General features: G+C 33.2%; 4 protein-coding genes and 1 non-coding gene across 5 annotated transcripts; 2 read left to right on the top strand and 3 right to left on the bottom strand.

Moving 5' to 3' along the window:
- Nucleotides 1-561: 561 nt before the first annotated feature.
- LOC105804006 (uncharacterized) lies at nucleotides 562-3,131 on the bottom strand. The gene is made up of 3 exons (XM_012636482.2): nucleotides 2,654-3,131; nucleotides 1,482-1,727; nucleotides 562-1,405 (listed from the first exon to the last, which is right to left on the bottom strand). The coding sequence occupies exons 2-3, from the start codon at nucleotides 1,560-1,562 to the stop codon at nucleotides 854-856; spliced, it is 633 nt and encodes a 210-aa protein (XP_012491936.1). The 5' UTR covers nucleotides 1,563-1,727; nucleotides 2,654-3,131; the 3' UTR covers nucleotides 562-853.
- A 5,490-nt stretch (nucleotides 3,132-8,621) lies between these two features.
- LOC105804007 (uncharacterized) lies at nucleotides 8,622-10,668 on the bottom strand. Its single transcript, XM_012636483.2, has 2 exons — nucleotides 10,408-10,668; nucleotides 8,622-10,059 (listed from the first exon to the last, which is right to left on the bottom strand). The coding sequence occupies exon 2, from the start codon at nucleotides 10,050-10,052 to the stop codon at nucleotides 8,985-8,987; it is 1,068 nt and encodes a 355-aa protein (XP_012491937.1). The 5' UTR covers nucleotides 10,053-10,059; nucleotides 10,408-10,668; the 3' UTR covers nucleotides 8,622-8,984.
- Nucleotides 10,669-41,460: 30,792 nt separating this feature from the next.
- On the top strand, nucleotides 41,461-43,261 carry LOC128034799 (uncharacterized). Its single transcript, XM_052623639.1, has 4 exons — nucleotides 41,461-41,649; nucleotides 41,698-42,113; nucleotides 42,186-42,744; nucleotides 43,139-43,261. The coding sequence occupies exons 1-4, from the start codon at nucleotides 41,461-41,463 to the stop codon at nucleotides 43,259-43,261; spliced, it is 1,287 nt and encodes a 428-aa protein (XP_052479599.1).
- A 3,198-nt stretch (nucleotides 43,262-46,459) lies between these two features.
- LOC105804008 (scarecrow-like protein 32) lies at nucleotides 46,460-48,543 on the bottom strand. Its single transcript, XM_012636485.2, has one exon. It carries the CDS (start codon nucleotides 47,884-47,886, stop codon nucleotides 46,522-46,524), a length of 1,365 nt encoding a protein of 454 aa, XP_012491939.1. The 5' UTR covers nucleotides 47,887-48,543; the 3' UTR covers nucleotides 46,460-46,521.
- Nucleotides 48,544-68,456: 19,913 nt separating this feature from the next.
- On the top strand, nucleotides 68,457-68,563 carry LOC128035122 (small nucleolar RNA R71). The gene has a single exon (XR_008191524.1). It is a non-coding gene; the product is annotated as a small nucleolar RNA R71 (small nucleolar RNA).
- Nucleotides 68,564-72,089: the final 3,526 nt, after the last annotated feature.

Genomic DNA, 72,089 nt, shown 5'->3' with positions numbered 1-72,089 from the left:
TCATAAGGGAACAGCTAAAAGAGAAGACATGGGGAAATGTGAAATTGTAATTGTAAATCTGAGTTTAGGTTTAAAATTAAGAGTACATCGTATCTGACAAGTCTGTTGGATAAAAGATAAGAAAAGAAATACTGAATGCAGGGTGTGGGGTCTTTATTTGAATTATTGACAGCTTTAGGATAAATGAACTTGGGGAAAGAAATTGTATAGCTTATGGGGCAGGCTACCAAGTGGTACCACGTTTTGTCCGAGGCACAACCATCAATGATGTTTAAAAGATGGGCTCCCTAAATATTCAAGTTTCATTGGTCTCAGACTTTTTCAATCAGCATTACACATGCTCTTCAAGGTAACCAAAATGGCTTCATTTGCAGGTTCTTTGTTTGACCCTTGATGGCATGTTGCCACTTGCCAGGGCAAACCATGTACGGAAACTCTGTTTCCAAGCATCATTCAACATATATTCAATTTGAGAAACTTTTGTACATGTGAATATTCCTGTTATAAGCCCTAAAAGGTGCTTTGCAAATACAATAGAGTTGAAACTATAACACCGGCTAATATAGCAAAGGTTGATCAAATTAAAGAGAACTAATAAAAAGGTGTGCTGTGTACTCAAAAGTCTTCCCCAAGTGGGACTCGGAAATGGACTGATTTGAAAGTGGAGCTCAACAAATTAGAGGGTTTTTTTGCAAGTCAAGGAAACAAGTGATCTTTACAAAATGCTCCATTGCTAAAAAAGAAACTAAGAAGAAACTTCCACACAAACATCAATCACAGGAAATTAGTCGATAAGAAACAGTCTAAAATCTAATCATATCGACTTGGATGATAGTTTCTTTTTCTTTTTTGTTTAAGTCATATTCATGCTTAGAACTTGGAAAAGCCAAGGTGGCTGTTTTAATCTCTCCTGTCTCAACTGTTCTTCAAGATCAGTGTTGTTTTTACTCCCATTTGGGTACCCAAATGTCATATCAGTGACCTTGAAAAGTCCCATCTGCTCATTTCCAGTGAAATCTTCCCCTGTTGTGCTTGTCTTCTTCACATGACTGGATTCGGTGGAAGAAGAAGAGAAGCTCGGACCGGAATCCGAAGTTCGAGGAGTCCCATGTTTCTTCCTCGGCACGTACCTTGTGGGGCCTAAAGTAAGCTCAATCTCGCTCTCATCTATGGATTCTAATATTGTGTTACGACCATAGTCTGGTTCTGCAACAACATTGTTTGACCGATGATCACCCTCAGCCGCCGGATGTTCCAAGTCAAGTCTGGTTCTTGTATTTTGATGCATATTGATATTTCCATGGTGATAATTATTCTTCAAGCTAAAGTTTCCTTTAGGCCGGCTGCTTTCCATGCTTTTCATCAATGTCTTCTGGATTCGATATAGACGATGCAGTTCGTACACCTGAAAAACAGAACATTGCTTCAAGCTTAGAACAACAAATACAGTTTTTTTTAAAAAACAAAATATATATATATACCTGTTCTTTGAAAGTTTCTTCATGTTTTAAGATAGCCATCCTCATATACTCCTTATCGTACGGCCTAAGAAGATTCCCCATTGGAGTTTAATGTTGCTTGAAGAATACCCCGAATATGTAGGATGAATAGATTTGGATTTGGATTTGGGAAATGAATAAAATGATCCCTTCTTTCCCAAGAAATTTGATAAGAAAGTAGATCACATAACAATTCTGATAATCAAATCACCTTTTTACTATTCCCACCTGTTAAAGTGAGCCCAAAAAAAAAAAGCTGAGAATAAGGTTGTTGATTGGTAATGGATTGTTTATTATTGAGAGGAGAGAAGGGCGATGGATGGCATGAATTAATGTTTTTCCAGCACTAAAAATGAAAGTATGATAAACATCAACCACTTTTAGTTCTAGTATAATTTGTCTTCTTCTTCACATGTTCTTTGGGCCACCATTGATAAATCTTCCATACAAAATATCTTCCATTATGCAGCCTTGTCTATAGGTACATTATATATCACATGTGGTTTCAATGCCCTTCTTGGTTTCTTCTTATGCCTATTACTTTTTCTTTCACACATATATTAACCTTTATATAACCGCATTTACAAAATAATAATAATCCACTATAAAACAATCCATCTAAATGGATATTCGGTACCTAATTATTATGAGTATACGAAATTAATAGGAGCGCAACACAGTTAGATGAGTATGTATGTATGTTTTAAAATATTCATTTCATAGATTTAGATGTATTAAACTACACTAGCATCCATGAAAGAGTTGATGTTTAAATGAAATTACATACATTTTGTATGTGTGTATATATGAATTTTGTTTAATTAAGAGGAAAAAATCATTACTTTCATGGATCTTCTTAAAGTGATTGTTTAAGAAGGAAAAATATGAAAGCCGGTGATAACAAAGTTTAACAGTAGGATCATCATAATCACCATGTTAAAGAGTAACTCCAAAAAGAAAATAATAAAAACCAAATGGCATATATATCAAACACACAATTGAACATCCAAATTCCTTGCTTCCGAAAGTCAAACTCAACCTAATATTTTATGATTCTTATCTCTTTTATCCTCTTCTTGTTGCAATGAAATCATGCATCAGAAAAGAGAGAAAAAAAGGGGAGGGTTGTAGAGAATTGAAGTGCATATTCTGACCTGATACAAATTCTTGAAGAGGCTACCAAATTATGAAGAATCACAGCAGCTAAACCAGTTGAAGTTGAAGAAGATGAAGTAGAGAGAAATTGAGTTTTGCAAGGAGAAAGAGAAATCTTGAAACCTTAAGTTGAGCCAAATCTAGGTTTTGAGAGAGAAAGAGGATGAGCTTGCTCTCTCACAATATTCCCCATAATATTTTGATATAAAGAGAGAGAGAGAGGAATTTAAGAATCTGGGGTGCATTCTTGGGTTTCAGGCATGCCAAACAAATGAGAGTGTTAATAGCCAATGCAATTCAAGTTTTGTGGAAGATGCCTAAGACAGGTCCAGCAATGCACTTCATTTATAAATTATTTTTATTAACATGTAACAGGATTTGCACATATCTATTATCTATATTTCTATATTAGGGTTTTTGGGGACAATCATCATAAAATAGTTGAGCTGCGTTTGCTATGGTGCGTGATTCACATGCACCCAAGAATTCTATATCCCTTCTAACAGTTGTCTCCTCCATTTTATAATTTTTTAAGAAGAAGAAGAAGAAGAAGAAAAAAAGAAAGAAAAGGTTAGTGGAAACTGATATGATGAGGGAGGTGTTCATGGCCCCTCCAACAATTACATCCCTGCCGTACGATAAGGGTGGTTACCCTTAACAAAACCATCATAAATTATTCATCACACCCATAGCCACAGGATCAAAAAGATCTTGTTTATTTAGTATCAGATACAGATATCACAATTAACAAAAATAACATGCAACCCAGATGATGATGGATCATTTGGATCTGAGTTGTTGGATTCGATTTTCAACCCCACATTCAAACAATGATTATAGCCGTTAATTAGCCATGTGAGGAAGGTTGTTGCCAAAATCAATCAAACATATCCGACGGTCCACATAACTGGATGAAATATGGTACACATTAAATGTACTTATTATTATTATTATTATTATCATTATTGCATATGCAGCAGGTTTCTGGATATATAGAAGTATTTTATAGATCTCTCTCTCTCTCGTCATTCTTTTATTTGGGAAATTGCTTAATAAATAATTTATGTATTTGATTATTTGTCACTGTTGTGCGATAGCTGTACATGGTACAGACTGGAAGATGATCCCTTGAGGGGACCATATAAATGAAAAGATTAAATGGATTTTGTTTTCAGGAATATTTATCAATATAATAAAAATGAAATCTTATCAACAGCAAAGGATTAATGTGTTTATATTAATCATAAATTTAAAAATATTCATTATAATCAACCTGGTTTAATATAAATAATTTGAACAGTCAACTAAATTTGAAATTTGTCAGAATTTAACAAAAGTAAAATCCCATTCTTATCTTGAAAAGGAATCATAATTGGTGAAATTGTGTTTATTTATAGGAAGAAAAAGGGTGAGAATGGGGAAGCACGCGTTGCTGGTAAGGAGAGGTGCAACCGTATGGGGTGGTGGGTCCATTGCTGAAAAGGCTGAAGCAAGGGGCCACCCCAGAGGCTTATGTTCTTCTGTTGTCATTTAGGTCCCACCACCCACCATTTAAATAAACAAATTAATTACTCTTTATGATAGATAACAACAAAAGAATTGTCAAAAATTTCAGGCTTCAACAGGCTTCAGAAGGTGCAGATTTTTTAGTCAGCAAAATAGGGGTACATTTACATTTACAAGATGCTATCTCTCTGTTACCCCACCCATTTGTGTTTCACCTTCTCACAAAGCAATCATCATTGATCCAAAGAACATCAGCATTTTTGCAGAATAACATATTCTTCAACTTAATCTCTGCTTCTGAGGATTATCAAATGATGGAACCTAAATTTAATTAAAGATTTGAAATATAAATAACTTTTCTGCACTTAATTGGGTGGGCTTTGTGGACAAAATCTTGCACCAAAGTTATACCACATGTGTCTGTTTGCTTTGATTCGGACATTCTATTTGATTTGATCTGATGAGTGTGAAACAACATGACTAATCAGTTTCCCCAATCAACCCTATCTTGTCGGATGAATTTTATCTCCATTTAACAACATGTAAAAATAATTTATATTTTTAATGTTTCAATCATCCAACTATTATATTTATGGTCTCAAATTTAATTTAAATTTAAAACTTTTAACCATTTTTTGTGTACAAAAATTAACTGTTGGATATATATATATATATATTAAATATATAGAGTATTTTAATTTGGTATAGTCGGTTTGAAAATTTACATGCATGGCAAGACAATTGGATCATTAAAATATTAATCATTTAAATAATTAAGGAAGTATGTAAAATTACTTTGTATATATATATATATATATTCTAATTAAAACTATATCTATCTTTACAAAATAAAAGATTAAATTACCCTTTTTTAAAATCATTTAAAAGATGGTGACAAATATAGTAAGAACTTTTAAAATGAGAACCATGAGAATCAATTTATTCTTAACCCTTAAATCAAAATAAATTAATCTAAGCCTTAAATTTAATATTTAATCTACATTAAAATAAAGAGCACAACAACCAACCTTTTCCTTTTTTTTCTAAGCAAAAAATCAGAAGTAGCTTTACAATGGGATTGAAAGTAAGAAATTAATGTTATCGAGATTAAGCAATTTGGGTATTCGATATTTATTTTTTCGGTATTTAAGATGTTTTTTCTTGGTTGATGAAAAACACTCAAAGAATTTCATGAAATACAAATGAATACCGAATGCCCAAAATTTTTTAGTGAGATAGATTAAATCTTAAATCTAAGACTTAAATTTATTCATTTTGATCTAAAAATTGAAAACAATTGGATTATCATGATTCTCATTTTAAGAATTCCTACACCTTAAAAGATTTTATTAAATAATTAGTACTAATCTCGAATCTTGAATTCAATCTTTGAATGATTTTTTTCTATTCTTCTTATAAAAATGGTTAAATGATGATCCAAATCTAAAAACTAAGTGTAATACTAAATTAACTTGTATTAAACTTAGCAATATTTTATTTATTAAAAATAAAGAAGATTACATTGGTAATCACTCAACTATAAATAACTTTTTAATTACTCAATTATGAAAAATTATATAATAGTTGCTCAACTATTTAACTTTCTTTTTCCTTTTTGGTTACCAGCAATTATCTTCCGTTAGTAATTTAACTAACTTGGCGGGTTTAAAATTTGACATAGTAGCAATTTTAACTTTCAATATTTACATAATGTGAAATTTGATCTTTTTTATAGTTTTGCATTTCTTTGTGACATTGAGGGTTAATTTTAAAAGAATAAAAAAAATTGTTATGTTGGATTTTAGGTGTTTCTATTTTTATATATATATTTTCAATCAAATTTAGCTCAAAGGTAAGGTCAAAAATTTTCTTTGGACGAGCCGAGATAAAATTATAAAATATTGGAGGAGTCAAGGTTGTGTTAAAATGCTTCCATTACATTATTAAATTTTTGAGAGTGCCAAAAAATGTAAAATTTTCTTTTATTCAAAAACTAAAGGATATAATTTGAACGATTTATATTATGGGATGGGCTAAATGGATATTTTCCCATTTAATCAAGGGGCACTTGCCTACTCCCTTGGCTTTGCCATTGATTTAGTTGATAAATTTATTTAGCTTTTTAAGTGAAAAGGTCATAAAGAAAATTAAAATTCTAAAAAGACCAAATTACACAATATGTAAATGTTGTGTATTAAATTTGTTAGAACTAAATTGACACAATATATAAATGTTAAGGGTTAAAATTGTTATATGCTCGTTTTAAAAGATGTCATGTCATCTTTCCGTTAATGATTTAATAGCTAATGACCAAAAATAAACAAAATCGAATAATTGTGTGACCAAAACAAAAACTTACCAATAATTAAGTGATTGAAAGTGTAATTTAGGTGGGAAGAAAGAGTTAAAAACAAATAAAATATTGGTTTAATGTATAAGAAGACATGGAAACTGCATAAATTGTGATCTATTGGAACATGTTAAACATGAATTATTGGGTAGAAAAGATAAAAACTAAGTATTAATGAATGATTAGGCATTAATTAATATATTAAGATAGATAATGATGAATGATGGTGGAATCTAACCATTATTTTATGGTTGCATATCAGTCGGTGGAACAACACGCCATGTTCCTTTCTTTTCATTAACGCTTAATACTTTACGGATCTACTTCAATTATTGTCTTACACAAACAAATGAAGCACCTATTGTCTTTTGAGACCAACAATTAGGATTAACAACATTTATCATTTTTTTTTATAATTTGTTATTTTCAAAATTTTATGCCATATCATTACATATGTAATATTATATAAACTTTCTATTTTTACGTAATATTAATAAAAAAACTATGTCATTTTAAATAATGCATTTAACGAATATTGTCTAAAATTAAAATTTCAAATTTTGAAAAGGATATGGACTTAAATATAAATTAAATCACAAGTTATACATAGTATGATACTAACAACAAAAATTAACTCAATACATTTAACTGCTATTATTTGGGTCAAGACTTAAATTTCAAATTTTGAAAATTAGAATGATAAACATTGATAAAATTAGAATACAAAGACTAAATCTGACATTTATTTTAAACGTAGAGCATAATAGTATATTATTGAAATAGTGATTTTAAAGAAATCAATGTAAGTAGTAATAATGATGATGAAAAAGAGAAGCTTTTGTTGTTTTCAGCTTCAACAACCAGAAATTTCAAACTAGTCTTAAAAATATTGCTGAATTCAAGAAAAAGAAATAAAACAAAATAAAATTATGTGTGCAAGAAAAATGGGATACTAAAAAGGGGCATGAAACATTGAAGAACCGAACCAATTAGGGAAACAACATGATGTGGATTAGACAACAGCTTAGGGTTAGGAGTCAGATCTCTCTCTTTTTAATTTTTGTATTTAGATAATGGGGGCTGGCTGATGTTATGATTTTGGATACATTGTCCGATCCAGCCACTACTTGCTGTCATGTTGAGCTTAGCCACACAAACTCATCGTGTCTCTTTGTGTCTTTATTTTAACATTTTGCCTTTTCTTCTTTCTCTATTTTTAGATTCGATTGTATGTAGGTCCCCATCCTTTTAAGCCTATGGAAAATTGATTTCTTAATCTTGTAAGTCAAGGAGAGAAAATTACAAGACACCTACAACAAGAAGAGTTCAACTATTCTTTGCTTTTATAAACAGGCATCAATGCTCAGCTCAGCTCATCAAATCAGAATCTGCATAAGTTTCAATCCATAAAATGATCTTCCCACTCACTGCAAGTGTTAGTTAAGTTTAGCGGTTTATTTAGCTCACTTTTAAGCATCGGAACTGTAACATTAATAGGCAAGATTCGGTTTGGTATTTCTCTAGATCCGATCCTGCATACAATGAGGGAAACATAACAAGTGCATGACAGGGGCAAGTACCATTGGACCACCTCGATTGAGATATCAGCCTTGGGGTTGGTCATCAAGACAATGTTCCACCTCCTTAACCGCTTTTTGTTCCTCCTACACGAGCAAATGGCTTCTATAAAACCATCTTCTCTATTATTTGCGCTATATGCCCAAACAATATCCAACTAGAAATGCAGAAAACACGAAAGGTTCGAGTTCTGCACTGGCATGCCATAAAAAGGAGAGCAGACTGATCTCATAAAGGTACGAATGACGACTTTTGCAATGATATGATTCAAAAAGTCCACAGGTAAAGGCGTAATGAGAAATAAACACAAAAAGTGAAAAACATCCATCTCATGTAAGGATATACAAAGCTTCGCACAACGAATGATTTTCAGCATTCAAATGCACTGCTCTCGATATAAGTTCATTTATGCTGGCAGGGGAATTAACTACCGCATAGATGCATTTATCAATGTAAAACAATGACAAACCACATCAGAGGGAAGGAAATAGTAGATAATGGAAGGTCATATGACAAATTCAACAAGATCAAGCTGAAAGCTAAAATATATGCTTTATTATTACGAAAATATGTCTTCACTTAACTACAGCAACTATAGGTAACAGGTGGAGATAATTGCTAACCTATAGATTTCTACAAAGTGTCAATATAATTGGATTTCTCCATGTTAGGCTGTCAAACCTCGAGGATAAATCAGAGCCATGACCTGTATACAACCTAATTGGCTTGATCCAAAACCCCCTTTCGCCTTCTTTATACTTATTTACTTCATCCGTTCTAAAAAATGGAATAATCAAGATCAATGTTAGAGCATACTTCGTAAGTGAAATAACTCAAAAATTGCTCTAGCACCGGAACCTGGTTCAACTCAGAACCAATGGATAGTGAGTTCCGGCTCACTCTTCTGAAGCATGCAGGCACACCTTCTCAAGTTTTGTTGGCCAGTCCACCCCAAGGAGAGGGGAGTTTATTTCCATTGCAACTCGAAAGTCTAACATTGATGCAGAAATGGACCCATTCTGTTTTTGAGCATATCCCAAAGGCCGCATCCCGTTCAAAGAGACTGTGGACCAATTGTGACCTTGGTCAATAAGTTTCTGTCCGGACCTTGAACCAGCCAATTCCAAACAGGGTTTTATCAATCTCTTCATGAAAACATCAAGGCTACTGTTCAACAAATTGGCACAATCTACTGATATGTTTAATCCCTCCATCTCTAACTTCTTTTCCAACCTTTTTCTCAAAGAACCTGTGTCAGGTAGTTCACCTTTGCAATGACATGTCTCAGAAGCGGATGCTAATCTGTTCCATGGCACTTTTCGCATTCTTTTAGCATTCAAAGATATGCCAAGCGGAGCTCTAACAGGACTCCTACTGTGAATGCTTGGGCTTCCTGCAACTTGATCAACTTCCTCTCCTTCTTCGAAGGACATAGGTGGTCTGCTACCCAAAGAAAGCAACTCGGTAGCACTTTGCTGTTCTTGAACTCTCGGAACTGCATCTTCACAAACAGTACCACGGCTCTTCCCATGAGGCCCTAAAGGACTTGGATGGTTCTGATCACGGAGATTTATAGTCCTTCCCTTACGAGGGGATTGAGGAAAGTCTTTGCACATTGACTTAAGATTACTTCTTTGATACCCATTCGCCGCTTTAACACTTAAAGCACCTTCCAATTTGTTCCCTGTTGATGGATGATTCTTCGAAAGAGAAGCATTTCTAATAATCGATCTGAGGAGATGATTATGAAGACGAACATTTTCTCTCCCAATTATACCAATGCAGAGCCTATCAAACTCGGGTTTCCCAATCTTAAGACTCAAAAATCTAGTGAGCAGATTAAAGTACTTCTGAGCTTTTATAGGCCCAATCTTCCTTTCAATCTGAGATTTCAGCTCTAAAGTATCTACTAGAGAAAAATGCCGTCGACCCGGCATTTCAGTTTCCAAGTTCATCACTATCATCCAAAATCTAAAATTTCAGCCAAAAAACAAAAAAAATCAACTTCCAAATAAAAATCCTACTTAATTATCAATCAAAATCACCACCAAAACCCCCATGTCATCCTCTAAGATAGCAAGACGGGACCAAAAAATACTAAAATTCAAACAAAACAAACAAAACCCAGATGAAAAACTGCATTAAGAATAAGTAACTTCATTTAACTAATAAATCATTCAAAAACCACAAATCAAAGAGAAACCCAGAAAGATAAATCTACAAAATTTGAAACTACCAGTCTCAAACAAAGAAACTGTAAAGCAGTAATGGTAAGCAACGGAAAAAGAAAATGTAAAATAGAAACAAAGCAAAACCCACCTGAATTAAGGAACTATATAACTGAATTCAAAGAAGTTGAACTGAATTTGCAGCAAAAAAGAAAAGCATTATTAATCAATCAGAAGCTTGTGAAAGTAGAGAGCAAAGAGATTAGGGCAAGAAGCTTTGAAAGCTTCTATTGGAGTGATCATGGTCAAAGAAACATGCGCGTTTTGAAAACGAGTGTAAACTATGCTAAGTGCTAAGCTGGTTAGCTTTGGGTCGAATGTTGGATTGTCCAATCAGCGTCTCAGTTTTTGAGTAATTTAGAATTAAGCCTTCCGAATTTAATGCAGTTTCCGAGAGGAAAAGTAAAATTATCTATCAACAAAGGTCAAAGCTCCATCTATTTTCAATAAATCCAATTTTGACGAAAAATATTTTAACTAAAAGAAAAAAAAAAAGTGCAGTATCGAAGCAGCATGAACAACTAACTTTTTTTTATTATTTTAAATTATCTATTTATTAATCAATACAATATCTAATAAGAAACAAGTTATTAAATATAAGGAATTTAAGAAAATTTATTTGATGTAATTTTAGACAGTTAAGTCAAAAAAGTGTTATTTTAATATTTTATTAATAATACTTTGACTTAATGGTAAGATTTAGGTTTTGGAAATTTGGAGTTTTATTATGGGTAGATTTTTACTTCAAATTTTATTATGTTTTAAATTTCATCACGTATAAATCATGTTCAAATTTATTCTAATCTCGATCTAGAGGTATTCATAAATTGATTAACCTGTTCGATTTTAATCTTTTAACCTCATGTTAACCCTACCCAACTTAATTCACTCTTCCAACATATCAATAAAGGCTTATAAACATTATTCTCTAAAAGAATGTTCTATCAACATAATAATTTTGTTGTGAAGTATTCGAAACCAAAGAATGTTCTTATATTGCACAATAATATAATAATTAAGATACTCGAAAATATATAAACAATTAATGTGAGTTATTAAACAATTAAAAATATGAAAAAAGACATACAATAGACATTATAAACGATGAAAATAATGTTAAGAACATTTTCAATTATACAATTATACAATTATGAAAATATATAAACAATTAAAAATATGAAAAAATATACAATTATGAAAATATCAAAACATTTTCAATTCATAATCATAATCATGTACAATAGATATTTAAAAGGCCTCAACTACATGTCTTGGGTTTATACAGGTCAAATACAGAGTTAAGATTTGAATCTAATTTTGATGGTTACACGACCTAAGATGATCCACACGGCCTAGCGACACGGCTGTGTCCAAGGCCACGTGAACACTGGAATTAATTTTTCAAATTTAATTGCAAGTCAGAGAGTTACACAGGCCATAAACACAGTCGTGTGCGAGACACAACCTGTCACACGGGCGTGTGTGAGATCGTGTGCCCCGAATGGCCTCACACATGGGTATGAGAGAAGCGAAAGAAAATCACACACGGCTTGGCACACGAGCATGTCCAAGGCCGTGTGACCACTAGGCTTTGAGTTTTAAATCACACACGGCCTGAAGGAGTGGCACACGAGTGTGTGACACGGCTGTGTAGCCCAACACGAGCCTAAACATGATTGTGCCCATTTAAAACCCTAATTTTTCCTTTTCTTTTTGTTTTGTATTCTTCCTCCCTCACTTCTTTCCCCTAGCCACGACTCTGCCTTTACCCACTTCGACCCCCCATTCTGGCCACAATCGTCCTTGCCCCTTTTTTCTCTCACTCCCATCCGCACCTCCCAGCGTCGCCCAAATCCTTCCTTTTCTCATCCTAACCGCTCCTTTCTCCTTCCCTCTCCCTCGCAATTCCCCCTTTCCCCATTTCCCCTAATTTTCTTTTTTCCCTTCCCCAGCCACTCCTAACTGAAACCCCCTCTCCCATCCCTCTCATCGCATCATTCCCTCTCCATTATCCACCACTTGTCTTCCCCCCTTTCCCTTTCTTTCACGCGCGAACTCCCTTTTCCCCTGTCCCTCCCTTATCACCCTACCAACTCAAAACTCTATCGTCGCCGTCCCTAACCACCGCGCAAACACCCCCTCGTTGGCCCACCTTTGACCACAACAACGCACTACCCCGTCGACCACCACCAACGTTTGCCACCATCGCCTATTGGTTCCCCACTATCTATTCTTTTTCCTTTTGTTATTATTATTATTTTATTTTCATTTTTATTTATTGTTATTATATTTATTTGTTTTACTATTCCTACATTTTTAGTGTTATTTTCATTATTATTTTCATTGTTCTTATTTTTAGTTTTAGTTTTAGTAGGATCTGTTTAATCAAATTTTTTTAATTGTCATTTTTATTATTTTTATTCTTGTTTTTTATTATTTATTTTCTTTAGTTTTTCCTGCTATTATGTTTAGTCTTATTTCTTTTATCATTAGTTTTAGCTTTAGTTTCTCCTGATTTATTTTAGTTCCATGCTTGTGTTATTCTTCGTGTGTTGGTATGCCTACTTAGGAAATTTAGTAATTAGTTTTTGCATGGTTAGGTATTAGTACATATTATTTTAAGAGTATATTTTCTATTTAGGTAGCTTCGATTTTGATGTTCGTCATGAGAGGATTGTTAGTAACGTATTTTAATTTGCACGTTGATTCGTCGGCCTCTCTGTTTGTTTAATTGGTGATACTTAATTTATTACTTTTCTGATATTAGACTATTTTATTTTTTTCAGGCACACTATAATAAACACACGCGGCAAATCTAAGGTTGTAATCCCCGCTTCAAAAAAGTGGAAGACTCCAGACCCGACCACGTCTTCGGGGGCTTCCACCAATGCACACCATCCATGTTTACGATTTTCACAAGGTTTTCAAGAGGACCTATATCAACATCTTCGACAGTGGCCACTGGGATTAGGCGGTTGTATTGATTGAACGACTTTGGAGCAGATTCAATTAGCTGATAGAGTCCACGCACTGATAGTTACAGCTCCATGGGACTGATTTTTCTCTATTGTTGAGCCCACCTACTTGGAGCTTATCCTCGAGTTTTGTTTGAAATTCGTCCTTCAGCACGTGATGTCGAGGCACGATGAGCCAGGCACTATTACTTTTAGACTCGACGGTACGACATGTCATTTGAGCGTCTATGACTTCGGCGCTGCTCTAGGACACTATACTGAGGAGTTCATGAGTGCCAAGGGATTTCTTACTTTATACTGACACATCCATTATTCACCGTCTCTATGCTAGACAGAGCTTACAGTGAGTACGACATTGTATGACCTAAATTGGTCAAAGGCGACTTCCTTTCCTCCGGCCTTGCGTTATATCAATGCCATATTGGCCCACACATTGACCGATCAGAGAGAGAACACCAGAGTCATTGGTACATTTGACGCTTATTTTTATAGAGCATGGTCACGGGGTGCACCTTTGATCTTGCCTACTTCATTGTCCTAGCTTGCCACTATCAAACAGAACACAGTAGGAAGGGTCATATTTACTTAGGCCCTTACGTGACTTGCCTCGCACGACACTTCGATATCCTCGACACTCCAGAGTAGTCCTCTTCCTTTACACTAGTTGGACAGATGTCCCGACAGGGGTTATCGAGTATGAGTCACATGAGAATGATTGAGCGACTGCATGGAGTGGATCTTCCTCGATACTGATTATCTCATTTCGACCCTTAAGATAAACATGAGGACTTCACTGATAATGTCCTTTTCTACCACGAGGATCCACCTCATCATCCACCTCCGAGTCACCTTTCTTTTACTTCTGTTGCTACCCTTGTGGACCTCTCCGAGTGGTTCACTCATTTTGAGTGGCACTATTTTGAGCGGTTCGACAGTATTGATGCGACTTTGCAGTAGATCTGTCAGCACCTCCACATATCTTCTTCAGCGCCGATGTCTCATGATCCTGATGCCTCTGATGATGAAGATCATTGATTTTATTTCTCTTTTTTTTTTCAGTTTTATTTTTGTTTTTAGTTGTTTCATTTTTATTTCTTAGACTTCTTTAGTTTATTTTTCTTTCGAACTATGTTTTTATTTTTATGGTTGTTTCTAATTGAGTTTGTAACCTCTTAATCTTCTTCATTTTTTGTGTTTATTTTCTTATTACCATGCACTACATTTAGATTTGCCTACAATTTCAGTTTTCACTATTTTGGCAATTTCATCCATATTTAGGGCAATTTTAGTTTTCTCCTCTCTTGTGATATTATGCTTATTCTGTGTTTATATTTGTTTGTACATTGAGGAAAATGTACATCTTAAGTGTGGGAGGTTATTTATATAATTATTAGAAAATCCCTAAATTATTTCTTATTTCTAAGTAATTTTCTCATACTTCCATTAGAATGAATTTTTGTTGATTGGAGATTTTTATTAATGTTTTTTTAGATTGATTTGTAGATATTTGTGCATTGGTTGAGTTAAACTTTAAGACATGAGAGAGTCAAGTATGATAAGTTGTTTTTCAAAAATAAAAATTTTAGGTTGTTTCCTTAAATTGAGGTATCATCTTGAAGTTCTGGATTTGTAAGTTTGACATCAAAACCAGGATTTTTTTGTGAGCTTTTGAGCTTATAGAGCATATATTTTTCATGCTCATTCTATTATTGGTTATGAGTGTGTCAACTTGATTTGTTATTCTAGAACCTGCTTTGATTATGCATGTCGAGACCACACATTTGATTTGATATACTGAGATGATAAAGGCATTTAGGTTTAACCCACTTATCCTATAAAAAACCTACCTATTAAATTAACCCTTAGTGAACCCTATTGAGCCTAACACACCTTTTCTTGATTAACCCGTGATTGTTAACCCATAACCCATTTTTTTCATTGTGACTCTTTCTTGTTTTATTGACTCCCTTTTTGTCGAGATTTGATTTGGTTAGTTGCCTAACTATGCTCTTTTGTTTGAATTACTAAATTAATTCTTTTTGTTTTGGTAAAAGAAAAAACTCGAAAAAAAATATTGATTAATTTTTTGTTGATTGAGCTTGAACAGTTAATTTCCTATTTTGTCGAGAAGCTTGTTCTTTTTCTTGAATAATTATTGATTGATGTGCTTACTTTCAATTCAGCATTTGTTTTTTTTATAGTTTGGTAATTTATCAACTCGATCTCGATTATAATCAACTTTTCTGGCCTTTTTCCACACCCTTTAACCTAAGCCCCATTACAACCTCTAAAACCTCTTGATTGGTGTGTCATATCATTTTATAGTGGTGGAAATTTGATTTTCAAGCAAGTTTATGGTAATGACATTTCTTGTTAGATTGTTGAGTGCATATTTATTGAACCTTAAACACTTTGAGTGCTTTGAGTGAATCTTTAGTGAAGATGTCAATTCTTATTGATTTTGAATTAAAGGTAATTACTTAAATAAGGGGAGATACCTATGTTTTCGTCCTTAAAAATTTTCGACTTGGATTGTTTAAATCTGTAGTACCCTTTTAGTTGAATTGCCAATGCATGATTGTTTGCGAATTATTTTGAGACATTATTGATGAGAATTACAAATTGAGAAAGATTAACTTTAATATGAGTTGAGGATTTTGCTTGAGGACAAGCAAGCGTTTAAGTGTGGAGATATTTGATGGGTGATAAAAGTAATATATTTTAATTCTATTCTTGATGCATTTTTGGATGATTATTTATGCAAAATGGTGAATTTTATACTCCTAATCCCTTGAATTCATGTTTCTATACTTAGGAGAGTATTTGGGAGTAATAAACAAGCAAAAATTGGACAAAAAGAGCATATTTTAGGAGCTACACATGCTGGGTCATCCCACACGGGCTGAACACATGGCCGTGTGAGCCATACGGGTTAGACACATGACCATGTGCTAGATGTCACGGGGTTAGACCTTTCGTCTCGCAATCCGTGCGGCCTTAGGAGATTCGTTCATCTAAACTCGCCTAAGTCAGCCTTAACTCAAGTGAAGATTCTTTTAGAACTCCTCCAAGGCACCAAATTAAAGAGCAGAAGCGATTTATGCCAAAAAAAGCTAACCAAAGAACAACAGAAAGCCACAGAAAAGAATGCACATAAGGTGTTTGAGTAAATGCTCTCAGAATGCTATTACTCTTAAGAATTCAGAATACAATGGAATGAGTACAATCAGGGGGAGGCTCTTTATTTATAGTTGAGCTCCCCCAAAATCGACGGTTAAGATACATTTACATCGACGAACGAGATTAACCATATCCCTTTATTTTAGGGATTTACAAGATAAAGCCATATCAAATCTAATCTAATCTTTACAAGATATGATTCCCTCTATCTTCTAAGATTAGTTATCATATTAGCCTAAGTTGCCATCTCTTCATTATCGGGCCAACCAGGCTTCAATCTGACAGGCTTGTCCAATAGCTCTTTGAAACGGGCCAGTTCTTGTGGGCCAAATGATCACCATTTGAGCAATAGACCTCCATTGGATGCATTTGGTGCGATGGTCACGGGCTTTGAACTTTGGCCCGTGACATTTTCCCCCACCCATTCTCGCAACGCCCTCGTTGCGACTTCCGAATGGCACTGACATGATTCATCTTTGAACTTTCTCGTTACCTTGGCTTCTCCCTGACTTGCCTTGCGATCAGGTTGTCCCTTCCTTCAGAACCTTTGCCTCGGCTTCTGTCGCGTCTTCCCTTGAATCGTAGCACTCGTTGGTACATCTTGTTGGCAAGAAGTCCCTGCTTTAACTTGCCTCAACTTTGACTTGTTCTCTCTTGAATCATATTGATTCTCACATCTTGGCTTCGTATTGCCCACAGTCCCTTGGCCTCCTTGCTCATGAACTTTGAAAGGGCCCCTACGACCTTGCCAAGCTAACAAGTCAAAATTCAAAACACTATCAAAGTGTTCATAATGTACCTTATTCGCAGTATTTACTCGTCTCGACTGTTTTCGCATCGCTCCCTTTTCCTTAAAGCCCGATGCACACCCCACCTTTCCCAAAGGTGTCGGCTCCACAGTCGAATCTGCAGGCTTCATATCGAACTCTTGCGCCACTAACACTTCCGAAGGAGCTTTCCTATCTTCCCGTTCTATCGAGTCAATATTCCTTCCATACGAAACATCCTCGACTAGTTGGATTGACGATAACACCTTTGCCCCCACCTTCATATCTCGACGTACCGGCACCACAATTCTTGTTAACGGACCAGTGATAATATGAATTTGATCGGCCCATGGATACAGAACTGCTTGAATCCTGTCAAGAAAGTTTAAGCCAAGTACAAAATCGTAATCATCTAATTGGATTACCTCAAAGTCTTCCTTGCCCTTCCATTCGCCGATTTGTAGATCTACATTCTGAACTACCCCCATAGTTGAGACCTCCTCGAAATTTACTGTCTTGATCTTCTTATTCGATTTCCTAATCGGCAGACCAAGCTTTCCTGTAGCTTTTTCCGATATGAACAAGTCCGATGCTCCCGTATCAATAAGAGCACCCCGCTTCTGACCCGCAATGTTGATGTCCACAAACATCAACCCTTCTTTACCATTCCTCTTATTAGGAATGAGCACCATCAAATTGACCCTTGATGGCTTTTCCTCAATAGGCTTCGCCTCTTCCGGCTCATCATTTCTCTTGATAGCCGAAACTAAAGATACCTTTGGGCAGTCCCTCTTCATATGCGGTCCCTTACAAAAGTAGCATCGTAACTTTCCCCTCTTTTCTTTCGGGCTATTAGGTCTCCACTTCCCATTTCGTGGTTTTCTATCACCATCGCTGCTACTACCGTTTCCACCATAGTTTTTTCCCTCTTCATCCTCCTCATGGTACCCACCATTGCCCCTCCTGTTGGGCTTGGAAGATTCAAACCTGTCCCTTCTCGGAGCAAGTTCCACTATGGACTCCGCTACCATCATGGCATTGGTAAGTTCCCGAACTCCTCAACGTTGCAATTCTAACTTCGCCCATGGTTTCAACCCATCTGTAAAGGAGAAAAATGCTTCTTTCTCGCTCAAATCAGAGATCTGGAGCATGAGTTCACTGAAATCCCGCACATACTCTCTAATCGCGCCTCGTTGCTTTAGCTGTCGCAACTTTGCTCGAGCTTCATCCTCGGATACTCGGGGTAAAACTGTGCTTTAAATTCACTTTGAAACTCCTCCCAAGTCCCAATTTCAGTCCCACCACGTCTCACATCAGTGGACCTACGTCGCCACCATAACAAAGCAACATCAGTGAAATACATAGCAACAGTATGTACCTTTGTGACATCATCCTCGATGTTCATCACACGGAAGTATTACTCCATGGCCCAAAGAAAGTTGTCCACTTCACTTACGGACCTTGCACCTTTAAACGCCTTCGGCTTGGGCACATCTATCGCTTGTGGCTTCGGCTTTGAAGCCAACATTCCATTCCCTACGGCAGCCTTGAAAATCTTGAGCTCCCCCTTAAGCTCATTGATCTCCTCCTTCAAAGCTGTCACCATATCCTCGAGAGCATCGTCCTTTTCAGCCAGCTTATTCTCCGATGAACCGATAGTATCCCACACAAATTCCCTAAGCTGCTCTTGCAATGTTTGCAACCCATCATTATGTCTATCATCGACATCGTCGACCCTCTCCTTGACATCCCCCATGGACTCCTCCAGAGTGACGACTCGATCCTCCAAAGCTGGCAATAAGTCCCTTGATTGATTCACTTTTCTGGCCCTTCCTCGGGTCTTCATTGGCTCACTCTGACCAACAACTTCTTTCGACATCCCAACAGTGCCTTATCTTTTGTTTGAACCTACGGAAGATGAACCCTATGATGAATTTTATTATTTGATTTTCTTCGATAAATACTTGATTCTTGTTCTCAGTTATGTGTGCTTATCTCTTATTTTAATATTTTTAGGATATTAATTCATGTTTAATGTGCTTAAATCAAATGAGGAAAAGTCAATGTTTAAGAGTAGATCGAGCATAATTGAGTGGATTTGCATGCAATCCTAGAAATAGGACGACATAAATCTACTGAATTAGAGTCAAATCTAAAATGGGAATCCATAGATCAAGTTAATGTAATAATAGGGATTCTAATTAGAAAGAAATTTCAATTAATCAACCTAGAATCAGTTGCTCTTACTCTCAAAAGAGATATTAGCATAATATAGGGATTTCTACGGATCAAGGTACCAAGTGAATAAATCGTTTAATTTAGATTCATAATAATAGATGAAGTCTTGGTGGATTCTTTCCTAGGTATTACCTCTCTCATTGGTTATCATTAGGTTACTTTCTTGATTTATTCTCTATTGAGTTCTTTAGTTAGATTAATTTAGTAAATTTAGTTTAAAACCAATCATTCCAATTTGTCGAGTAATTAATAGGAAAATGGTAATTACTAGTACTTTTAGTCCTTATAGATACTATATCTCAACTCACCATAGTTATACTATTTATCGATAAGTGCACTTGCCATTGTCATATTTTTAGTAAGTTTCGTGACCATCAATAAGAAACATGGTAAGTCCATGAGTAACTTAGTGAGTGTTAAAATAAGTTACTTCAATTTTTAGGATTTGCCAAGATCTTACTTAGCTTAAACTTGTGAGATCATATTCCACAACTTGTATTTGAGCATGAACCACATGGTGGCGTAGTATAACATGTATGGGAATTTCCCTTTGTGAAAGATCATGAGGCATATAGTCTCGTCATACAGACTTGTTACATAAGATCCTAATATAAGCCCACTGAATGGAGAGGGAGTCATTTCTGATTAGCTTGGCGAACAATCCTGCGGACTTTTTAATGCGAATTCTAAGTGTAGAATTTTATATGCGGACTCATACATGTAAACTTAGAAGAAGATTTATGAATACAATGACTTATACATACGAATTCATAGAAGATTCAAAATACGATAGACTCAAACATGCATACTCGTATTAAAAGATTCAGGAATATAATAGTCTATTCATGCAAATTCATAAAAGAAACTTCAAAGATAAAGCAAATTTAAACATAAAGGTTCTTAGAAGAACTTTACAATTATAGCAGATTTATATAAGCGGATTTTATTGCGGACTATATTCGGCGAAACCTCACATGTAACTTTAACATAGAACTTAACGAATAAATCCGATGAACTTTCATATCTTTCATAACTTTTACAAGCAATGGCCATGACTTGCTTATACAAATAAGGCTTAAAGCCTTACACTTCGTAGAGTCTCATACGTACATAGAACCCACATTGGGTTATCATATTCATTTGCGCATATATCTCTATACAATCCAACCGAACCTTCGTAAAGCCAAAAACCATGCATAAACATTCTCCGTACTATCCATTCGAACCTCCGCAAAGCCATATAACACGTGGCACAGAGTGTTCAATATGACATTTCTTCATCTTTGATCCGCCAAAAAAACCCTTCTTACTCCGTATATCATTCATAATCATGACAAACATATAAAAAACATTCAACTAACCATTTTATTGATAACATAACATATCATACCAAACATAACATTTAGCGGACCATTACAATGATAACTTCATCAATAAATATTTTCTTAGTAAAAGTTTATCAAACAGTGAACAAGAGAATATCATCAACAGAACATGAAGTCAACCACAACATGATAACACAATACTAATATATATATATATAAAGCAGCCACAAAGGGTTTGAATTTAGAAGCTCACCAACAAAAATACCTAAGTTGATACAACTTACACTTGCTTAGTCTTTCCTTTATCATTTGGACCTCCTCTTTCTTGGTTGGAAAAATATAACAATCATATAAAGATCAAAACAAATATATACATATATAAGAAAAATTAATCCATATGCATGTAGAAGATTTATAATGATATCTACGATTTAAACATCACAACTCAAAATAACTATGTTGAAATCCTCTAACTTTCCTTATTCTTCTTTTTAAATCGAAATATGCGTAAGAGTTAGAAAGATTACCAGATTGCTATGTTCTCAAGCATTTATCCTAACACCATTGATTCTTCCTTTTAGGCAACTTGTTTCTTAGTTTTCCTATCTTACTAAATGAACCAGAGAACAAGAAGATAGAAAAACGGGTGAAAAATGAATATCAATATAAAAAATCCTTTCTATTTGTAGTCTTTCCATCACTGCTTTCCTTAATCCCAAGTCAGTCAGTATTATTAATATCCTTAATCATAATGTTTCCCACTAACAGAAGCTCTTAGTTTTAATTTGACAGAACCAAATTTAGAATCTAACTATTTACCCAACGAGCCCGTAAGGTTCACATATTTATACTAAAACTTGCTTAAACAAAAAAAAATTCAAATTAAGTACTCAGATTTTCAATTTTACCAAACCTTTAATATTTCCAGGTGTGGCAATATCTTGAGACATACTTCTCTTATTTCAGACACATAGCTTCAATATTTCATGTCTTGAGACAAATGGGTCCTTGTCTTGAGACAATAACTTTCATGTGTAGAGACCATGTCTCGAGACATAACTCCCCTATTTTGGACCCTTACATTAGATGTTTGGTATCTTAAGACCATGAGGTATATGTCTCGAGACATACTTAATATGTCTCGAGACCATTACCCAGAAATGTTTGGAATAATCATTTTTGTTCATAGTGTCACAAGACATGACCATAGTGTCTCGATACCAGCATAGCAAATTGTCCATAATGCAACATTTCAAGCATAGAAATTATGTCCAATGTCACCTAAGTTATACCGATACCATACCATGCCAATTAATACACATTTAACATGTGAAAAACATTCAAATTATTTACAAACATGACATCCAATGCATGATATTATCCTATAGTTAGAAAGATAATAAGGTAAGCTAAAACATATATATATAACCATCAAAATTAGATAGATAAATTCAACTTTAGGGCACTCAAATGTGCAACAAGTGCCAAAGCATATCAAAAGACCTAAAAATGACAGTTAGCCATGTGACTCAACCTAAGTACATGTACTTAACCATTTACAAGAAAAAGAACACAAATTTGGTTTAAGTTGAGCTCCTAAGTCTTGGATGCTTCATGAGTTATTCTAACCATCAAAATACATGTTTGTCACCTATGTACGAAAACAAACACATTTGCACATTAAGTATAGAGAACTCAGTGATGCTAACATAATTTGAATAATAAAGCAAAACATAATAAATAATTAAACATGCTAGTAATTCATAATACTAAATCATACAATCGAGATTATAATAAAACCAATATCTCATGACACTATTTCCTTAAGCATTCATGTAAGTATCATAACATGATTCATGTTTCATATATAAGCATATCGATGCACCCTTAGGGCTTTGTATCTCAAGGGTTTTGTACTCAATCAATCATATATCAAATAACTTAACATCTTTCATAACATTGCTCATATTTCAACTTCATTCTCATTTGAGCCATAAAGTAAACTGGGGTTTGTCTCCTCATTTCCTTATAATAATTTCTATGTTGCACTATGTTCCATTGCTATATTATTCAATTTAGTCATTATATTCAAGACTAATAAAAACTACATTCCTTTATAATTATTCACTTTCAGAGTACAATTATCAACACCATGGATCGAACAATCGATTGAAATTTCCATACATGTGGCCTTTATTAACTGATTCTAAACTCACAGGAAGATACGTTGATCATTATATCAATATACGCTCATGGACTCATAGGGCTCTAGAGCTAATGTTACGTTCTCATGAACACCCAGTGTTTTGGAGAACTAATTAATACATTGATATATATTCACGGATACCCATTACTTTAGAGCTAGTAATACGTTTTCATAGTCACCCAATGTTCATGACAACTTATTAATATACTCTCACGGGAACCTAGTGTGTCGGAGCTAATAACACATTTCCACAGACATCGATGCTCTAGGGAACTATTAATATGTTTTCACAGACACCCAATGTTCTAGAGAACTATCGGGTCATGTATAGATGGTATGCTCATGCTTTTCAATCATACTAATATAATTTAGATTTTAGTTTTCACCTTGTTATCTATATACCATTCCTCATAGTATCATAAATGTATTCATAGATATTCATTTATCTAATTGATACTTACCATTTAAGTACACATTCAACAAGCATATGGTATAATCAAGGTTGATATTAACACCATTGCATCTACAAGCTATAATACTTATCATTTTATGAAATAAAGACAATTTATGCTAGCACAAATCAAATTCATTGCTTGTTGCTTGTTCTATTCTTTTCTTTGTATCTCGACATTTTGAGCTCGTTCTCAACCTCATTTAGTAATTTGAGTATAGAAGCAATATTAGTTTCTCATATTTAAATTATAAGGCATAAAAAATTAAACATATCATACATATTTTTCAATTAGGTCCCTTATAACCCTAATATTTGAAAGCTTCGTATCTTTCGATTTTCTTGATTTAGTTTCAATTAAACTTCTTAAACATACTACAAGGATCTCCAACTATCAATATTCATCAGTTTTATTCAAAGTTCTTAACTTCTCTATCTAACCTACCATGGATTCAACTAAGAAAACTTAACTGAAACATTATCAATTCTTTAATTTAAAACTTAGGCTAAATTCATCAACTAGTTTTCATTAAAAATCTAACAAAAATTTTAAGGAAAATGGCTTAATAACCTTGTTGGCCAATCGTCGATTATTGTAACAGTCTGTTTTCCAGTGGTGTTGGAAACAGTGGTTTTAGGACCTCAAATCTGACAAGTGAGTCCGTAAATATTATTATTTAATATTTACAAGTCAAATATGGTAATATATATAACTTTGATCTGATAAATTTTAACTTATTGAACAAGTCAAGTGGTTTTAGAAAATGAGGTATCGGGACCTTCTTTCTATAAACCGAGCTCGTAAATATAGGTGTATTAAAATTTGGTTAGGTAAATTTGATGTTTATATAGTTAATTAAGTAAAATGACTAAATTGTAAAAAGTGCAAAAGTTCATGAATATTAGTTTAATTGAGTCAAAGGGATGAAAAATCATTATGGTAGGGATTTATATGGCAATTAAGCCATTTCTAATTTAAATTAAAAATATATTAGTTAATGGCATTTATGTAAATTAGTTAAATCACAAACAAAGCAAAAACAAAAGAAAAACTATCATCTTTATTCTTTTTCATTAGGAGAAACTGAATACACCATGGAAGCACTTCCAAGATTTTTATCATCATAGTTACTCTTGCATGATCAAGAACTAGTAGAAAATTGTGGAGAAGAGAAAAATTACTAATTAGTCCCTATTTTTGTTATTTATGTAATTTGGTCCTGGTAAGTTCATATGGTAAGTTCAGGTCTACTATAACCAGTTAAAATTCCCCCATTGGAAGTGGGAACGTGTGACTACGGACTTCGTTAGTGGGTTGCCTTTGACACACTCTAAGAAGGACTCTATTTAGGTCATTGTGGATCGATTGACCAAGTCTGTGTAGTTTCTCCTTATCAAGACAAACTATTCACTTCAGAAGTTGGCTAAGTTGTATGTCTCTGAGATTGTAAGATTGCACGGACTTCCAATTTTGATCATCTCTGAAAAAGACCTGCGCTTTACCTTTTGATTCTGGAAGAAGCTTCACGAGGCCTTAATTACCCGATTGGATTTCAGTACTGTGTATCATCCTTAAATTGATAGACAGTCTGAGTGAGTCATTCAGATTTTGGAAGATATGCTGCAGAGTTGTGTAATCGACTTCCGTGGTAGTTGGAAAGACTATCTGCCACTAGTTGAGTTCGCGTATAATAACAATTTTCAGTCTAGCATTCAAATGACGCCTTACGAAGATTTGTATGGTTATAAATTTTGTACCTTTTTGTGTTGGACTGAGTTAGGTGAACGTCAAGTTTTGGGTCCCGAGCTAGTTTCTGAGACTGAGAATACTGTTAGATTGATTCGAGAATGTCTGAAGGCAGCTTTCGATCGACAAAAATCGTATGCAGACTTAAAAAGGCATGATATTGAGTACTTTGTGTGTGACTAGGTATTTCTGAAAGTTTTTCTATGGAAAAAGGTTCTTCGATTTGGGCGTAAAGGTAAATTAAGTCTGAGGTTGATTGGACCTTACCGTATTCTAAAACGCATCGGACATGTCACCTATCAGCTAGAGCTATCTCTTGAGTTGGATCAAATTTATGCTGTGTTCCATGTCTCTATGTTAAGATGGTATCGGTCTGACCCGTATCATATTGTTCTTGTCGAGGATATTGAGGTATGACCGGATCTAACTTTCAAGGAAGAGCTTGTTTAGATTCTAGATTGTGATGTTAAGGTATTGAGGAGGAAAACCGTTCTTCTAGTTAAGGTTTTGTGGCGAAATCATGGCACTGTGAAAGCCACTTAGGAACTCAAGGATTCGATTCGTCAGCAATATCCAAATCTATTTGTATCAGGTAAATTTTGAGGACGAAATTTTTTTAGTGGGAAAGAGTTGTAACGTCCCAAAAACTTAAGTGTTGTTAGCTAAATCCTGTTATAATTAAGTTTTGTATTTGTGACTAAGTGCCCTGTTTGCGTGCCAAAGGTCAGGGGTTCAAATCCCGCTTTTGAAAATTTTATTATTTTGTTTGATTGGACCCTTATTCCTGATCCTCTGACTTAAGTATAATTCAATGTAATTTTGTGTTAAGAATGAGCCTGTTGGTTCAATGATTAAGCTTCTGTATTCTCTCTAATCACGTGTTCAAATCTTTGCGAAAGTAATACAAAAAAATTTTTACACTCTTTCATGAATTCAATTTATTTTTATTTTTTTAAATTGATTTAATTTGTTCAAAAATCCCTTATTCTTTAACATTTTAACTTTCTTTTACTTTTTCGTTACTTTCCTATCTTCTTCTTTTCTAAACATTCGTCCTTTTTTCTTTTCTTTTTTCTTTCTGTGATAAATTACCGTTGGATTGTTACGAAATTGGGTTGGTTCTCGTTAGATTAAAAGGTATTGGAGTAAGTTTTGTCGTCATTTTCTGTTATTTTTTACTGACTTTGTCTATTTTTGTCAAGGTTAAAACGTTGTCGTCTCGTTCTAAACTTTCTGTTAAGGAATCAATTGTTTTCCTTTTTGGGAGAAAACTTCCAAAGTGAAGTTCCTTCATCAAATTCAGACTGTGTTTCGCTATTATGTGCGAGGGTAAGTGCTAAACTTTTTGAGTTGGACTTTCATGTTGAAGTTATTTGACGTAATTTTGATTTGGATGTGGTTAGCGGTTTGTTTGTGAATACAATTATTTGATTGGGAAATCGAATGTCATTTTTAAGCTTCGGGATTAATTTGGTTGCTTCTACGACAAAATCGTATCAGGTGTGTAACGAAAACCTTGATTTCTACGTTTTACAAAAGCTAAAAAACATGACTATTGACACCACACGGTTGAGTGGTAGGCTGTGTGGGTCACACGGCTGTGCGACAGGCCGTGTAACTCATTGTTTTGAAATTTGAGTCACACAGGCTAGGGACACGGGCATCTGTCCGGGCTATGTAACTCACTGTCTTGGAATTATAGTCACACGGGCCAGGGACACGGGCGTGTGTCCAAGCTGTGTGAGATATTGTGTTTTGAGTCATATAGGCATGTGTTTGGTCGTGTGTTAAATCGTGTAACTCATTGTTTTGAGCCATATGACAGTGTGTCAGGCAGTGTGTGGCAATGAGGTGAGCCACACGGGCGTATGGGTCAAAATATGAGATTTTTTGTTAGGGTTGTAAACGTCGTTTCAATCGAACATAGGCCTACCGTAGATTCTGTATGGTTCGATTTGGGATATAAAACCCTAATTGATAATCCGTTTCTGTACAAACTATTATATATTTCATCGATATGTAGACTGGTGAGTAAGTGTATTCTGTATTAAATAAGTATAATTTGAATCTGTAATATCGTATGCTTATATCTGTATCTGTAAATTTGCATCTGCATTGGGGTGGGATTGAATAAGAAGAAAGTGTGGGCAGTTTAATAATTTGCCAAGATAGGTGGCTAAGCCACATATATGTATATATTTCTGGTGAGTTATCGCATTTTGTTCTGACAGCTAATCTGCGACATTTTGAATGTGACATACAATCATTATATGGTGTGTATGGATGAAAGAGTACTTGATACCCTTTTTGGTGTGTGGGTTGAACGGAGATGGTATGTAGCAGTTATGGGTAGGAAATTTACATCTGTATTTGTTGTAATCTGTATCTAAAACTTATATATTTTTTTCTACTTCTGAGAACTGTTTTAATTATGAGAAACTGAGGATCTGTTCTATAATTTATGCTTAATAAAAACTATAAGTTACACACGGTGTCTATCAACTCATTTGATTGAATTTCAGGTAACCCATCGACTTAGACGGCTCGATGTGATGGGAGCTCGGTCACCTTTGTCTAGTTATTTTACTATTTTAATTAAACTTATACTATAGTGTGTTTTATCTTGGATTTTTGATTATAACTTTGTATTTCTACGCTGGTTCAACTACTTAAATGATTTCTAAAAGTTAAATTTTGAATAGTTAAAAGTTGAACTTTCTGATATGATTTGATGTAGCTTTCCAAACTTAGCCTTAACGTCTAGGCCGGGTATGGGGTGTTACAACTAGTGAATTATGATTTTTTTGAATACATAGATATAGTTAATGAAGTAATCATAAAGATGATTCAAGGTGAGAAAGGTAATTGAATAACAATATATTATGCAGTTTTGTATATTGAGCCCGAATGAACATAGGATAGGATACAATTAGCATGCCAATAGGGTATATTGTAACAGCCCGATTTTGAGGCCTAGTCGGAATAGTGGTTTTTGGACCACAAATCCGACGAGGAAAAATGTAATGGCCTGAATTTTTAGAGGTGTCAGAACGGTGATTTGAGATCACTAAATTCGACAAATGAGTAGAAAATATTATTAATTTAGTGAGTATTAGTTAAATGTGAAGTTAGAAAAATTTTTGAAATAGTGAATAGTGCACTAGAAATAAATGTTAAAATAATTAGAATCAAAAACGAGGTATCGAGACTGCAGAGATTCTAAAACGAGCCATAAATATTTTTATAAAAATTTATGGAGTGTTAAAAAGTTAGTATTAAAGTTTCGTTAAGAAATTTTAAAGTTCCGATAATTAATTGAACAAAAAGGACTAAATTGTAATAAATGCAAAATAATGAGAAATGATTAAATAGCTTAAATGATAAAAGGAAGAGGGATTAAAAGGCAAATAGACCCAAGGTCTATTTGGGCTGGACGGCAAAGGTACAAAATCAGCAAGAAAATAAGTAGAATTAAAGGCAAAATTGGAATATTACAAAATTTACTTAATAAAGCAAGGATTGAAGTGGAATTATCTAGATTTCTCTTTATTTTTCTACATTCTCATCAGCTAAAACACCATAGAAGGGTTTCCTTAAGCTGGTTCTTCATATTTTTACTCCAAGTAAGTTCAATTCTTGATTATTTCTTGAAATTTTTGTGTTTTTGTGACTTTTACAACAAGGCCCACTAGTTGTATTCATTAGTTTTTGATTCTATGAAAGAAGTTGAAAGTTTCTATGAATACATGCTGGAAGTATATGATGATTTAGCATGGAATTAGAGCTTTAAATTGTTCATATGCTGATTTTATTGAAAGAATTGAATAGAAAGTGAATGTTTGGGACCTAATAGTAAAAGAGTTTGAAGTTAGGGTTATATGTGGAAATTCTGAATTTCAATAGTTGTGAACTTATTGAGAAAAATTAGCTTAATTGAGGGGTTAATTGAGTAAGGACTGAATTGTATGAACTGTGAAATTTTGGGCAAAATGGAAATCAACATTTTGCAGTAAAACAGTTTTGGACAGCAGCAGTGGTTTAACTTTGAAAAATTACCAAAAATTGTGGGAATTGGATTAGAAGGTGAATAAAATATGAAATTAAATCTTATTGAGTCTAGTTTCTCATAGAAGAAACGGTGTAAATTATGAGATATAATAAATTTTGTGAGACAATGTCAGAATGATTTTGGGTTCCCCTGTTCTGACTTTGGAAAATCATAAAAAATTTAAGAAAAATATTTATGAGTTATAATTTATATTCTTAGAATCCTTAATGAGTCTATTTTCAAAGGAAACAAGCAGAAACATCATTCAAATTTTTTACAATTAGATAATTCATTTTTAGTGAAGAGTGGTCGGAACTGTTAGACAGCAAAACAGGGGAAACTTTAAAGAATAAACTGTACTATTTGGCTAAACCCAAAATTTTGAAAATTTTAAGGTAAAAAGATATGCGAGTCTAGTTTCAGGTAAAATTAGGAGCTCTGTTGCTCTAGATAAAAATAATTTAGTGACTCTGACTCGGATAAACAGCTTTGAATATACATGTGAGTGAATAGTGAAATTATAGTTAATGTTGTTTAAGTGTGTTATACACATTAAGGATGTGGAATGGAGAGGAGGAGGAGGAAAATTGGGAAATATATGAATGATTTGTGTATAATTGGTCATATGCTTAATTATAATTGATAAACGATGAAATAGAAGTGATGCTTATATTTGTGCATTATTGGTCATGGTTTAAACTCATGTGTGAAAATATAGTTTCATAGTATGTGTGTATGGTATATTCGGTATATTATTTGGCATGAAATAATGTCATGAATGGTTTATGAATTAACACATGTTGGTAAGCATGATACATGAATAAATGTTGTGCTTATCCATGCTTATAAAGCTTATGCTATATGTGTATTTGGCTAACATATTTGGTGTACATGCTTAGGCTTTGGCCAAATAGTGGCTAGATTATGCCACATTAAATTTATAAGTTATGCATTGAAATGGTAAGTGCCTAATTGAAAATATGCCTGTGATCATGAAAAGGGTGGTAAGGTTTAAATTATGTAATCTCTAGTGAAATGGTTTATCATGTGGTTAGTTAAAAAACAGAGTTATGTTTAAATACACTAGCTTGCGACTATGGTTGAACGATATGTTTATATCTTGTGTGATGTGCATAGGAAACGAGTGTGGAAACATAATGAAATAGTAAGTTCATATGGCTGAAATTTAATGATTAAATGTTAATTTCATAAATTATATAGTATATGATGATATTTATTTGTTGATGGATTGAGAATAAAATAAAAATGTGAAAATTGAATAAATGATCAAATTGAGCGGAACGCCGGATTTGAGTATTTCTGATCAGTGTCAAGTGACAAGTGATAAGTAGTAGCTTTAGCTACACTTATCTGATCAGTGACAAGTGACAAATGATAAGTGGTAGCTTTAGCTACACTTATCTGATCAGTGACAAGTGATAAATGGTAGCTTTAGCTACACTTATCTGATTAGGGACAAGTGACAAGTGATAAATGTGATCCGTGTAAGACCGTGGCAGTGCTATGGCTTCGGAAAGTGATAAGTGATCATATGCAAGACCATAGTTATACTATGGAAAAGTGGAAGTGAAGTACTCAATTTTCCATAACCGTTCCCTAATTTGATTAAGGATGGTAAGTGACACATGGGCCTAAAAGAATTAAAGTAAATGGATAAGTGGTAGTGTATTTATACCAGGATGATGTTGTTCTTAAGCTAAAGTGATATTTTCATTGCAAAATTGAGAATTTCATAAATGTGTTAGTGAATAGTATAATCGATAAACGTTGAGTTAAATGGTAAATACGTATTAGTGTTAAACTTAATGACATTGAATTGTATATGAATTAAATGGAAATTGCTAGTGATATGATTTAAATTGTGAGCATGAGAAATTGCAAATTGAATGAAATGGAAATGAAGCATTGAATTGCATGAGTATGTATCGGGTCTCGTAGGCCCTATTTATTAAGATTATAATATTTTGAGGATATGTTGTGAAGAGTTATAAAAGCATGTTAATAATTTTGAAAGTTTTAATTTAGATAAAATTTTATAACTCGGTTAAATACGTTTACAAATGTATGTGTTCTGGTAATGCCTCGTACCCTATTCCGGTGTTGGATACGGGTAAGGGGTGTTACATATATTGTATGTTGTATGTAACACCCTATACCCGGCCCGATTGCCGAGCCTGAATATCAGATTGTCACACCACTGTCACACATCATAAGCATTACAAATGGTCTCATTATTAAGTAGACATCTTCCAATTTAGCTATTGAATAATTACAAGTCACACATATTTCAGTAATCATTAAAACATGCTCAACATTCATCAAACGAACTTAAAATGAGAATTAAACATGCTTTTAGACCACCAAACAAAAATTCAGAATTATTCACGTAGGTATCGATACTGAATCAAATGTATGAATATTTACCTTAAGTGGTATCGATACCAATTGGAAAATCAGTACCAAAACAACATTCTATTTCTCGTCTAAAAATCAAATCCTAGAAAATACCAGTACATTTATTAAAGTATCGATTATTTTACCCCGAGTATTGATACTCGTGATAAGGTATCTATACCAACTTACAAAATTGACTTCTTACACAACGAAATATCATAGAAGTATCATTTTTAAAACCTGAATATTGATACCTCTTCTCTAAACCGCAAAAATACAACATTTTAAAGCAATTAACTCAACCTAACTTAAATCTAATCAACATGCAACTTTCACCTCTTCAAACAATCATCGAAACAACTACAATAACAGTTTAAAACATCAAACTATGTTTGAGCAAGAATCGACATATCAAGGTCTAAGTCCTTAAATCCTAAGAGCAAATAAGTTACGAAAATACTCAAGACATCAAGGCAAAATTAGCTAAAGCATCATGGCAATATCATGCAACATTTCTACCACATTGCCTTATTCCTACAATTCAAAATAATAATTATAATACACCTACAAAATAAGCTAACGTCTTACTTAGATCACTTTCTTAGAACCACATTGCTCACACCGGAACACAACTAATCTACAATGGTTTAAAAAAGAGTGGGTGAGCTTAACAAGCTCAGTGAATGTCGGGGTAACCACAATGTATACACAATATCAAAGGTTAAACAAGAGCACACTACAACAAATTCAAAACCATATTCTAATCAAGTCAAAATTACGTGTTCATGCTTCATTAATTCATTTTACAATAATTCATCAAGACTAAACAACGTATACATGCTTCAATAACCCACAAATTTAGCTTATATATTCACATGCATTCACAAGTTAAGTGAGAACGACTCAAACCACAATTACATACGCAATTTACTATGAGAACATACTAACATTTTTATGAAACTTAAATAAACTCATTTAGCATATTATTCACATGTTTATGCATCCATCTCACATCATATTATCACAACAAATAAGATCACATTTAAATGATAATTTGGCACTTGAGGCTATGAAACATAAAAATAGGCTTTATCACCACACATCGAATACATAGATCTCCAATAAACCAAATGACTCGTAAAGTCAAACATATCCCAAAAAGTGTAGCGTAAAGCTAACACTCTCCAACACACCGAACATGTCTCGTTGAATGGGAGCTTAGCTCACATTCCCTTATCTCTCCAACATGTCTTAGGGCCTTAATGCCCAAATCACATAAAACATATAGGTGAGTACTCACAATCCTATGACATGCCAACTATATCTAACGGTCTCAAAGTTCATAAGGCCAAAATATTTGTTATTAAACACACATATTACTTACCAATTTTCCGCTCACTATCACTGTATATTTGCATCATTAGCACAATATCATCACTATCATATAACATGTAAAACATGTCTACATTTACACTTGCATAACCGTCATCATGAACACATAACACATATCAAAGCATCACATCTCAATTCCCAATTAACACATTGAATCGTGTCTACAAATAGTGATTCCAAACAGTCACTAATCACGTTATCGCCTAATTACCGAAAGCTTAAACTAGCTTTTCCTTGCCTTTCGCCTTACTCGTAGAAGGTTCCAATGGTTCCAATGCTTCACACATACCAACCACACAACATATACCATCAATTAGCAACCAAAGACTCACCTATACTAACCAAAAACGCAAGCCTAAGCTATATTCTCTTGTAATCGAAACCTTCGACAAAGCAAACTTGAATTTCAATTATCTCGACCTATACTTAATATTTTTTACTAAAACTAATTCTATTCATCTATTTATTCACCTACGACTGATTCTCAACCTTTAAACTACTCAAAACTACCCAATTAATGGTATTGAAATTTTCGACATGTTTATGGCAATTTTAACGAAAATTCATTAAAACGTTGGAAATATTCAATGAAACTTTAAAGTAAGTTTAGAAACATTCTAATCATGTCAAAACTAATTGAAAAACACTTTGAAACCATATTTTTACCCAAAATCTTGAAATCCACCATTAACAACCCAATTTTCGGCTTTTATTTAAATCATGCGATTTAACGACTAAAAACTCAATTTAAAGGATCAAATAACATCAAAAACTAATCAAGAATCAAATCGTTACCTTAGTTGACAAAAACTAAATGTTTGATCAAAAACCCTAAAAACCCAAAAATTCAATAATAGAGAAATCTATGATGTTCTTGGATGTTTTTCTTGAAATATTATAGAGATTTATGGCTTGTGGAATCATAAAATCTAAAGAAATAAGTTTGGGAATCAAAATTGAATGAGAGGAGATTTAGAATGCAAAGAAGGGCAAACCAAAACATCTTTTTTCTTTTGTTTACGAATGCCTTCTTTGAAGCTTGTGAGCTCTCTTGATGTTACAAAACAATTCTTTTTACACTTATTTACATATTCCTTTTGTTGACACCATTTTTTTGGATGAAAAACGGGGTCGACTTGGGTTTTGAAAAATGAAACGGGAGTCGCCACCAATCCTTTTTTTATGAGGTGTGATTGGGTCACCTCAAAAATTGGTTGTTTTTAATAAACGGTTTGATTTTATTAAAACAACAAGTTTGGTCCACGAAATTCAAAAAAACGGGTTCGGGAGTCGGTTACGCACGAGGAAGGATTAGCACCCTCGATACGCCCAAAATTGGTACCTAGTTGATTACTTAATGTCTTGATGTCGAAAATTGAGAACCTTGAAGAATTTTAAAAATACGATCCTTATTTTGAAAAAAGAAAACTTATAAAAATCGAGCTGCTCATTAAGACTTTTTCATTTCAAAAAGAGAAAATGTCACACCCAATGCGTTAGGGTACGATATCTTACCTCTCCCGAAATGAGAAAATCTAAACTCGCATAGAAAAGTTTTTTTTTTAAATGTTTGATTGTTTAAGTCATATGAAAAAATTGTGACCCAATACGTTAGGGTACAATTTCTTCAAATGTTAAACATTGAATATTGCATTTATTTTGAAAAATTCTCATCTCGAGAAATCAACGTATCACATCCAATACATTAGGACACGACGTATTGAATTCTCAATAACGAGTTTTATTTATGTCATTTTTTATAAAAAAGAATAACTTCGATTATCTAGATCCAACGAAGAAAATCGAAACCCAATACGTTAGGGCTCGATTCTTTCGAGGATCTCAAATACCGATTGTTACTTTTATTTTGAAATTTTTTGTTTTTTTCGATAAATTCGAGTAAAAAGAATGTAAAATAACGATAATGATGATAATGCAAGTAATACAAGCAAAATTAGAAAAGATAAATAAATAAGATGGCAAATACATAATAAAAGAAATCATCAAATAAAAGTAAATAAACAAATAAAAATTAAAGCACTTAAGTAAATGATAATAATAATGTGCATGTAAATAAATTAATTAATTAACACCACATGAAACAATAGTAATGAATAACATTATAATAAAAATATATGCATGTATATATATATATACTGAAAATTTAGATAAAATAAACATAAATAAATAGGTAATAATAATAATAATAATAATAATAATAATAATAATAATAAAGATACTACAAAGGACTTAAATTAAAGTAAAAATAAAATCTTTGGTAAATTCAAATAAATAAAACAGAAGGACTAGATTGCAATACGCGCCAAAAAAGGGGAACCAAAACTGCGAATAAACCAAAGCCCCCAAAACGCAGCGCAGCGGTGGACTAAATCGAAACAAAAGTAAAATTTCAGGGCCAAATTAAAAAAGAAAATAACGAAAAAGGATCAAATTGTAATGCGCTGCAAACTCAGGGGGACTGCTTGCGCAAATAACCCAAAAACTAAAAAAAGGCGCGGATCCTCCCCACAGGTCGGTCATCACATGGTCGTCGAAGTGCCTCAAACGGCACCGTTTCAAAATGGTTATTTAAACCAAAAATATTTTTTGAACTTCATTTTCTGTCTCAACTAAAAAAAACAAAGCAAAATTCTCTTCCCCCCTTTTTTTTATAAACCCAGAAACCGGCCATTGTCCCCGTCAGTGAACGGCCGTACAGAGGCTTATGCTCCGTCACGGGCGGTGGTCGGAGCGAGAAGAGAGGGTTTTTTAACCCCGTTCTCGATCCCCACTCTAAGACCCGATCCTTTAGACCCGACAAGCCGAAAAGGGAGGGACCTTTCGTCCCTTTTTCGATCCGATTCCAACCGACGGGCTTTCGAGACCGGTAAGTGTCCTGTTTCTTTTCTCTTTCGTTTCGCTTGTAGTTTAAAAGAATAGTAAAAAACAACAACAACAAAAAACAGAGAGTAAAAAAGATAATATACAAAAACAGAAAAAAAAAGAATTTTTGAATCAACCTTTTTGTTCTTTTTTTGATCTGTTTTTTTTATTCGAATCTTGTAAAACAAAAGGAAGAAGCAAATACAGAGATGGGGTTCGGCTTTTATAGCCGATCTACTCCTATTTTCTATTATCTGGCTGCTTGCTTGTTCTTTTCGTTTTGCAGGCATTTAATGGGCGACGGTGGATGGGACAGAGGCGACGACAGACGGGACATCCGGCGGCGTCAGAGAACCAAAGGTCACAGGGGCGGCACCTAGGGTTTCTGTCTCTGAAACCCTAGGCTGATTTTTTTAGAGAAAATGGGCTTGGGGCTATTGGGCTGAATTGGGTTGCTGATTTGGGCTTAGGTAGGTTTATGGGTTAGGTTTGTAATAGTTGGGTTAGGTTTATTGGGTAGTGAATGGTTTTTTTTTGTAAATGGGCCCGGGCGAAAAATGGGCTGTACACCTTTTGAATACCAAAATCAACTTCTTTGGCGTAATCATTGTAGTACTTTATGCCTTTTGCTCAGAACCGAATTCCATCCCCTAGTTTCATTGTTCATCAACTGGAATTGCTTGTATATTCATAAACCTACCAGTAAAAAATAACACTATATATTAAAAATGAGAAATATCATTATTCTATGTTAGATATTTAAATAGGTAAAAATGCATACAAAATTTGATACAATTGCTTTCATAGAAAAATATTGCAGGAGAATATTTTGGCGTTGAATTGTTTGAGAGTGACATAGAGAGCCGAGATTGTGGAGAAGGATGTTTTGGTGCTTTTAATATGTTAATAATTTACGATTAAGTAAGAGATTTAATTGGATTGGAGGTGGCAACAATAAACAGTCATAGGAAACACAATAACAAATAAATATCTTTTTTATTGAAATTAAAATATGGGTAAACTACCAAAATAGTCACTTTTGTTTGCCTTAGGTTACATTTTAGTCACTTATGTTTGAAATATTACATTTTAATCACTTACGTTATCGTGTTGTAACATTTTAGTCACTGAGTCATTAATTACCAACAATGGTGTAACGGTAAGCTGATATGGCATGTTAAATCATCATTTCAAACAAAAATTTTAGGTTAAATTCTACAATTGGTCCCTATATTTTTTCATTTTAAACAATTTTAAAATTTTCTTTTAAGTTCTTTTAACTTTTTTTTCCATTCTCTTCTGCTTCTCCCTCTGTTTTCCTCCCTTCTTCATTTCTTTTAACATAGTTTTTCTATGTTTTCCATTTGTAACTAGTCCAAAAGCTCGCCTCACTCGAAAAAATTAAATTGTTCAAAAAAATAAAACATAGCAAAACTACGTTGAAAGAAATGGAGAAAGGAGGAAAACAAAGGGAGAAGCATAAGAGAATGGAAAAGAAAGAAAGTTAAAAAAAACACATAAAAGAAAAAAATTAAATTGCTCCAAACGAAAAAATATGGGGACCGATTGTATAAATTAACCTAGAATTTTGTTTGAAATGATGATTTAATGTGCCACGCTTAATGAAATTAACGGCTCAGTGACTAAAATGTTACATCATGATAACATAAGTGACTAAAACGTAACATTTCAAACATAAATGACTAAAATGTAACCTGAACCAAACAAAAGTGACTATTTTAATAGTTTACCCTTAAAATATCCACCCCGGATAACACTTACTGTTTCTCTCGTCACCAATATTCTTCCAAAAAAAGTCCCAAACTACTACTCATTGGGCCTCTATCACTATAATTCTAAAAACAGTGGAGACCCAACACCTTTATCTATCTTCTAAAATAATGAGACCCAACCGAAGCATTTGCTATTGCATGTTACCTATTCCCAATTCAAACTAAAATACCCAAAATTGTGCTATTTCATACATCAACCTTCGCCTCCAATCCTCATGCCACATCATCACCCATATACGAAGATATATTAGATTACTTTTTTTTTACAATTAAATTATTTTTTATTCAATAATACTACAACTTATAGTTCAAGATATATTAAATTATGGGGTTTTTTTTTAATTTTTTTACTTAAATTATATAATTAATTTGTGACATTAATTCAATCAAGAATTTAATATTTTCTTATTCCGATATATATATTTTAAGTGTAAAATATACATTTATCAAATAATTTTATAATAACCCTCACCAACCAATCTTAAGCCTTGTTTTTCATTGCTCACAGAGTTTCAAAAGCAATTTTTAACCTAAAAAATAACCAACTGCAAATTACTTTTGGGATCAAAAAAATATTAACTGTTTTTCTTTCCAAACACAAAATTTGGGTTTCATGCTTTTGTGTTTTTAAGTATATTTATTAAAATATCCTTATTTATATAGATTATGTAAAGGGTATTTAATAATTACATCAATTTAAATAAAATTTATCATTATATTTATTTCTTAAATATTTTATGTACCATTTATTTTATAAATAATTTATATTAATTATTTAAAATATATATAAAATTCACATTTTATATATAATTATATTAAATTATTTAAATATAATTTAAATAAATTTATTATTTTATTTTCTAACATCATGTCTAAAATAGACATTTTAACTTTCTATTGCAAATTTTAACAGCAAAGCAAAATACTTGAACATAACAAACCATACTTTTCAACATCACTTCTTTTTTTTTTTTTAATTGGGGGAAAGGAATGAAGTTGCTTGGGATCTAATCCGAGCTTTCATGTCTACAACATAACGTTCTTACCATTAGATCAAGAGATTATTTTAAAAGAACTTTTCAACCATAAAAGCAGCCATTGGGTGATAACACTCTAGAATAACTTATTTTTATGTATTAATTATATATTTATTCTAAGTATGATCCTGCTAATTTGAGCTATTTATGATCTTTTATCTCATAGGGACTAAATTTGAGGCAAAAGCAAAATTAAGGGCCAAAAGCGTGAATTTAGAGATAAAATGGGCCAATATGCAACACAATGAAAGGCAAGCATGGAGGACATAAGGGTTGAAATGCAAAAATAAGAGATTTTATTCTATCAGACTCTATTTTAATTATATTAGGATAATTAATATTAAGATAATTATTAAGGATTATTTAATTTTAGGATTTAATTTTATTTATCTTTATTTATCTTCAATTAAATGTATTTATCTTTTGGGAATTTAAGTAGGATTAGACTATCTCCCCTGGCACTATAAATAGGGGGTGAAGTGACTCAAAAGAGATGCATCTTTTTCTGTAAACAGTCTCTCCCCAAAAGTCTAGGCTTTTGTTCTTCTCATATTTCCTTTCAATAAAATTTCCATTTTTATTTTATTTATTTTCTTTTCTACCACAACCATGAGCCACTAAACCCATCTAGTCGAAGGTTGTCGATATTCCCCAAAAAGGATTCTTGAGGCTTAGAGTCCGTATTTAGCCTCCTCGCCGAGTATTCATCATTTTTCCGCACTACGGGGCTGACGCTTCCGTCCATGTCCCTTAAGAAGTAAGCTTTTCAACTTATGCAAAGGCGCCCGCTTTGTATGCTTTGGGAAGGTTGCACAGTCGGTTCGTTAGCTTACTGCTTCAGAGGTTGGCGAGCCCAAGAGACAAAATGGCGTGGGATTTGCATTGAGAAGCGTTGATCTAGTATAAGACGATCCTACAGAAGCGATTGTTGGCTAGAGTCAAGTTCTACTAAATCTTAAGTCTAAATCCTTGGAGCTGGTGGTCGTAGGCGTTATCTTCCACTATAACTGGCTTATTCGGTTTGGGAAGGATCATCTAAAAGCCGAGGATTGAACCCAAGGTGGAACGAGACAACTGGAGGCTAGAACCTTCAAGAAGAATTTCTTTTCTCTCAACTCTATTTTTAATTTCTTGAATTTTCGATTCAATATTCTTAATTCTGTTTTTATTTTATTTTTTATTTTTAGATCCAAACAAACGAAGGTTTTCTTGGGCAAGATTCTGCCTGGGATTTCATGGAATAAGATATTGTACAAATCCAGTCCCTGATGATTTGACCCTACTTCTCTTTTACTATTCTTTTTCATTATTCATTAGGGATAGGATATTTTTGGTGCTTTCAACGATCGCATCAAATTTTGGCGCCATTATCGGGGAATGGAAACGTACTAATCTTGTTTTTTGTTTCTTATGACCAGATCTGCTCCAGGTACTCTTGCGTTCGATTCAAAAATTGAGAAGAATGCTAGAGTTAATCGCAAGGAGACAAAGTTACAGAAAAAGCAGTCAGCAGTGGTTGGAACTCAAAGTAACCCACCGCTAGAAATCGAAGTCGACGACGAAGTTGAGTCTAGGGTTAACGAAAACCCTACTCGAATAGTTGAAAGTGAAAAAGTAGAAGTTGACTCACCAGAAGAAGTGCTTAACGCTAGGGTTAACGAAAACCCGAATCTAGCACACCGACCAATGGCACAAACGATTCGACTACTGACCGAAGCTCCGACAGAACAACCGCCATTGTGCATCGCGTATCCTACTGTGGATACCGATTTTGAGTTGAAGTCAGGTTTAATCCAGTTACTGCCAACTTTTCATGGGTTACAAAATGAAAATCCCCACAAGCATCTGAAAGAGTTTCATATGGTTTGTCTTATCATGAAGCTTCAGGGGGTAACTGAGGATCAGATTAAATTACGTGCTTTCCCTTTCTCCCTAGTAGATTCCGCTGAGGAATGATTATTTTATTTACCCCCTAGATCTATTACAACTTAGGCTGATCTATCTCGTTTGTTTCTGAACAGATTTTTTACAGTGTCTTGAGCAGCCGAGCTAAGAAGAGAGATCGTTGGAATACGGCAAAAAGAAGCTGAGTCCCTTTACGATTATTAGGAGCGGTTTAAGAAGTTGTGTGCAAGCCGGCCATAACATGGTATGACGGAGCAATCTCTCCTCCAATACTTTTACGAAGGTTTGAATCCCATGGAGATGAATATGGTAGACGCCGCTAGTGGAGGAGCATTGGTCAACATGACTCCCCAGCAAGCTAGAGACTTGATCTCCACGATGGCCGTAAATTCTCAGCAGTTCTAAGCCAATACTGAACCCCTTAGAAGGGTTCACCGGCTAAGTAATTCAACCTTAGAGGATAAAGTTGATAGACTTATTAATATGATGAACTCTCTTATTACAAAAAAATGAAGAAAGCCCGATTATGCGGAATATGTGCTACACCTGATCATGCAACTAATGCATGTCCCAGTTTGTATGATGATACCATGGCCCATCTAGATACTATAGGAAATTTTCCTAGGCCGCCACAAAGGCGATACGACCCCTACGCTAATACCTACAACCCAGGATAGAAGGACCATCCTAACTTAAGTTATGGGCCCAATCCATGAAATAACCAGCCATACCAAAATTGATTTCCGTAACAGCCACAAGGTTTAGGTAATTTTCTAGAAACCATGGTCAAAAAGTTAGCAGTTAATGCTCTTGATTTTCAACAGCAAACTCTTAATTTCCAAAAAGAGACGAAGGATTTCCAACAGAAAACCGAGGTGTCTATCAGAGAGTTAACCACATCGATTGAGAAATTGATCTCTCAAGGGAAGCTGCCGTCACAAATAGAACCAAACCCTAGACAAAATGCAAATGTAGTGACGTTGTGAAGCGGAAAAGTACTGGAACTGATTCCTGACAAGAATCTTGGCCAAGAAATCGCCCAGAAAAAACCTGAAAAAGAAGAACAGGTCCGACCGAAGCCTCCATTGCCTAAAATTCAACCTCTATTTCTAGAACGATTCAACCAGTGTCGAAGAGGTAAAGAGGACAAGAAAATTCTCGAAACATTTAGGAATGTCGAGATCAACATTCCGCTATTGGACGCCATCAAACAAATACCGCGATATGCTAAATTTCTTAAAGAGCTTTGCACCAACAAGAAAAAATTAACAGGTAATGAAAAGGTGAATATTGTTGAGAATGTATCCGCAGTGTTACAACGGAAAATGCCAGCAAAATGCAAGGATAGGGGCATGTTTGCAATACCATGCAAAATAGGCCATCTGGGAATTAAGAAAGCTATATGTGATCTAGGGGCTTCTATAAATGTAATGCCGTATTCTATTTATGAATCACTTAACGCGGGTTTTTTTACAAAAACATGTGTTATCATTCAATTGGCGGACAGGTCTATTGTGCATCCAGAAAGAGTCCTTGAGGATGTTATGGTAAAAGTTAACGAGCTTATTTTCCCTGCAGATTTTTATGTGATCAAAATGGAGGAGGATAGTACTCCTGGATCTTCAGATCTCCTACTGGGTCGACCGTTCCTTAGTACGGCTAATACTAAAATCGAAGTTCGAAGTGGAACTCTCATGATGGAGTTTGATGGAGAGATCGTAAACTTTAATGTCTACAACGCCATTAGCCATCCAAGCAAAATCTTGAGCGTAAATCGCATTGACATAATTGACTCTTTAGTGGAAGAGAATTTTGAGTCAATTTATGGATATAATTATGAACTTAATAAATTTGAATTTGTTAATGAGTTATTACCTCCAAACACTAAATTGTTACCTTCTGTTATACAGGCACTAGAGTTGGAGTTAGAACCCGCAGGAAAGGCAAGGAAATTAGACATCCAAGAGTTAGAAGAAATTCGCAATGATGGCTACGAGAATGCTCACATTTATAAAGACAAGAAAAAGTTGTTTCACGATAAGAGAATAACTCAGAAGCATTTTTTGGTAGGACAAAAAGTTTTACTTTATAACTCCGTGTTAAAGTTATTTCCAGGTAAACTTCGATCACGATGGCAATGACATTTTATTGTTATTGAAGTCTTCACATATGGAGCGATTGAAATAGAGAGTGAAGAATCTAGAAAGTAGTTTGTAGTCAATGGCTAGTGGTTGAAGCCGTTTTATGAGAATTTTCAAGCCCGAACGGTTAAGAAAATTCATTTGGAACCACCATAGAACCAATAACGGCGTCGAGCTAACGACGTTAACCAAGCGCTTGTTGGGAGGCAGCCCAATTTTTATTTTTATTTTATTTTTATTTTTTTCTTTACTTTATTTATTACTTTATTTTATTTTATTATTTATTTGGATATTAATAAATTTCTCTTCTTTTGCTTAGATAAAACAAAGCGAAAATGCGAAGAAAACCATTGAGCAACGCTTAGAACACATTGAGGCCCGTTTTGAAACCTTTGGCCAGCAACTGACCAAGCTCATTGCCATCATATGTGATCGACAGTAACAACACAGAGAGTTTTTCTAAACTTTTCTACCTATTTATTTCTTTTCGTCCATATCGAGGACAATGTGCTTTCAATAGGGGGAGATACTCTTCGTTATTACTGTCATTTTCTGCTGTGATTTTGGTTGTTGTTGCTGTTGCTGTGATTATTTTTGGCTAGTATTACTGCTTGAGGCTCCATTTTGTCCATATTTATCTGCTCTTTTCATGCTCAAGAGTTTTACCAAAAATTGCCTACTGCTTGACCTACAAGCATAATTCTTATTTTTTGAGGAAATTACAAATTTTCCATAATTGATGTCATCTCCACTGTTTTATTTTTATTAGGCTAAAAATAATTGTGATTCATAGAGTTAACTTTATCTTGCTTTTCGTAAAATTGATCAAGTTTAATACAAAGTGGCACTTAATATGTTTGCATGCTAAAATATGTTCATGACTATTATGGTAATTACTGAAACTTATTTTTGACACTTGATTATTATTTTTCTCTAAAGTCCTCATAAAAAAAGTTATTATTAAAATGTCGTTTAATGTTTCCGTGGTTATGAGTGTAGCTTAAAAACGTGACTGACTGAGTAACCGGGGTAGGGTGCTTGGGTTGTCATCCTATTTCGCGTCAAAAGTTTGTGTGACGTGTTAGGTAAAACTCCGCTAATTGGAATTAATTTTTCAGAACATGTTAGGCTAAGTAACCGGGGTGGGGTGCTTGGCTGTCATCTCTCTTCGCGTCAAAAGGTTCGATGTGTTCTTAAGAAAAAATTATAATAAACTAGGAGTCTGCTAGGCTGAGTAACCGGGGTGGGGTGCTTGACTATCATCTCTCTTCGCGTCAAAAGGCTCAGTATAGTCCTAAAATATAAAAAAATATAAATAATAAATAAATCAAAATCAAAATAAAAAAATATATAATTTGAGGACTAAATGATGAAACAAATAGGGTGTCTTGGTAGGTTTCGTAATTTACCTAATTTTCATTAAATAATTCAAGTCGATTCTAATTTTTATGTGTATTAATTGGAGAACTTTTTCTGTTTTACTTAAAGCAAGCTTAGGGTTCTCTTTATTTTTCATATGCATTTTGACTGATTTTTATAAAATTTTGGAGTGGTATTTCTTTTATGGTAGAATCTAACTTTCACAGTAGATAGGAACCATACTTGAAGGCAAGCATGAGCTAAGTAGGGGGAATTTGATAACACTCTAGAATAACGTATTTTTATGTATTAATTATGTATTTATTCTGAGTATTATCCTGCTAATTTGAGCTATTTATGATCTTTTATCTCATAGGGACTAAATTTGAGGCAAAAGCAAAATTAATAGCCAAAAGTGTGAATTTAGAGATAAAATGGGCCAATACGCAACACAAGGAAAAGTTGGTGCCAAAAGTGCAAGCATGGAGGACACAAGGGTTGAAATGCAAAAATAAGATATTTTATTCTATCAGACTCTATTTTAATTATATTAGGATAATTAATATTAAGATAATTATTAAGGATTATTTAATTTTAAGATTTAATTTTATTTATCTTTATTCATATTCAATTAAATGTATTTATCTTTTGGGAATTTAAGTAGGATTAGACTATCTCCCTTAGCACTATAAATAGGGGGTGAAGTGACTCAAAAGAGAGGCACTTTTTTCTATAAACACTCTCTCCTCAAAAGTCTAGGCTTTTGTTCTTCTCATATTTCCTTTCAATAAAATCTCCATTTTTATTTTATTTATTTTCTTTTCCACCACAACCATGAGTCACTAAACCCATCTAGCCGAAGGTTGTCGATATTCCCCAAAAAGGGTTCTTGAGGCTTAGAGTCCGTACTTAGCCTCCTCGCCGAGTATTCATCATTTTTCCGCACTACGGGGCTGACGCTTCCGTCCATGTCCCTTAAGAAGTAAACTTTTCAATGTATGCAAAGGCGGCCGCTTTGTATGTTTTGGGAAGGTTGCACAGTCGGTTCGTTAGCTTACTGCGTTAGAGGTTGGTAAGCCCAAGAGACAAAATGGCGTGGGATTCGCCATTGAGAAGCGTTGATCTAACATAAAACGATCCCACATAAGCGATTGTTGGCTAGAGTCAGGTTCCACTAAATCGTAAGTCTAAATCCTTGGAGCTGGTAGTCGTAGGCGTCCTCTTCCACTATAACTGGCTTATTCGGTGTGGGAAAGATCATCTAAAAGCCAAGGATTGAACCCAAGGCGGAACGAGACAACTGGAGGCTGGAACCTCCCATAAGAATTTCCTTTCTCTCAACTCTATTTTTAATTTCTCAAATTTTCGATTCAATATTCTTAATTCTGTTTTTATTTTATTTTTTGTTTTCAGATCCAAACCTTTAATTCTGTTATTTTCTTTTTTTTTTCAGGAACATAGGTTTTCTTGGGCAAGATTCTGCCTGGGATTTTACGGAATAAGATATTGTGCAAATCCAGTCCCTAAGGATTTGACCCTACTTCCCTTTTACTATTCTTTTTCATTATTTATTAGAGATAAGATATTTTTGGTGCTTTCAACGACTGCATCATCGAGTTAATGTCCAATATAAGCACGTACCAAATATGTTAACTTTTATATTAGGTCTGATTAAGAAAAATTAAAAATTGACTTGAATCGAGATATTTGGATGGTTTATAGAATGCAAATCGAAAAACTATGGTTACTAGAATCGAGCTAAGTTCTATATTTAATTAATTCATAATTAGTTTAAATTTTATAATATACAAATAAATATTTTATATTTAAAATAGTGAAAAGAACTTAAAATTTGTATATAATTTTTCCAAAACATACTAAATAAGAGTTTTCAATTTTTTATTTACTCGACTTTTTTAGAAATATATATGAAAAACTTTGAAATTATATCATGAATATGTTTAAAAGAAATAAAACAAAATTTATTTATTAAAATAAATCTAAAACCCAAAATTCAAAATTACTATAAAAAACTAAAACCAAATCACTATTAAAAAATCTAAAATAAAAAATTAACAAACCCAACCTAACCTATCATATCATATAAAATATCAAACTCTAGTATAAGAAAAAAAAAACGGAGTAATTATCATCACAAATATTAGCAGCTTTGAAAACGAAAACACATACAGAGATATTAGCTCCCACACACATGATATTCTTATAGGAGTATGACTACAAGCTAGTAGTCAAAGGCTAGCAAAACTAGAATAAAATTAGGTAGTAATTAAGACAAGAAAAATTCAATTATAATTTGTTGGAAAAAGAAAGCAATAAAAAGGTTCAAGCAGGCAGCCAAGCAGTGGCAAATACAACATTATGTCCTTTCCAAGTAAGTACAAGATCATCTTCTTCTTTCTTTAATCCCCATCCAGCTGCATGTTCATCAAGCATTGTTTTCACTTCCGAGATGGCCTCTTCACCGAAGCTAACCCCACGAAAACCCGCGTTTCTCATCCGCTGCACCCACCGGCTCTTTGGTTCTAGCCTCTCCACCCTTTGCAGCCCTTCATGAGCTATCACGTTCTCTATCTTCCAACATATGTCTGCCTCGTACCACTGTCTTTGCTTGCTCCCTTGTGGCAGAAACGTGTCCACCGTATCGTATGGTATCCATAGGTAATTGAAAGCAGCCCTTAGTCTACAAACCAAATTATTTGATGTAAAATCCGCATCCTCGTCTACTAGGACAACCACTGTTGGGTCCAATCCCCGAAGCGCCTTCAGGAACATGGCTCGAAGAGATTGAGTGGACGATGGTTCGAACGAGTAAGGGTTTGAATTTACATTTGAAAGAGGAGGCAATGTTTCTTCTGGTAAGTAGTGAAGCATCATGTGACAGTTTATGACTAGAGCCTCACCGCTTTCTGCATATACTAAATGTTGAACTCGAAGCTGCTCGATCAAAGAGGAGAATCCATCGGCGTAAGTTGAAGGAATCGCTCTGAATTCCAATACTACGTTGCGGGACCTAGCGAAGTTAATCAATTTGGAGCCTAGCTCTTCGTAGGAAAGGTCGAGCATTGGTGGAACATCTTCAGTTGCACCACCAGCAACCGTGAGTTTCACAAGTGGGGGTCCTTCCAGCCTACTAGCTATGGCATCGATTAATGTAGGGATTTGCATGCAATGCGTCAAGCTTAAATCAACTATGTGAATGACCGAATACCCTTCCACAGCTTCTAGTATCGCTGCATTTGCTGCGGTGAAACCGAAGCGATGCCACGGGGTTAAGTCCACGAAGCTAGCCAACTCGATGACGGAGAAAGTGTGGATATCTATAGAGAGGTTGCAGTGAGCGTTGGCCATTGCTGCAAGCATTTTGCAAGTGCCGCTTTTGGCTGCTCGGACAATAAGAGCTCGAAGGAAAGCACATGTTAAGCGCTGGTTGGAATCACCATCTGGTGGTGCAATGTTGTTGAGAACCCAAAGAATTTGCTGCGCTAGAGTAGCATCGTTGCTCTCAATAGCGTTTGCACAGTGCACTAGAAGTTGTTCCATGCAATTGGCATCACCAAAGCTGCCTAAGCCCTTTGAGGTAGGGAACCCAGGCCATGGACGAGCCCGATGGATTTGGTTTTTGTTCATTGTGGGGATTGAAAATGGAGGGATTTGGTGCAAGGGTGGGATTTCAGAGAATTGCATCATGGAGAGAGCAAGAGAGAGAGAGAGAGAGAGAGAGAGAGAATACAAAAAATTAAGAGAAGAGCAAATATGTATCAGACATCAGAAGCGAGCAGAAAGATAGAAAAAGACCAGACTAACAGTGGGTACCTTGTCATTGGGAAACGATCCACACAGCAAGGATGAAAAAGTGAATAGAAAACCCACCAATTTTATAGTACAGTTTGGGAGAATTCTGCAAATGAATCACTGAAAATTGACGGTTCAGCTTTTGTGAGAATCTTATTTTCTTCTAATAGAGGAAAACCTAAAGGGACCGCTCAAAGAGGAGTATACAAATAACTCCCATCCCCAAAAGGAACAACTTGGTTCAAGTCAAATCCGGCAAAAGAGACCATTCTTTCAACAAAGGATATCAGCCTTTTCCAGTTGCTAAACATAGGGGCTGCAATACTCCATACAGAGATTTACTGATTCAAAACCAACCTTTTTTCATGGCTACAAAAAGGGTCTAATTCTAATCCCCCTCAATATAATCAAAAGAAAGAAGAGAGATGGACGACAGAGAAAAAAAGAAAAAAGAGAGAGAGTGTGTGAGAGGTAATTATAAAGGAAAGGAAGAGGGAAAGGGAAAGGGTGTGCTGGTGCTACTTCTGTTGGATTTTGGTAGCATGTGAGGATAGCCGGCCATGGGATTGTCTGTATGTGGGAGTTGGGATTTTGTCATGTAATGTGGAGTGGGGATTATAAGCCATTTAATCTTTGGCTCACTCTCTTATGCCCCGTATGACATTTAACTTTCTCATATCATGATGAAATCATTTTTATGCAGGTCTTCATGTTCTCTTTTTTTTTTTTTGCCTCACATATATTTCTCTCAGAGGTTTTCAACTGTTACCTAAAATCCGTTGATATTGTTTCATTTCTCCATCCAGGGGAAAATCCTACCCGTATAGTAAATTTTCTAACTTTGATAACCCTAGCACAACCCCTACCATCTGGGTGGGATTCAATTGTAAGACAGGACAAAGTATGTATATACGTATATTACTCTGATTAGTGATTGAAGGATTCTATTGATATTTTGAATGTTTTTGTTGTGTGGGAGAATGTGGTAGGGTAGCAGTAAGGCGCCCCTCAAAAGACTCATGGCAGTCAAAATCATTGCATGTTCCTGATGAGACAAATTCAATAAAGGAATGGTCACTGTCTAACCCTAATGGCAATTGCTGCTCTGTTTCTCCTTTCTCTTGCTCATTTGCAGTGACAATCCAAGTTGTAGCTTGAAAAACTATGTAAATATGCACATAATAAAATTGCCTTACTGCCAAAAAATTAGCAGAAAACAAATAAACTATGTAAATATACACATAATAAAACTCGGTTCTGTCAAACTAACAACTCAATTAGGCAAACTGATTAAACTAATAAGAACCATTACAACAGCAATGTAGAAAAGAAATTACAGTATCCCATGGATACACCATATATGCATGTATGTATGTACGTACAAGTTATGCAAGCGTAAGCACTTGTTTTTATTAAGTTTTTAGCAGGCCCACATATTTGAATACTGTCTAGGGTAATGCAAAAATATGCTTCCTAACATTCTCCAACCCCATTACTCTCTCTCTCTATCTGCACTCACAAACTTTGGAATAAAAATTTGTAAGAGATCTTATCCAGGACCAGTTTTGGATATCCACAAGAATTCTCGAATTTTGTAAATATTTTTAAGAGGATTTAACTTATTATTATATGTTTATCATCTTCATATGCATGCAATGCATATATGAAAATTGACCCTTCTGCAACTCACACGTGATAGACTTCCTTTTGTTCCCTTATTGAAGGATTGGTTTTGGTTGCAGCATTCCTCAACCCCACCCTAAATAGACTACTCGACCATGCCACCGTAGAAAAATGGCCGTCTCCCATTAGCAAATTGACTGCCCTCTTTCACTAATCGCATGCCTTTATGTTCTTCAACCCTTTTTTGGACCCTCACCTGCATTTATTACATGTTTGAAACCTAGGAAACTTGCCTATTGTTAACCATGAAAAACATCCAACATTAGTGACCTAGACTAGTCTGCATTTATTACATGTTTGAATTCTAGGAAACTTGCCTCTTCTTAACCATAAAATAATAAAAATTGTTTTCTTAAATAGTATTTAAATATTGAAATTATAGTTGATTGAGTCTTAGCTCAGTTGATATCGATATCGTTACCAATGCAAGAGAGCGTGGGTTCGAATACGCTAAAGCACAATATCCTCTTATTTTAAGGGTTGAAGAGATATATAGGTAGTTTTAGACATTGGATCAAAAAAATATAAAATTATAAAGTAACTTTAAAATATTTTTAATTTTAGAATCAATATTTTTTTAGATTTAATTAATCAATATCTATCAAAATATTTTTCTTAATCAACAAGTGGTTAGAAGAAGGGGTAGTGAACTTCTTTCCCAAGCATTTGAACCAAGTTTGAGTCTTGAACTTGACATTACTGAAAGGGCTTTACCCGAATACTATCCTTGGCCCAAATAGGATTAAGCTTAGACCATAAATGAAATAATAAGTTAATATTTAAAATATTTAAATACTATCTAAATAAGTTTTTTCTTATGAAATACTTACTTTAAAAAATATTTTTTTGGTATAAATCACATGTGTCATCATTTGTATTTGTTTTACCATTTGTCCTGTAAGAGCTACGGGTAGTATTTAGGTAAAGCTCTCCCACCAATGTAACTCCAAGATTTGAACTTGGTTAAAATGCTTGGGAAAAAAATGCACTTCCACTTTTTCCAACTACTTGTTCGTACTTTTAAAAATGCTTTAAACTCCATTTAAAAGTTAAAAAAATTAAAATAGATCTTGTTGAGTAAATAATTTATCATCTACAAAAAATAATTTAACAAAAATTTAAAGTAAACTATCCAGTTGGTCATCCAACTTTTAGGACGCTTTCATTTTGTTCACCAAAAAAAAATCCTTGTAATTTATGACCCTACTTTTAGGGTGTTTTCATTTTAGTCACCCAAGAGTTAAATCCTTAATGACAACTGACTATACACGCCAAATCATGTCCACAACATGTTTACACTTTCATTTTGGTTACCCAACTTCTAAGTCGCTTTATTTTTTGTCACCAAAATAATTTTTTTTAAGTCATGATCTGAGTAAAAAAAATTAAAGATTAAAGTGGAAAACACTAAAAACTCAAATAATGCATTAAAAATTGTCATATTATATTTGTTTATCATATTTCTAGAAATTCTAAATTTCTATTTTTTAATATTGAAATTTGAAATTTTAAAACATCAAAAACAATTAAATAAATTGTTGAATTTTTTATCCTTGATAATTTCATCCGATTTATTACTATAATATTGGAATTAATTAAATTAATTTCATATCACTATAAAATTTAAAGTTTTATTTTATGTTTCCAAATTGTCATTAATTAAATCAACTTAAATAACTTAAATTTAATAATTGTCTATGAAACTTAAATTTATTTTGGTTATATAACCTTGAATTTTTCATGCTAAGCTAAAAGAAAATAAAAATCCTTGCAATAAATTAAATTAATTTCTTGTTCTTCGTTTGGGTAAAAACTGATGAACATAATTACGAGTTTTTTTGGCATGGAAGATAAATTAATTACAAGTATTTTTCTTTAATTTTAGCTTAGCATGAGATTCAAGATAATATAATCAAAAGAAATTTGGGTTTCATAGACAATTATTAAAGATGAATTATTTGATTTGATTTTAATTTGGAAATATTTTTAAATTTTAGAAGGAGATTAAATTAATTAATTTCAATATTATAGTAACAAATCAATTGACACTATCAAGGGATAAAAATTTTCAACAATTTATTTAATTGCTTTAAATGTTTTGAAATTTAAAATTTTAATATTGAAAAAATAGTAGAACTTTTGACAAGGGTAAACAAGTACAATATGAAAATTTTTAATGCATTATTTTCGTTACTACCATATTTTCACTTTAATCATTAATTTTTTTACCCCAATTAATACTTAAAAACTTTTTTTGGGTGACCAAAATGAAAGTGTAAATATGATATGACGTGTACACTTAACCTCAATGGGTGACTAAAATGAAAGTGTCCTAAAAGTTGGGTGACAAATTTGCAAGGATTTCTTTTTGGATGACCAAAATAAAGATGCCCTAAAAATTGGATGATCAACTAGGTAATTTACCTAAAATTCTAAGTATGTTTTGTAAGTATTTTTTAACCCAATCTTTAATAAAAATTGAAATATGTTACTTTGAAAGTTTTTAAACATTCTTTTATAGTACTATATAATGTATTTCAAATAATAACAATAATAATCTAAACAATTAAATTCCATTTTTTATATATAATTTTAATTTTGGAACTAATTAATTTAATAACAAGTTTCTTTAAATATTAAATTTTTAATAAATATCAATGTCTAATCCAATAACCATTCTACTCAACTTCAATTTATCATCTACCTAAATATTATAATACAAATTTAGATATGCTTTTGTAATTGTTGTTAAATTTGTAGATGGTAAAATATGAAAATGTAAGAATGAAATTGAACTTGTTTGCAATAATTAAATTTAGTTATAAAGCAATATGAATGGAATGTTAGAGGAATCAACTAATATGATTTATTTCCTATAAGGTGATGCTACAGAGGAGGATACTATTAAAGTGATGTATATAATATGATAGTTTAATTGGCAAACGTGAAAGAGTGCAGTGGATGAAACCCAATTAGCTATTAATGTGAAAATCAAAGAAAGCTGACAAGCTTTTAAAATTGATCCCATTTGTAAAAATAGTTATAAAGTTATGGAAATGCATGCAGTTAAAGAAAGAGTATAAGAAGAATCTAAGGGAAGCATATAAGGAGAATCACATAAGTTAAGGAATTGAGGTTTAAATATATAAATCTGATGAAGATTCGTAACACTTCGAGTTACAAGGACTAAAAGACATGAGTTAAAGAAAATAATTTGAGGGCATGTTTTTTCTTCTCTCGGGCATCCCATGCCTTGTATATATTTAATCTCTTTGTTCTTGTATTCGTTAAGACAACATATAAAACAAATTAGCAAGCATGAAAGTAAGGAATGACACCATGTGCTTAAGATACCCAAATCCATAAAACACTCTCTTCTTTTTCTAATAATAAGCACACCTGTCAAAGTAATACATCATCTTGACTTGTAATAAGGTTGGGTTTCATCCATTTCCTTATTTGCAAGTTCAATGTAATTAGCTAAACAAAGTTTCAATTTAGTTTCGTCATTACACTTTAGTTGCAATATTATCCAAATCCCATTTCCATTCTTATTACAGGTAGTATACTCTCTTTATATATATAGGGAGATTAGACTTATTTTCTAATACATAAATAGGAAAGGGATTACAAGGAGATGAAAGGTGAAAGGTTTATTATAATGAGCACCCACTTAATAGTATTCATAACACTCCCCTTTGGATCTTCATTATATAAAATATATGCCTCATTAAAAACCTTACTAGGAAAAACCATGTGGGACAAAAACCTAGTGAAAGAAAAAAGAGTACATAATCTTTTAATACACAGTATGTCACAATCTTAAAAGAAAAATGTAGTACGAATTTACTCCCCCTCATTTAAGCATCACTTAAGATCTTTAAAACGACGCAATCTAATGTTGAAAATTAACTTTTCAAATGTAGCGGTAGGGAGTGCATTGGTAAAAAGATCTGCCAAGTTCTCACTTTAACGAATCTGTTGAACATTTATGTCTCCATTCTTTTATAGATCATATTGTATCATTCACTATTACCAACACAATGAGTGCATTGGACACATAAAAAATGGTACTCCAGGACCATCGTTTTATAACATTATTGTTTGACCACTTGTATTCCTTTTTAATATCTCCAATCTATATGAAAAATTAGCTTGATTAATTTTGATTATATAAATACTATTGGATACTCAATAGTAATGCTTTATAATATCATTGTGTAACAATTTGTCCTTATTGAACACTCGATCTTTACATCGAGATAAATTTTCATTTTAAGATATACTTTTATTATAAAGTTTATCTACCGAATAATTATTTTTCTTAAAAATTCTTCAGAACTCCAATGATATTTGATACATTAATATCAACAATGATGATAATAACCTATATGTATAGATCCATTAATTAATAAAACTCCTAAACAAAATCATATTCATATTTAATGATTTTCTCATGAAACTCGAGTTTTATACTTGAGCATCAAAATTATCAAATAATTTATATCAGCTGAATACAAATTCACTAGACCTAAATAAATAATTTTATTTAGTGCCAGATTATTGCATCTACAGCAAATTAATCATTTTTCTTAACCAAAGCCAAGTGTCTTGTGAAAGTTTGTGTTACTAGCCAATTCTATATATTATAACTTGTATTTTTTTTCGCTATTATGCTAACATGTACTCCACTTATCTTCACACCTTCTAGGTGTTTGGACTTCATGTCTGAGATACATTTCATAAGTTATAATAGAAACATTTATTTATTTTGATGACTTGTTCTCATCTTAATGTTTTCAAGTATATTTTTATTCAAAACCCTCACTTTTCCGTAATATTTCCTTTTGTCAGCTCCATCATATTTGGTTATGACATAATTAATTGAGATATCTCATTATATTCATAACTTCAGGAATTTGAACCTCTTTTAGGGTTTTATCAAAAGTTATGTCTTTGGTCTCTTCATGAGTACCTGCCTTCTTTAGTATATGACCATCTTCATTTGTTTCAAGAATTTTTCATTTTATGGAATCAACTAGTTTGTCATGTTTCTAACATGTCTAAGACTTATTTTTATTACATTATCTTTCCTGGACATATAATTACTTGGAGCATTTTAGTTGGTATATGTATAAACTAATATATACAATCTCTAAATGTCATCACTAAGCATGTCTGGAAAATAATTCATCCTTCAAACTTTGTGCATAAAATGTTAGTGAGGATCACAAAAATGATGACATAATTATTTAACCAACTTGTCTCCCCTTAATACTAATAAAATTTGCAACATGACAATACTTTTTCAAAATTATAAATATATCTTCTTTCAACTTTTAACATCTAATGGAAATTTTCCCAACTTCATGCTTGATGATTCATATTTGTGCATTATGGTGGAATATAAAATATATATTTCACATCCAAATATTCTTAGAGAAAATCTAATGGCTTATAAATGAAAGTCAATTCTCACGAGACAAATATTTCTTACATGTTGGCTTGATGCAAATAAAATTGCATGCTTATTGTAAAACTATTCTTATATTAATGGTTAAGCAATTAAATGGAGGCATAGTTTTGCTAACCATTAAATATAGTATATATAAGCATAGACAACTTAATATTATCCCAGCTAAAATTACGAAAATAAAGCTTGGGATATAATGCACCAGCGTTGTTAGCATAAATTGCATACTATAGAGATTGTGCATAATCAAATTATTTCAAGAAATAATATCGCAAACTTCAGGCTGCACACATGTAATACATGAGCTCATATATTATTTGTTTATCATTTAAAAATGCAATTGACCTCTAACTTTAGCAGGTGTTAGTTCAATATGTTGTCCAAATAACTAGTATTGTTGACAATTATTAAAATGTAACTTCTAATTCTTCAATAAAATCATATAAATTTTCATCAAATTATTTTGCATCATCATTGACTCGGGAAGGTCTAACCGGTCATACCAACACTATGAACTTCTTTTCACTATCTCATATGTCAATCATATACGTGTAATGTATTCCTTTGGAGAATATTTATAATTCAAAAACACGAGTATCTCATGTCATTTCTATCCATGATTTTAATGTAAAACACATAAAGATTTCCTTCAACATGTATCTTCTTGATTTAAAAAATTATATTATATGTTTTACAAAATTTTACATCATAGGAAGGTAAAATATTAACTCTTAAAGAGCTTTTTATGGTTTGATGTAATATTATCTCTTCAGAGCACAAAATCATTTTATTATATAACCTTAATGAATACTTAATTTATTTTAAATAATAAACACTTTTGCACTTCTTTTCAACATAAATGATAAAAACTTCGGTATTCAAAAACTTTATTTATTCATATAAAATAAAATGAATAAGTATAAATAAAACATATATTAAACATAACAAATAATAAATTCATGTTACTAATAAATCACTATGGTTATAGATAATTTTTTATATATACCATAACACAACAAAATGCAAAATATTATAAGGTCGATTAAAGTAGCTTTACAACTATAAAGGTTCAAACATAAACATTTTCTAACCTCCACCTCTTAATGACATAATTTCACTTTAAATTTTATAATAATCATGAAACTATCCACAGGGTGAATATCCCAAAGTTTATGACAAGTAAGTACTTTTACACCCATTCTGCATCCTTTGTAATGAAGAAAAATATATCATCCCCAAGCAAATATCAAGTAGCTATTGATTCTAATGATTTTTAAACCAAGCAATTAAATTTAATGCTTGGATTCCAACAAAATTTTGACACAAACTAAGAACATATAAATCATCATTGTATGCATGGTTAGCTTTAGCACCTAGTAAACATTTTTATTTTTTATCGAAAAATTATCCTCCATTTCATCATTTTGGGATAATAAAATGTATCTCAATATTGTGTCCCTTTTTTTTAATGGATGCTTTGATAAAATTTTACTAGATGCTTAAAAATACGACAGGCATGTGACCAATGCATTTTCATACCATATTGGTAGCATGAATTTTCAATAACCTTCGAATATTTTAACCATCATTTTCTTGTTTTCCGTTATTATTCTTTTTCTAGTTGTTAGAAGTATCACCATTATAACCACCATGATAACAATTATTAGTACGTCTCTAACCACATCCTCAATTACAACAACAACCACGATCTCTATATTTTGGTTTTTCATAATTGTTATGTATCATCACACTCACTTCAGGGAATGAAGCCTTTTTCACTATAAGCCATGAGATCATTTTAAAATACATTTTAAAGCCTTTTCACAATATTGTTGTTGTAAGAGCACATAAGATATTTCAATCATAACAAGCTTTAGAGAGTATTATCGTTTTAATCTTTCAAGAGGATCTTTTACCATTAGATATTCCACTTTTAATCCTTCATGTAGATGATGTTGGACAAAAAAAATGGTTTTGCTTTGTTTATATAAAAAGTCAAATTCGTTTATACTTACAAATCATGTGTGGCTCTATTAGAAATAATCTAATAGGTTACTTAGAACATTTGGTAAAGGTCACCAAATAATATATATAGTTTAAAATGACTACTATTTTTAATCATATCAATGACATATGTTATGAAAGTGTAAAAACTGAACGTCGATAATGACAATATAGAACGATCGCAAAGAAATAAGAAAGAAGAAAAGTAAAACACACAAATTTTACGTGGAAACCCTTTCGAAAAAAGCCATAGGCAAAGGAGAAAAAATTCACTACTGTTAAAATCGAATGATGTAAGAGGAGTTCCGACTACATCTATTTAAAGGCTGAAAAACCTTATTCTAATCAAAGTCAAATAGAGGAAGTGTAGTTCTATACGGGTTCTACTTGTGCAACATAGTCCGTTTTTCACTGTATTATTTCTTTAATAGAAATTTGGATCACACAACTCTAATAGAAAGATATACATATTTAAGTAAAAATATTCAAGTTGTTGATGCTTCAATTTTATTCAAAGTCTTAGATCATAAACAAGCATACCATGAAATACATAAAACATAAATTCATACTTGAATATGAAAAAATGAGCATCATTTTTAACTTCTTTTCCATTAAAATATTGAAATCTCAAAATCTTTCAAGCAAGCATAGAAATCACATACCTTATGAGTGTTGCTTCAACAAGGACATTGCATGTCTAAATTACTTGTTCTCCAACAAAATATTGAATATTATTGAGCAAGCTCATACGATAACGTATTATAAAATAATAATAATAATAATAATAATAATAATAATAATAATGCAAAAACACAAGAATGTTATAAAATAATAATAATGCAAAGAACATAAGAATAATATATCGAATAAAAGGGATTTCTATTGTCTTTCTATTCTTTTCCATTCTTATTACAAGTAGTATACTCTCTCTCTGTATGTATAGGGAGATTAGACTCATTTTCTAATACATAAATAGGAAAGGAATTACAAGGAGAGATGAAAAGTGAAGAGTTAAGTAAAATGAAAGGTGAAAGGTTGGTTATAACGAACATCCACTTAATAGCATTTATAACATTTACTTACATATTATAAAAATTAATAACTTTAGAAATTATTAACTCAACATAATATGGTAAAAGAACTATGGAGGCCCAAGTTCTAAGAGTCTGATTGCATTTGGTCTCCTCTACTAAAAAAAATAAACAAATTAGTCCTTGTACGTTAAATCAATAGCAAATTGGTCCCTTTATTAAAAATTTCATTCATTTCTTTTGTTAGAAATTAGTCCATGTATGTTAGCATAAGGTACACATAGCACACCACGTGTCACTATTTGATTATTTGTCAGTCATGTCAATTTTTAATAGAAATGACTAAGTGTGGGTTTGGATGGGAGATTGGGTGCGGTGCGGTGTGTTTAGCTTACTTTTTGTCTCACGCTACAGTATCACTACAGTATCTAATCTCACCGCCACCGCTGTTTTTACACTAACCGCAAGTAAACGCACCGCCCATCCAAACTCACCCTAATTTACTCATTGGTATAATGAACATAGATTAATTTACTTATTTTTAGTGTAGCAAAAATGACAATCGATTTTTTATTTTTATTTTTTGGTGTGTTTTTTCCGACCCTCTTTCTCTTACCTAAATTATTGATAGGAACTAACCCAAAAGATATGGAAGTCAAATATGTACAAACAACAGCTTTGAATGTTAAGCTATATAAAGAAAAATGAATAAATAAGTTGGGAGTTGGAGAAGTTTGATTGAGCAACTTGTTGAGCATTAAGCCAAAACAATCCGCCCAATCATAACTTAAACGGAGCTTGGATTTTTCAGTTTTATATGGATAAAAATGAATAAATCATACATTATAAATGCAATGGTTTTGATATTAACCAATGATTCCTAATAAACGTGACATGCTATTCTTTTATTATAAACAAAAACAGACAAATTTAATGAGTAGAAAATTAACCTCCAGAATGAAAGGTAGGTAGACAGTTTATACACACATGAATAATTATATTAATTTTGTGATTCATATTTATTTAATCAACTGTTCACGTTCGAAATAGCAATTCCACACTTTAGGATGTAATTGATTGGATTAAAAAGTAGAAAGAAAAAAAAAAAGGAGAGAGTCGAAAAGTGAAAATAAAAATAAATTTTGAGTGTGCTTAATAGGGAAGAAAAGTGAAAGAAAAGATCATTTTTCATCCTGATACATAAAAGTCAATCCTTCCAAATTAAAATGATGAGAAGAGAGAAAATGAGAGAGATGTGTATGCTAGTTCAAAATTATGCATTTTTCGAAATGTTTTATTTTATTTCCTTTCATTTTTCTAAGTTATGCATCTTTTCTGTCAAGCACGCATATAGGAAGGAAATTTATATTTTTCATCTTTTCATTTTTCTACCCTTTTAGTTTTTTTTATCTTTTTAAGTTTCTTTCTTTTCTGCCAAGTAAAGCCTAAAGTTTATTGTTGAAGCTTTAACAATGATATCACCTCCCAATTTGTAATGTACAAAAATAAATCTGTTGTGTTTTTTTGTTAAATTCATGTAAATTACATAATTTGAATTTCTAGCAAATTAATTTTTACTAATTATTTAATATAAAATAATTTCAATTGTTAACTTTTATTGAAAAATATTGATAAAGATATCATATTAATTATTAATTTATAAATTTAATTTATATGTAATGTAATGCCCCAATATTCTTGTGTTTGGAAGTGTTAAAGTATGTTAAGTAATTTGATTTAATTTGATGGTTAAATGCCTTAGATGTTTATTTTAGGCCTTGAGTTTGATCCCTTGATTTTAGGTTTTATTTATTAATTTTTGGCATTATGTTAAACTTGAACTCTTATGGCTTACCTTTTATTTTTGATGGGTTGTAACAATAATGAGTTTATTGGTTTAGTGGTAAGGCTTCAATTTATTTAAAAGTTTTATGTTCGAATCTCGTTTTGTGTGAGAATGGAATATTCTGCTCATTGATTTTGTTGGTTGTTGGTAAGTGTGCAAGTGGTTTGAAGTTGGGTTAAGTCAATCATAGTTTTTGTTGGAAATCCTTCAAATTTAATCTCTATATTGATTGTTCTTATGTTATTAGGAGATAATCATTCTGTGCTTGACAATTCCCCGGCTAGTTAGGAACGACTCTGGTGGTTATCAATCTCCTAGTAAGTGTTCGTAATTGATTTTAGGGATTTTTTTTAGAAAAGGAGTGTTATAAAATGAAATATTTGGTTAAATCTTATTTGTTAATCGATGCAATTTGATGTCGTATGTAGGATTCATGAGTTTTCAGTGGTGTGCTTAATCAGAATAGCATTAGGAGTGTGAAACTAACCCAAAAATCTCGATTGAAACTCGAAAAAACCCGAAAACAAAGGCTGCTTTCGAAACTGCTCTGTGTCACACGGCTGTGTAGTAGGCTGCGTGGGTCACACGACCATGTGGTAGGTTGTGTGGCAGACCGTGTGGGCCTTTTTCCGCCAATTTAAAGGCCTGATTAGGGTTAATGAAGGGATTCTAAAATTGGATTCGTAAGCATTTTGTAGGCTTATAAAAACGTAAAATCTGGTATGTTACACATGATTATGCTTAGAAAGCATGTTAAGTAAGTTTCATTTTGTATAAGTTATGTGATATGTTATGCTCTGTAAAATATATACGTTTAGGTATGCATGCCATACAACTTATGAGAAATGTATATATGTTATCATGATTATGCATATGCATTGGGGGTGGGTTTTGATATGTTGGAAGAAGTGTAATCTGACAATTTTACTACAATTTCGACGGTTAAACAGCAATTTCTGTTTGTCAACTCAGCTGTAAATTTAAGTGTGGCATACTGCCACGTACTGGTGTGATTGGATGGATGGACTCCTGTAGTCCTAATTGATGTGATTGGTTGGACAGAGATGGTGTGTAGTGGATGGGTGTAGGATTTGTTTTGATATGCTATATGTTCTGAAATTCAGATTTGACATTTGTATATGTGTACGTTATGAGTAAGGAAATTTTGTATGTGGGTCATGTCACACACTGGGCTTCTAGCTCACTCGTTGTTTTCTTCTATTTCAGGTGACCCTCAAGCTTAGGATTGGATGGCAATTCTGGAGCTTGGTTTGCACATTTTGGTTTAAGTATGTTTTGGACTAAATTATAAACTTTACGGGATTTTGGACTTTTAATTTTGTTTGGGACTTTAATATTGATTTTGGTATTTATTCTACAAACATTCTATTTATAATCGGAGTTTTAATCAAGACGACGTAACTAACAATATATGTAACGCCCTGAATTTTGAACTATTGTTGTTAGTTTCTGTCAATAATTAAGTATATGCTTTAGTGGTTAAATGTTTTGTTGTGCGATTGAGGTCAGAGGTTCAAGTCTCACTTTTAGAAAGTTTTAGTATTCTTTTGGTTCAACTCCTATACTTGAACGTTTGATTTTAGTCTAATTTTGTGTTAATCTATATCAAGAATGAGCCTACTGTTTGATGGTTAAGTTCTGTGTTCGAGTCTTTGTGTTAGCAATAAGGAAATATTTTTTTGCTACTCGAGAAAATTTTAGTTATAACTTTCTTTAATTATATAGTTTCTTTTAAAAAGAAAAAAAAAACGTTTCTTTTAAAAAGAAAAAAAATTTTGTCCTCTCTTTTCTTACTGTTCTTCTTCTCCCTTCTCTTTCTTTTTTCTTTCTTTCCTTGCTTTTGTTGATTGCAATTCTAAACCAACTAAAAATTCAAAAAAGACAAGTGCACCTATCAATTAATAGTATAGCTACAGTGAAAACATATATCATTCCCACGAAGAATAAAAGTACTAGTAATTACCATCTTTCTATTATTTAACCAACTAATTGGAGTGATTGATTAAAACTAAAATTAACTAAATTAATTAACTAAAGAACAAGACAAAGAACAAATCAGGAAAACAAACGATTAATAACCAAGAAGCGAAACAATACCCAGGAAAGAATCCACCTATATTTCATTTGTTATTATCAATCTGAATTAAACAATTTCTTCACTTAGTATCTTGATCCATAGAAATCCCTAAATTATGCTAATATCTCTTTCGAGAGTAAGAGCAACTGACTCTAGGTTGATTAATTTAAATTTCTTTCTAATTAAAACCCCTATTGTCGCATTAACTCGATCTATGGATCCTCCTATTATATTTTATTCTAATCTGGTAGATTTATGTTGTCCTATTTCTAAGATTACTTGCAACTCCACTCAATTATGCTAGATCTACTCTTAAATAGGGTATATTCCTCCTTTAAATTAAGCATAAAAAATATGGATTAATAATATAGAAATATTGAGAATAAGATCCAAGTATTTATTGCGTAAAATAGGAATCAAAAGACAGAATTCATCATAGGGTTCATCTCCCCTAGGTATTTAGAAAGTTAGTTCATAATCGCAAATAAAGACATCCCAAAGACAGTATAACTGCAAGAAATAAAGAAACTTATAATAAACTTCAAATAAATCAAAAAGAGATATTCAATCTTGCTGGAAATCTACTTCAGAGTCGGCTTCAATGGTGTTTCTTGAGTTATTTTCTTCACTATTCTATGATGGCTTACCCCCCTCTTCTTATACTTGGTATATATAGGTCTTAGAATGCCCAAAAAAACCTAAAAATTTCATTTTTCTGCATTTTCGGAATGCAATTCGCAAAATCCACATGGTCTAGCACATGGCTGTGTAGCAGCTCGTATGGCTCACACGACCGTGTGTCCAGCTCATGTGGAATGGCCTAGCCCGTGTGGCTCCTAAAACTTGCTCCGATTTTCGCTCGTTTTGCTCCTGAATGCTTTCCTAGGTATAGAAACATGAATTTAAATTACTAGGAGCATATCATCATTTTAAATAAAATAATCATCCAAAAAATGCATTAAAAATGAGATTAAAACATGTTACTTTTATCACTTATCAAATGTTCTCATAATTAGGCGTTTGCTTATCCTTAAGCAAAATCCTCAACCCATATTCAAGTTAACTTTCTCAATTTTTCATTTTCATCAATAATGTTTCAAAATAATTGACAAATAATCATGCATTGCAAATTCAACCAAAAGGACACTAAAGATTCAAGCAGTCCAAGCTAAAATATTTTAAAGCACAAAAACATAGGTGTCTCCATTATCTAAATAATTACCTTAAGTTCAAAATTAACAAGAATTGACATCCTCACTAAAGATTCACTCAAAGCACTCAAAGTGTTTAAGGCTTAAGTAATATGCACTCAATAGTCGAATAAGAGATGTCATTACCATAGGCTTGCTTGAAAATCAAATCTTCACCACTATAAAATGAGATGACACACCAATCAAGATAACTTTAAAAGGTTGTAATGGGGCTTAGGTTAAGGGTATGGAAAAGGTTAGAAAAGTTTGTTACAATCGAGATCGAGTTGATAAATTATCAAACTAGAAAAAAATCAAATGCTAAATTAAAAGAATTCACATCAACAAGAATAATCACAAATAGAACTGAGCTTTTCAATAGAATATGAAACTAATTATTCAAGCTCAATCAAATTTTTTCTTTGATATATTTTTTCTTTTTCCTTTTTTAACAAAATAAAATTCAACAATTCAAATAATGAAACATAGTTAGGCAACTAACCATATTAAATCTCGACAAAAAGGGAGTCAATAACAAAGATAATTTTACAACATACATATGGGTTATGGGTTAACATTAATGGGTTAAAAAATGTATTAGGATCAAAGGGGTTTACTAGGGGTTCATTCAATAGGTAAGCTTTTTACAGGTTAAATGGGTTAAATCCTAAGTGTTTTTATCATCTCAGTATATCAAATAAAAAATGTAGCCTCAACATGCATAATCGAAGCAAGTTCTAGAATAATAAATCAAGTTAACATACTTACAACCAAAAATTAAATTAGTACGAAATAAAGTATATGCTCTATAGGCTCAAAAGCTCACAAAAAAGTATGGTTTTGATTAAGGGTGAGCGTCTGATTGAATCGAATCGAATGAAAAAAAATTGAGTTAATCGAGTTGACGAATCCTATTTTATCACCCTAACTCGAATTGAATCGAGTGAGATGAAATTCAAATTGAATCGAATTGAATATATTTGTTCGAGTTAAATTAAAAAAATGATTTTGGGTCATTGTAATCACTATCACCTACCGTAATCAAATTTGTTATTAACTTTCATCTCCTCATAATTTATTTATTAATATTTTATATATGAGTTAGCTTATTTGTTTGCTTAGTTGCTTCAATTATCTTCTGATTTTTATCATTATGTATTTTGAAATTAAAATATATTAAATGTAAAAAATGTGATTTTTAATAAAATTATCTTAAAGATAAAATGTGAAATTGATACTAACATAAAATTTTAACACGAATATTTTATGGCATCATCAATAATTTAATTTTAACAAAAATTTATAAAGATTCAATATGATTAAACAATTCATTAATATAAATAGTACATAATGTGAAATTTAATTTAATAATATAAATAGTAGATATAAATAAAATTATTTTTTTATAAAAAAATGGGCCTAAAGGCTGCTTCCTCAAATTAACAAGCATCAGCAAGTACAAGCCCACAAATATAAATAAAATTATAATTATTTATATTTAAGTATTATTTTTGGATGATTTTAATTTTTGATTTGGGAGTAAAAGATGAGAAGCAAAAGTTTAGGGGGAAATAAAAAGTTTTGGGGGTTGATGGAGTAAAATTTTGGGGGGAAATATTCAAAAAATAAGGGGAAATGGGTTTGGGGTAGAAGGGGGTGAGATGGGAGTAAAAGTTTTGGGGGGAAAGTAAAGAGGTTTGGGAGTTTGGGGTAAAAATATAAAATATTATATTTTCGTATTCGATTTATTTGAATTATTCGAGTTATTCGAATTCAAATACCAAACTTAATTCGAACTCGAAATTCGAAAAAAATTCGAGTTGACTCAAAAAATTCAATTAATTCGAATAACTCGATTCATTTAACTAAAAATTCGAATTTTTTTAGAGTCGAATCGGGTTTTACTCACTCCTAATTTTGATGTCAAACTTACAAATTCAAATTTTCAAGATAATAATTCGATTTAGTGAGACAACCTAGAATATTTGTTTCTGAAAAATAACTTATCAACTCTCTTATGTCTTAAAGTATAAATCAACCAATACCTAAAAATTCCCAAAATTAATCCAGAACAACATCAATAAAAATTCCAAATAGAAAAAAAATTCACCTCTAATGGAGGGTATGAGAAAATTACTTACACACAATAAATAATTCAGGGATTTTATCACAAATATACAAACAACCTCCCCACACTTAAGATGTACATTGTCCTTAATGTATAAATAGATATAATAACAGAATCACTACAATATCAAAAAAGGAGAGAATTGAAACTACCCTGAATTTAGATGAAATCGCCAGAATAGTGAAAATCGACATTGTGGGCAAATCTAAATGTAGTGAATGTTTCCGAGCAAACTAATAAAAAGATAAACACAAATAAATAAGAAGATAGAGAGATTACACACTCGAATAAAAACAACCATCAAAATAAGAAAAATAAAAACATAGTTTAAAATAAAATAAAAGAAAGAAGTCTTACAAATAAAAATAAAAATAAAGTACAACTGAAAATAATAATAAATAAAGCAAATAAAACGAAAACAAATCAGTGATCGTTGTTGTGAGAGGCGTCGGGGTTGCGAGGCGCATGCTCAGGATGAGAGATATGGAGGTACGGGTAAATCTGATGCAAATACGTCTCAATGCGATTGTTTCGTGCTGTTTGCTGTTGCTGATTAGGATAAATATCCTCAAGTGTAATTGTATGCACAATCGCAGTAGTAGAGTGATTAGCTAGAGGACTGGTAACGGTTCGCAGTAATGGTGGACGACCATCAATGACGAGCGATTGCAATTGGAGAGAATGAAGATGAGGTCCTAGTGTTTTTTTGTTTCTTGAAATGAGCGGGTACCTTACTTTTTCCTCATGTGTTCAACATTATGTACCTAGTGACGACCAATTGTCAATACAGCACAAAATCGTCAATAGAGTATACAATTGCTTGTAACCAAAGGGTATGTAGAACCTTCCCACAGAAATGAAAAACTAATTCAATATTGACAAGAATCTAAAACATGGCTACCAGCAACAGTAAAACCTCCACAAATCGCACATGAAAAAATCACAACCAACACATTAAACAAAATAAATTAAAAAACAATACTAAAACTATTAACTACAAATAAAATACTAAACATGTTGTAGCAAAACAAAACTAAAATAAAGTAAATAAATAAAAGTCAAAATAATAAAAATTAATATAATAATAATAAAGATATATAATAAATAAAAGGAACAAAAGAAAAATGGGTTTTCAATGTGGTAGGTACTGATGGTGGCACAAACAGTGGTGGTGGGAGGGACAGCTGGCGAGGGAGGACGAGACTTCGATGAGGTCTAGTCGACGGGGTAACGGTGGAGGTTGACGCTAGGAGGCTGTTGGTTGGGTGTTAAAAGAAGGGGAAGAGGAAGGATAGGTCGAGGAAGAGGGATGCAGAACGGAGGTGTGGGCTTTGCGCCGGAGCTGGTGTTCGGACCGATGACGGAACAAAGGTGGCTGATGGCGAGGGGAAGGAGAAGGGAAAAGATCGAAAAAAAATGGAAGAAGGAAAGGGGGGATGAAGACGGTGGTTGTGGTGGTGTTGTGCAAAGAAATGAAGGGGAGAGATGGGTGTTTGGTGGTTGGTTGTCAAACTGGCAAAAGGAGGGTTTGACCGGCGGTGAGGTGGCAAATCGACGGTGACTGGGTTTTATGGGGGCTGGTGAATGACTAATGTTTGAGGAAGAAGGAGAAGGAAGGAAAACTATAAAATAAAATAAAATAAAAAAATAAAAGATAAAAAGAAAGAAATCTAGCTTTGAAACAGGGTACACAGCCCTCTGGGCCACACAGCCGTTTGGCCAGGCCATGTACCCACACCCAGCCTATATGCCATATGAAACATAAAAAAAATAAGCTCTAGTATCCACATGGTCTGACACACGTCTGTGAGTCCAGGCCATGTGTCACACATGGCAGTATACTCAAGCCGTGTGTAAAATTCGTTTGCTTCTCTCACGCCCGTGTGCGAGACCATGTGAGCTACACGGTCTACCACACACTCTTGTGACAAGCCGCGTAATTCTTTGTGCCCATGTGGGTCAAATTAAGAATAAAAAATTAGCTCCAGTATGTACACGGCCTGAGACATGCCCGTTTGCCTAGGCCGTGTGGATCACCCCAGACCATGTGGACCAATTTTATTTAATTCTTTTTTGGATCACCCCAGACTATGTAGACCATTTTTTAAAAAAAAATTATTTTCTAAAGTGATAAAAATGAAAAAAAATAATTGTAGTCTATATATTTTGAATTTTTTTTGAAAAAAAATGAAAGTAAACTAAAAAAAATAAGGTTTGAGACGATTGCTGTTTACCTTAAACGTGCCAAGTTTAGGTTGTGTTACCTCAATTGTACCGTATGAAAAAATGGTTTTAAACACAAATAGGTTGGACCCTTGTGAGTTAAATTCTAAAAGAAAAATTTGGGGATCCAATTTGTCTAACAACAGTTTGTCCCCAACTTCGAATTGGTTCATCATCTTCACATGCACATCATGGCGATGTTTTGTTTCTTCCTAGTGTTTTCTCGGTTTCTTATCAACCTTCGGTCGCCATTCATCTAGTTCATCGAGCTACACAATTCGTTCTTCACTTGTTCCTCGAGTTCTATCACTTCGAATAAAATATGGCTCCAACACATTTTCATGAGGGATTTCCTGCAAAGAACGTTGAGCCACATGGTTACTAACATTAATAGAACAATTAGTATCATCTCGCTCACTAGGGACTCTTACAAAATCATGTGTTTGAAGAGTAATCATGTGCTAGGACTGAAAGGTAAACATTATGGATTGATCATACGCTTTACATTTGCATCATATTACACTATCAGATTCAACTGCTTAGAAAATTTCAAACTATCGACTTTCTTATAAAAAGCTTTAACCTGATTTGCTAACATAGAAACTACATCAACATTAAAAACATAGGTTGCTTTAATCAGTTTCATTCTCATGACTTGCCACTGATAGTTATTCAGTGTCATCTCCTCAATAAACTCATGAGCTGCCTTGGGTGTTTTATTATTCAGTGTTCCACCAGCTACTGCATAAATTAGTTGCCTAGTCGAGGGATCAAACTATTGTAGAAGGTTACCCATGATGAGGGCACTTTCTCAATAGATCCTTAAATGTCTCCTATGCATCATATAATGTCTCGAAATCAATTTGAGCAAAAGAAGGGATGTCGTTCCTCAACTTAGCTATTTTAGGCGATGGGAAGTACTTCAACAGAAACTTCTCGGTTATCTGATTGAACCTCGTGGAAATGAATTCAACCATTGTTTTGCCTTAATCCTCAATGAGAATGGGAACAACTGTAAGCGTATGACATCATCAGTAATGCCATTGATCTTGAAACTGTCGCAAATCTTTAGAAAGTTGGCCAAATGAGCATTTGGATCTTCATCTTGCAAACTATCAAACTGAACATATTGTTGCATCATCTGAATTGTGTTTCACTTGATCTCAAAATTGTTTGCATTAATAGTCGGCCTGACAATACTCGATTCAGCCCCAACCAGAGTGGGCTTAGCATAAGCATATATAGTCAAAGGGGCAGGACATGCAAGAGGTAGCTGATTATTTTGATTACCACTCATCTCCACAATAATATCCTTTTCCTTTTAATTTTCTACTATATTCTGTTGACTTTGTCTTGCTTCACTAACCTCTCCATGATTTCTTTGAGCAGCTTTTTCAATCTCATTACCAAAAAGTAATGGATCCAACAAGTTTCCTCTAGTCATAAACCAAAAGAACCTGCCAGAAACAAACAAACGAAAAAAATAAAAATGTAAAAATTAAATAAAAATAAAAATATTAAAATAAAAAATGGATAAATTAATAGAAATAAAGTTTTCCTAATATTTTAGTCCCCGGGAACGACGCCAAAAACCTGATTTTCACAAAACCAACTAAAAATTTGACAAAGGCAAGTGCATCTATAAATTAATAGTATAGCTACAATGAGCACATATATCGTTCCCATGAAGACTAAAAATACTAGTAATTACCGTCTTTCTATTATTTAACCAACAAATTGGAGTGATTGATTAAAACTAAAATTAACTAAAATAATTAACTAAAGAACACAACAAAAAATAAATCAAGAAAACAAACGATTAACAACCAACTAAAAATGGGTTTTTTGCTCATTTTGCTTGTATTCTCTATTTAAGTGTGCAATTGACTTCCTTTTTAAGTGATGATCTTACTGGAGACACTCCTCCAATACACTATTTTTGTTTTTCACTTTTATGTGCAAGGTGGGTGTGCGAATTTTGGGTTGGCATTGTGTTGAAGTTGTTCGACAAAACTTTGGTTTGATTGTTAGTTTTAGCGATTTGTTTGAGAATAATTGTGTAATTGGTCATTGGATTGTCGTTTTGAGGCCCCAGATTCATCGCGGTTGCTTATACTTCGAAAACGTTCCAAGTGTGTAACGAAAACTTGAGATTCTATTAGTTTCGAATGCCAGAAAATATGGCTCCCGACACCACATGTGAGCCACTTGGCCGAGTGGCAGGCCGTGTAACTCATTTTTTTCAAATTAGAGGCACACGGGTTAGGGAAACAGGCGTGTGTCCAAGCCATGCAACTCACTATATTGGATTTAGTGTCACACAGGCCAGGGGCACAAGTATGTGTCTAGGCCGTATGAAGGGTTGTGAGTCACATGGATGTGTGTTTGACCATGTAAATCACTGTTTTGAGCCATACGGCCGTGTGGACCACATGGGCTAGACACCCAGGCCATGTGAATCTACACGGACGTGTGGGCCAAAATACTAAATTTTTTCTTGGAACCGTAAGCACTGTTCGAATCAAATGTAGGCCTTCTGTAGGGTTCGTATGATCTGAATTAAACTGTATAACTTGATATCTAATATTCTAAGGTTGAATAATCGATTACCTGTAGTATAATTGATGCGATAACTGTTAAATGATAATGATTTGTATTATCTGATATTGAATTGTATTGGATAACTATATGTACACCTTTGATATCTGATATCTGTAACATGCATTTGCATTGGGTGAGAACGGTATAAAGAAAGAAGTGCTGACAGTTTAATGATCTGTCGAACTAAGTGGCTAAGCCACAATTCTATATCTGATTTTGGCAATTTATCGCAAACTGATCTGACAGCTAGTCTGTAATCACTCTGTAATGTATCATACCGACACTAATTGGTGTGTAGGGCTAGATGGGTATTTAGTGCCCTATATGGTGTGTTGGGATGGTCAGAGATAGTGTGTAGCGGATAGGGGTAGGAAAGTGTATCTGATTCTCATTTGTTCTGTATCTGTATCAGATATGTTCTGCACCGTATTTGAACCGTTACAACATTACTAAGTATCACCTATTTTTGATTTTGTATCGGAATTTAGGAAAATATTGTTATATTAATTTCTTTGTCTGGACTATTTATTAATTACACACATTGAGTTATATACTCATTCCATTTGTTGATTGAATTGCAGGTAATCCACTGACTTAGGAGGCTCAGCTTTTCAAGAGCTCGGTCATCTATTTTTATTTAGATATTATATTGTTTATTTAAATCTGAATTAACTTATGTTTTATTATAGGCTAAGGTTTGTAATCCTTGATTTTTATGTTGGTTTAGTTAACTAAAGGTTTTCTACAAGACAAATATTTAAGTACTTAGATGTTGGTTTTACCCTTAAACATTTTGATATAATTTCTAATCTTGGCCTTAACGTCTAGGCCGAGTTTGTGGTGTTACAATTAGTGATATCAAAACTAGGTTTAAGAAATTCAAACTATATTTTTGGGCTCCTATTTTTGATAAAATGTGTTTTTAAAAGAAAATTTTATTCGAGTAACTCTGAAAACTAATTTTATAAGAGACCGAGTCTCCAGTGCCAAACCTGTAAGTATCTCTACTTTAGCTAGACTACTTATCTAGGAAACTACTATAATGACTGAACTTTTGCTTTTATTTAGAGGCTGTGATATGAAGTGTGATATAAGATATCTGATGAGAATTCTTAACTGATCTATGAACTTCTGGCATTGTAAATAAGTGAATATAATGAGTTCATGTGGTAGTCATGGACGTGGTTCTCATGGGCGTCGTGAGCGTTGAGGATGGGCTCGAGTAGAGTCATCCTCTATGAGTAGTATGACCAACTTGGAGACTAGCGAGACCATTGGTACTTCTGCAACTAAAATTAGGTCTTAGGTGCCGATTGTCGAGGATGATGTATTGTCTCAGGCTATGCTACGTGTGTTGGAGAAGGTTGCTGAGACCCATTTTAGATCTGGAGGCCGAGGGTTGGTTACTGAATGACTCTAGTCAAACAGTGCTGAGTTATTTAAGGGTGTCACTGTAGTCTCCCCTACTATGACCTAGTACTGGTTAGAGGCCACGAGCGTATTATGAATGACATTGACTGCATTCTTAAACAGAAAATGAGGGGTGTTGTATTTGTGCTCTGAGATGAGGCCTACTAGTGGTGGTTAACAGTTGAGCAAGGTATCTAGCACGGACAGGTTTTGTGGGATTTCTTCAAGAGCGTCTTCCAGAGTAAGTATGTGGGGGCGAGTTATGTGGAGGCTCATAGATGCGAGTTTATAAGCTTAGTTCAGGGTGAGAGCTCTGTGGCCGAGTATGAGGTCGTGTTTATAAGATTGAGTAGGTATGCTCGCGGTCTGGTTTTGAATGATTATGAGAGAAGTGTTTAATTTGTGGAGGGA

Source organism: Gossypium raimondii, chromosome 11, assembly GCF_025698545.1.
Source record: "Gossypium raimondii isolate GPD5lz chromosome 11, ASM2569854v1, whole genome shotgun sequence".
In the NCBI taxonomy this organism is placed as follows: domain Eukaryota; kingdom Viridiplantae; phylum Streptophyta; class Magnoliopsida; order Malvales; family Malvaceae; genus Gossypium; species Gossypium raimondii.
Note: the sequence above shows the minus strand (reverse complement) of the source record. Positions and strands in the feature narration are given on the sequence as shown.

What these genes read in the sequence shown, in the direction of transcription:
- LOC105804006 (XM_012636482.2), bottom strand. Translation starts at nt 1,562, where the DNA reads ATGGGGAATCTTCTTAGGCCGTACGATAAGGAGTATATGAGGATGGCT. An exon ending in AAGAAACTTTCAAAGAACAG is followed by an intron (nt 1,406 to 1,481) that starts GTATATATATAT and finishes TCTGTTTTTCAG; the next exon opens with GTGTACGAACTGCATCGTCT.
- LOC105804007 (XM_012636483.2), bottom strand. Translation starts at nt 10,052, where the DNA reads ATGATAGTGATGAACTTGGAAACTGAAATGCCGGGTCGACGGCATTTT.
- LOC128034799 (XM_052623639.1), top strand. Translation starts at nt 41,461, where the DNA reads ATGGTCAAAAAGTTAGCAGTTAATGCTCTTGATTTTCAACAGCAAACT. An exon ending in GCTTCTATAAATGTAATGCC is followed by an intron (nt 42,114 to 42,185) that starts GTATTCTATTTA and finishes ATTGGCGGACAG; the next exon opens with GTCTATTGTGCATCCAGAAA. An exon ending in TAACTCAGAAGCATTTTTTG is followed by an intron (nt 42,745 to 43,138) that starts GTAGGACAAAAA and finishes TCTTTTGCTTAG; the next exon opens with ATAAAACAAAGCGAAAATGC.
- LOC105804008 (XM_012636485.2), bottom strand. Translation starts at nt 47,886, where the DNA reads ATGATGCAATTCTCTGAAATCCCACCCTTGCACCAAATCCCTCCATTT.